The sequence below is a fragment of the Salvelinus namaycush genome, unplaced genomic scaffold (genome assembly GCF_016432855.1).
Source record: "Salvelinus namaycush isolate Seneca unplaced genomic scaffold, SaNama_1.0 Scaffold51, whole genome shotgun sequence".
Lineage (NCBI taxonomy): Eukaryota > Metazoa > Chordata > Actinopteri > Salmoniformes > Salmonidae > Salvelinus > Salvelinus namaycush.
This window is the reverse complement of record NW_024061209.1, coordinates 129,662-180,192: the sequence shown is the minus strand read 5'-3', so window position 1 is coordinate 180,192 and position 50,531 is coordinate 129,662. Positions and strand designations below refer to the sequence as shown.

The window sequence follows — 50,531 nt, the reverse complement described above, 5'->3', positions numbered from 1 at the left end:
CCCCACTATGGAAAGAGGAGACTCAGCTACAAACTAATATGACCCCACTATGGAAAGAGGAGACTCTCAGATACAAACTATATGACACCACTATGGAAAGGGGAGACTCTCAGCTACAAACTAATATGACCCCACTATGGAAAGAGGAGACTCTCAGATACAAAACTAATATGACCCCACTATGGAAAGAGGAGACTCAGCTACAAACTAACATGACCCCACTATGGAAAGAGGAGACTCTCAGATACAAACTAATATGACCCCACTATGGAAAGAGGAGACTCTCAGATACAAAATAATAGGACACCACTATGGAAAGGGGAGACTCTCAGCTACAAACTAATATGACCCCACTATGGAAAGGGGAGACTCTCAGATACAAACTAATATGACCCACTATGGAAAGAGGAGACTCAGCTACAAACTAATATGACCACACTATGGAAAGAGGAGACTCAGCTACAAACTAATATGACCCCACTATGGAAAGGGAGGCTCTCAGCTACAAACTAATATTGACCCCACTATGGAAAGGGGAGACTCTCAGATACAAACTAATATGACCCCACTATGGAAAGAGGAGACTCTCAGCTACAAACTAATATGACCCCACTATGGAAAGGGGAGACTCTCAGATACAAACTAATATGACCCCACTATGGAAAGAGGAGACTCAGCTACAAACTAATATGACCACACTATGGAAAGAGGAGACTCAGCTACAAACTAATATGACCCCACTATGGAAAGGGGAGGCTCTCAGCTACAAACTAATATGACCCCACTATGGAAAGGGGAGACTCTCAGATACAAACTAATATGACCCCACTATGGAAAGAGGAGACTCTCAGCTACAAACTAATATGACCCCACTATGGAAAGAGGAGACTCTCAGATACAAACTAATATGACCCCACTATGGAAAGAGGAGACTCAGCTACAAACTAATATGACCCCACTATGGAAAGAGGAGACTCTCAGCTACAAACTAATATGACCCCACTATGGAAAGAGGAGACTCTCAACTACAAACTAATATGACCCCACTATGGAAAGAGGAGACTCAGATACAAACTAATATGACCCCACTATGGAAAGGGGAGACTCTCAGCTACAAACTAATTTGACCCCACTATGGAAAGAGGAGACTCAGCTACAAACTAATATGACCCCACTATGTAAAGAGGAGACTCTCAGATACAAACTAATATGACCCCACTATGGAAAGAGGAGACTCAGCTACAAACTAATATGACCCCACTATGGAAAGGGGAGACTCTCAGATACAAACTAATATGACCCCACTATGGAAAGAGGAGACTCTCAGCTACAAACTAATTTGACCCCACTATGGAAATAGGAGACTCTCAGCTACAAACTAATATGACCCCACTATGGAAAGAGGAGACTCTCAGATACAAACTAATATGACCCCACTATGGAAAGAGGAGACTCAGCTACAAACTAATATGACCCCACTATGGAAAGAGGAGACTCTCAGATACAAACTAATATGACCCCACTATGGAAAGGGGAGACTCTCAGCTACAAACTAATATGACCCCACTATGGAAAGAGGAGACTCTCAGCTACAAACTAATATGACCCCACTATGGAAAGAGGAGACTCAGCTACAAACTAACATGACCCCACTATGGAAAGAGGAGACTCAGATACAAACTAATATGACCCCACTATGGAAAGAGGAGACTCTCAGATACAAACTAATATGACACCACTATGGAAAGGGGAGACTCTCAGCTACAAACTAATATGACCCCACTATGGAAAGGGGAGACTCTCAGATACAAACTAATATGACCCCACTATGGAAAGAGGAGACTCAGCTACAAACTAATATGACCACACTATGGAAAGAGGAGACTCAGCTACAAACTAATATGACCCCACTATGGAAAGGGGAGGCTCTCAGCTACAAACTAATATGACCCCACTATGGAAAGGGGAGACTCTCAGATACAAACTAATATGACCCCACTATGGAAAGAGGAGACTCAGCTACAAACTAATATGACCCCACTATGGAAAGAGGAGTCTCAGATACAAACTAATATGACCCCACTATGGAAAGAGGAGACTCAGCTACAAACTAATTTGACCCCACTATGGAAAGAGGAGACTCAGCTACAATCTAATATGACCCCACTATGGAAAGAGGGGACTCTCAGATACAAACTAATATGACCCCACGATGGAAAGAGGAGACTCTCAGCTACAAACTAATATGACCCCACTATGGAAAGAGGAGACTCAGATACAAACTAATATGACCCCACTATGGAAAGGGGAGACTCTCAGCTACAAACTAATATGACCCCACTATGGAAAGAGGAGACTCAGCTACAAACTAATATGACCCCACTATGGAAAGGGGAGACTCTCAGCTACAAACTAATATGACCCCACTATGGAAATAGGAGACTCTCAGCTACAAACTAATATGACCCCACTATGGAAAGAGGAGACTCAGCTACAAACTAATATGACCCCACTATGGAAATAGGAGACTCAGCTACAAACTAATATGACACCACTATGGAAAGAGGAGACTCTCAGATACAAACTAATATGACCCCACTATGGAAAGAGTAGACTATCAGCTACAAACTAATATGACCCCACTATGGAAAGAGGAGACTCTCAGCTACAAACTAATATGACCCCACTATGGAAAGAGGAGACTCAGCTACAAACTAATATGACCCCACTATGGAAAGAGGAGACTCAGCTACAAACTAATATGACCCCACTATGGAAAGAGGAGACTCTCAGATACAAACTAATATGACCCCACTATGGAAAGAGGAGACTCAGCTACAAACTAATATGACCCCACTATGGAAAGAGGAGACTCTCAGCTACAAACTAATATGACCCCACTATGGAAAGAGGAGACTCAGCTACAAACTAATATGACCCCACTATGGAAAGAGGAGTCTCAGATACAAACTAATATGACCCCACTATGGAAAGAGGAGACTCAGCTACAAACTAATTTGACCCCACTATGGAAAGAGGAGACTCAGCTACAATCTAATATGACCCCACTATGGAAAGAGGGGACTCTCAGATACAAACTAATATGACCCCACGATGGAAAGAGGAGACTCTCAGCTACAAACTAATATGACCCCACTATGGAAAGAGGAGACTCAGATACAAACTAATATGACCCCACTATGGAAAGGGGAGACTCTCAGCTACAAACTAATATGACCCCACTATGGAAAGAGGAGACTCAGCTACAAACTAATATGACCCCACTATGGAAAGGGGAGACTCTCAGCTACAAACTAATATGACCCCACTATGGAAATAGGAGACTCTCAGCTACAAACTAATATGACCCCACTATGGAAAGAGGAGACTCAGCTACAAACTAATATGACCCCACTATGGAAAGGGGAGACTCAGCTACAAACTAATATGACCCCACTATGGAAAGGGGAGACTCTCAGCTACAAACTAATATGACCCCACTATGGAAAGAGGAGACTCTCAGCTACAAACTAATATGACCCCACTATGGAAAGGGGAGACTCTCAGCTACATACTAATATGACCCCACTATGGAAATGGGGAGACTCTCAGCTACAAACTAATATGACCCCACTATGGAAAGAGGAGACTCTAAGCTACAAACTAATATGACCCCACTATGGAAAGAGGAGACTCAGCTACAAACTAATATGACCCCACTATGGAAAGAGGAGACTCAGCTACAAACTAATATGACCCCACTATGGAAATAGGAGACTCAGCTACAAACTAATATGACCCCACTATGGAAAGAGGAGACTCTCAGCTACAAACTAATATGACCCCACTATGGAAAGGGGAGACTCTCAAATACAAACTAATATGACCCCACTATGGAAATAGGAGACTCTCAGCTACAAACTAATATGACCCCACTATGGAAAGAGGAGACTCAGATACAAACTAATATGACCCCACTATGGAAAGAGGAGACTCTCTGATACAAACTAATATGACCCCACTATGGAAAGAGGAGACTCAGCTACAAACTAATATGACCCCACTATGGAAAGGGGAGACTCTCAGCTATAAACTAATATTACCCCACTATGGAAAGAGGAGACTCTCAGATACAAACTAATATGACCCCACTATGGAAAGGGGAGGCTCTCAGCTACAAACTAATATGACCCCACTATGGAAAGAGGAGACTCTCAGCTACAAACTAATATGACCCCACTATGGAAAGAGGAGACTCAGCTACAAACTAATATGACCCCACTATGGAAAGAGGAGACTCTCAGCTACAAACTAATATGACCCCACTATGGAAAGAGGAGACTCTCAGATACAAACTAATATGACCCCACTATGGAAAGAGGAGACTCAGCTACAAACTAATATGACCCCACTATGGAAAGGGGAGACTCTCAGCTACAAACTAATATGACCCCACTATGGAAAGAGGAGACTCTCAGCTACAAACTAATATGACCCCACTATGGAAAGGGGAGACTCTCAGATACAAACTAATATGACCCCACTATGGAAAGGGGAGACTCTCAGATACAAACTAATATGACCCCACTATGGAAAGAGGAGACTCAGCTACAAACTAATATGACCCCACTATGGAAAGGGGAGACTCTCAGATACAAACTAATATGACCCCACTATGGAAAGAGGAGACTCTCAGTTACAAACTAATATGACCCCACTATGGAAAGAGGAAACTCAGCTACAAACTAATATGACCCCACTATGGAAAGAGGAGACTCTCAGATACAAACAAATATGACCCCACTATGGAAAGGGGAGACTCTCAGCTACAAACTAATATGACCCCACTATGGAAAGGGGAGACTCTCAGATACAAACTAATATGACCCCACTATGGAAAGAGGAGACTCAGATACAAACTAATTTGACCCCACTATGGAAAGAGGAGACTCAGCTACAAACTAATATGACCCCACTATGGAAAGAGGAGACTCTCAGCTACAAACTAATATGACCCCACTATGGAAAGAGGAGACTCAGCTACAAACTAATATGACCCCACTATGGAAAGGGGAGACTCAGATACAAACTAATATGACCCCACTATGGAAAGAGGAGACTCTCAGATACAAACTAATATGACCCCACTATGGAAAGAGGAGACTCAGCTACAAACTAATATGACCCCACTATGGAAAGGGGAGACTCTCAGCTACAAACTAATATGACCCCACTATGGAAAGAGGAGACTCAGCTACAAACTAATATGACCCCACTATGGAAAGGGGAGACTCAGATACAAACTAATATGACCCCACTATGGAAAGAGGAGACTCTCAGATACAAACTAATATGACCCCAATATGGAAAGGGGAGACTCTCAGATACAAACTAATATGACCCCACTATGGAAAGGGGAGACTCTCAACTACAAACTAATATGACCCCACTATGGAAAGAGGAGACTCAGCTACAAACTAATATGACCCCACTATGGAAAGAGGAGACTCTCAGCTACAAACTAATTTGACCCCACTATGGAAAGAGGAGACTCTCAGCTACAAACTAATATGACCCCACTATGGAAAGAGGAGACTCAGCTACAAACTAATATGACCCCACTATGGAAAGAGGAGACTCTCAGCTACAAACTAATATGACCCCACTATGGAAAGAGGAGACTCAGCTACAAACTAATATGACCCCACTATGGAAAGGGGAGACTCTCAGATACAAACTAATATGACCCCACTATGGAAAGAGGAGACTCTCAGTTACAAACTAATATGACCCCACTATGGAAAGAGGAGACTCAACTACAAACTAATATGACCCCACTATGGAAAGAGGAGACTCTCAGATACAAACAAATATGACCCCACTATGGAAAGGGGAGACTCTCAGCTACAAACTAATATGACCCCACTATGGAAAGGGGAGACTCTCAGATACAAACTAATATGACCCCACTATGGAAAGAGGAGACTCAGATACAAACTAATTTGACCCCACTATGGAAAGAGGAGACTCAGCTACAAACTAATATGACCCCACTATGGAAAGAGGAGACTCTCAGCTACAAACTAATATGACCCCACTATGGAAAGAGGAGACTCAGCTACAAACTAATATGACCCCACTATGGAAAGGGGAGACTCAGATACAAACTAATATGACCCCACTATGGAAAGAGGAGACTCTCAGATACAAACTAATATGACCCCACTATGGAAAGAGGAGACTCAGCTACAAACTAATATGACCCCACTATGGAAAGGGGAGACTCTCAGCTACAAACTAATATGACCCCACTATGGAAAGAGGAGACTCAGCTACAAACTAATATGACCCCACTATGGAAAGGGGAGACTCAGATACAAACTAATATGACCCCACTATGGAAAGAGGAGACTCTCAGATACAAACTAATATGACCCCAATATGGAAAGGGGAGACTCTCAGATACAAACTAATATGACCCCACTATGGAAAGGGGAGACTCTCAACTACAAACTAATATGACCCCACTATGGAAAGAGGAGACTCAGCTACAAACTAATATGACCCCACTATGGAAAGAGGAGACTCTCAGCTACAAACTAATTTGACCCCACTATGGAAAGAGGAGACTCAGCTACAAACTAATATGACCCCACTATGGAAAGAGGAGACTCAGCTACAAACTAATATGACCCCACTATGGAAAGAGGAGACTCTCAGCTACAAACTAATATGACCCCACTATGGAAAGAGGAGACTCAGCTACAAACTAATATGACCCCACTATGGAAAGAGGAGACTCTCAGATACAAACTAATATGACACCACTATGGAAAGGGGAGACTCTCAGCTACAAACTAATATGACCCCACTATGGAAAGAGGAGACTCTCAGCTACAAACTAATATGACCCCACTATGGAAAGAGGAGACTCAGCTACAAACTAACATGACCCCACTATGGAAAGAGGAGACTCTCAGATACAAACTAATATGACCCCACTATGGAAAGAGGAGACTCTCAGATACAAACTAATATGACACCACTATGGAAAGGGGAGACTCTCAGCTACAAACTAATATGACCCCACTATGGAAAGGGGAGACTCTCAGATACAAACTAATATGACCCCACTATGGAAAGAGGAGACTCAGCTACAAACTAATATGACCACACTATGGAAAGAGGAGACTCAGCTACAAACTAATATGACCCCACTATGGAAAGGGGAGGCTCTCAGCTACAAACTAATATGACCCCACTATGGAAAGGGGAGACTCTCAGATACAAACTAATATGACCCCACTATGGAAAGAGGAGACTCAGCTACAAACTAATATGACCCCACTATGGAAAGAGGAGACTCTCAGATACAAACTAATATGACCCCACTATGGAAAGAGGAGACTCAGCTACAAACTAATATGACCCCACTATGGAAAGAGGAGACTCTCAGCTACAAACTAATATGACCCCACTATGGAAAGAGGAGACTCTCAACTACAAACTAATATGACCCCACTATGGAAAGAGGAGACTCAGATACAAACTAATATGACCCCACTATGGAAAGGGGAGACTCTCAGCTACAAACTAATTTGACCCCACTATGGAAAGAGGAGACTCAGCTACAAACTAATATGACCCCACTATGTAAAGAGGAGACTCTCAGATACAAACTAATATGACCCCACTATGGAAAGAGGAGACTCTCAGCTACAAACTAATTTGACCCCACTATGGAAATAGGAGACTCTCAGCTACAAACTAATATGACCCCACTATGGAAAGAGGAGACTCTCAGATACAAACTAATATGACCCCACTATGGAAAGAGGAGACTCAGCTACAAACTAATATGACCCCACTATGGAAAGAGGAGACTCTCAGATACAAACTAATATGACCCCACTATGGAAAGGGGAGACTCTCAGCTACAAACTAATATGACCCCACTATGGAAAGAGGAGACTCTCAGCTACAAACTAATATGACCCCACTATGGAAAGAGGAGACTCAGCTACAAACTAACATGACCCCACTATGGAAAGAGGAGACTCAGATACAAACTAATATGACCCCACTATGGAAAGAGGAGACTCTCAGATACAAACTAATATGACACCACTATGGAAAGGGGAGACTCTCAGCTACAAACTAATATGACCCCACTATGGAAAGGGGAGACTCTCAGATACAAACTAATATGACCCCACTATGGAAAGAGGAGACTCAGCTACAAACTAATATGACCACACTATGGAAAGAGGAGACTCAGCTACAAACTAATATGACCCCACTATGGAAAGGGGAGGCTCTCAGCTACAAACTAATATGACCCCACTATGGAAAGGGGAGACTCTCAGATACAAACTAATATGACCCCACTATGGAAAGAGGAGACTCAGCTACAAACTAATATGACCCCACTATGGAAAGGGGAGGCTCTCAGCTACAAACTAATATGACCCCACTATGGAAAGGGGAGACTCTCAGATACAAACTAATATGACCCCACTATGGAAAGAGGAGACTCTCAGCTACAAACTAATATGACCCCACTATGGAAAGAGGAGACTCTCAGATACAAACTAATATGACCCCACTATGGAAAGAGGAGACTCAGCTACAAACTAATATGACCCCACTATGGAAAGAGGAGACTCTCAGCTACAAACTAATATGACCCCACTATGGAAAGAGGAGACTCTCAACTACAAACTAATATGACCCCACTATGGAAAGAGGAGACTCAGATACAAACTAATATGACCCCACTATGGAAAGGGGAGACTCTCAGCTACAAACTAATTTGACCCCACTATGGAAAGAGGAGACTCAGCTACAAACTAATATGACCCCACTATGTAAAGAGGAGACTCTCAGATACAAACTAATATGACCCCACTATGGAAAGAGGAGACTCTCAGCTACAAACTAATATGACCCCACTATGGAAAGGGGAGACTCTCAGATACAAACTAATATGACCCCACTATGGAAAGAGGAGACTCTCAGCTACAAACGAATTTGACCCCACTATGGAAAGGGGAGACTCAGCTACAAACTAATATGACCCCACTATGGAAAGAGGAGACTCAGCTACAAACTAATTTGACCCCACTATGGAAAGAGGAGACTCTCAGCTACAAACTAATATGACCCCACTATGGAAAGAGGAGACTCTCAGATACAAACTAATATGACCCCACTATGGAAAGAGGAGACTCTCAGCTACAAACTAATATGACCCCACTATGGAAAGGGGAGACTCTCAGCTACAAACTAATTTGACCCTACTACAAATTATTTTTTTTTATTTATTATTAAAAAACATATATTTAACCTTTATTTAACCAGGTAGGCCAGTTGAGAACATGTTCTCATTTACAATTGCGACCTGGTCGAGATAAAGCAAAGCAGTTCGACACATACAACAACACAGAGTTACACATGGAGTAAACAAACATACAGTCAATAACACAATAGAAAAATGTATATACAGTGTGTGCAAATGTAGTAAGATTAGGGAGGTAAGGCAATAAAAAGGCCATAGTGGCAAAATAATTACAGTTTAGTATTAACTATGGAGTGATAGATGTGCAGATGATGATGTACAAGTAGAGATGCTGGGGTGCACAAGAGCAAACAATAAACAAAAATATGGGGATGAGGTAGTTGGGCAGGCTATTTACAGATGGGCTGTGTACAGGTGCAATGATCGGTAAGCTGCTCTGACAGCCGATGCTTAAGTTTGTGAGGGAGATATAAGTCTCCAGCTTCAGAGATTTTTGAAATTCGTTCCAGTCATTGGCAGCAGAGAACTGGAAGGAGAGGCGGCCAAAGGGGAAGTTGGCTTTGGGGATGACCAGTGAAATATACCTGCTGGAGCGTGTGCTATGGGTGGGTGTTGCCATGGTGACCAGTGAGATGAGATAAGGTGGGGCTTTACCTAGCAAAGACTTATAGATGACCTGGAACCAGTGGGTTTGGCGACGAATATGTAGCGAGGGCCAGCCAACGAGAGCATACACTTTGCAGTGGTGGGTAGTATATGGGGCTTTGGTGACAAAACGGATGGCACTGTGATAGACTGCATCTCATTTGCTGAGTAGAGTGTTGGAGGCTATTTTATAGATGACATCGCCGAAGTCAAGGATCGGTAGGATAGTCAGTTTTACGAGGGTATGTTTAGCAGCAAGAGTGAAGGTGGCTTTGTTGCAAAATAGGAAGCCGATTGTAGATTTAATTTTGGATTGGAGATGCTTAATGTGAGTCTGGAGGGAGCATTTACAGTCTAACCAGACACCTAGGTATTTGTAGTTGTCCACATATTCTAAGTCAGAACCGTCCAGAGTAGTGATGCTTGACGGGCTGGTGGGTGCAGGCAGCGATTGACAAGGGTCCTAAAATTGAAAATCAAAATAGCTTAATTCTCCATCTAAAACTCTAAAAATTATATTTATTAGTAGAACCCCCCCCCTTTTAGAGGAGATATTGAACTATACAGTTATTAAACCATATAGATATTAAACTACATATATATTAAACCATACAGATATTAAACCATATAGATATTAAACAATATAGATATTAAACTATATAGATATTAAACTATATAGATATTAAACTATACAGATATTAAACCATACATATATTAAACCATATAGATATTACACTATATAGATATTAAACTACATATATATTAAACCATACAGATATTAAACCATATAGATATTAAACAATATAGATATTAAACTATATAGATATTAAACAATATAGATATTAAACTATACAGATATTAAACCATACATATATTAAACCATATAGATATTAAACCATATAGATTTTAAACTATATTGAAATTAAACCATATATATATTAAATTATGTAGATGTTAAAACATACAGATATTTAATTCTATTGAAATTAAATCATATATATATTAAACCATACAGACATTCAATTATATAGATATTAAACAATATAGATATTAAGCTATACAGATAATAAACCATTAGGAATATTAAACCATATAGATACTAAACTATATAGATATTAAACTATATTGAAATTAAACCATATAGATATTAAACCATACAGATAATAAACTATATAGATTTTAAATCATTCAGATATTAAACTTTATAGATATTTAACTATATAGATATTAAACTATATAGATATTAAACTATACAGATATTTAACCTATAGATATTAAACTGCACAGATATTTAACCTATAGATATTAAACCATATTGATATTAATCTTTATAGATATTAAACCATATAGATATTATAGAGATATTTTTTATGTAAAAAATATATTTATATTGAATATTCGAAACTTGCAGTGAAGCCACTCAACAACTACACCATACCAGTCATCCAGACTCCCATTCAGAGCGACACACAGAAGCATCCAGGGTCAATGCCCGGGCCAAAAAACGTGAACCCGAACCCTCCAAGATCCCCCCTACAGTTCCCCAATAGCTGTCCCTCAACCATCCGAGACCCTTCCCACAGTCCCCCCAGGAAGAAAAATAAAAAATACAATCATGTATTAATAACAATTAAACCCCCCCCCCCCCCCAAATCACCAACAACCAAGAGATCCCACTTGTCTCCAGAAAATGAGACATGGCTATCTGCACAAAGGCAAAAAGGCAATTTTTAAACAATGGATGAGCTTTTTTTAGTAATCTACTTGAGAACCATTTAGGGATCAAATAAATCTTTTGAATAAGTGTAGCTTTCAGAGAGAGGTTTAGTCCTTTGATATTTAATCATCTCAACCCACCCAATTCATATTCATTATATAGATAGGCACGCTTTATTTTGTCTGGTTTAGTGTCCCAGATAAAGTGAAATATTTTTTGCTCATATGATTTGAAAAAAGAATCATCAGGAGTAGGCAGCTCCATCAGTAAGTGAGTAAACTGAGATATGACTAAGGAGTTAATCAGGGCAAATTTTCCATAAATAGACAGGTATTTACCTCTCCATGGTTGCAGGATCGTGTCTATTTTTACAAGTTTTCTATTGAAATTCATTGTGGAGAGCTTATTTATATATTTTGTGATATGAATACCAAGTATGTCTACTTCACCATCAGCCCATTTTATAGGTAAACGGCAGGGTAATGTAAAAGTTGTATTTTTTAAGGATCCAATACGTAATATTGTACACTTATCATAATTAGGTTTTAGTCCAGAGAGTACAGAAAAGTTATCTAGATCTCCAATGAGACATTGCAGGGATCTAGCTTGCGGACTTAATATAAAACTTGAGTCATCGGCATACATGGACACCTTTGTTTTTAAGCCTTGGATTTCTATTCCTCTAATGTTGTTATTGGATCTGATTTTAATAGCTAGCATTTCGATGGCCATAACGAATAGATATGGTGACAGCGGACACCCCTGTTTAACTCCTCTTAAGTAGCCGTTATTTACTATTTTACGCCTGGGGTTGCTATACATTATTTTTACCCATTTTATAACAGAATTACCTAACTTGAAATAATCCTGGCATTTATAAATAAAATCCAGTCTTACTTTATCAAATGCCTTTTCAAAATCCGCTATAAATACCATTCCTGGCTTCTTAGATGTTTCACGATGTTCTATTATTTCTAATAGTTGTCATATATTTTCTTCAATGTATCGTCCATGAAAAAACCTGTCTGCTCAGGATGAACAATACGTGGTAAAACCCTTTTAAATCTGACTCCTATGCATTTTGCTAGTACTTTTGCATCACAACATTGAAGTGTAAGGGGCCTCCAGTTTTTTAGATAGACTGGGTCTTTATATTTGCCATCTGGGTCTTGTTTAATAATAGAGAAATCAGACCTTCCTGCTGAGTACCTGACAGACTACCATTTATATAGGAGTAGTTAAAACAATCTAACAATGGAGTTTTTAGTCTATCAAAAAATACTTGATATACCTCTACTGGTATGCCATCAAGCCTGGGGGTATTTCCAGACTGAAAGGATGTAATAGCCTCAAAAGGTTCTTCCTCTGTAATTTGACACCAGAGCATCAGCCTTTGCACTGATCTTTCTGTACATTTGTTATTTTTCCATTTTCTATATTATTTGGAAATAATTCCTTACCATAATCTTCATTCAGTGGGAAAGGATGAGACGGAAAAGAGAACATCTGCCTAAAATAAAATAATTAGCTTCCTCTTTTAAAATATCAATCGGAGAATCATAGATGATTACGTCTTCAGAAACGAGTTTCTGTCAATTCTTTTTGTTAGCTCCTCTATTGGAGATTCAGGAAGAATTTAGTGCATTTTTCTCCATATTCCATCCAGTTTGCTTTATTTTTGTAATAGATTACATTAGATCGTTCTTGAATAAGTTTCTCAAGTTCTTTTAGTTTTTCCTCCAACTTATTTTGTATCTCTGTAGTATCGTTTTTATTGCTATCTACCTGTACTATCAGTTCATGGATTTCCTTAGTCTTGTCTCTTTGGCCAGAAACTGCTTTTTATTATTGATAAATATTGAATTGAATGAATTGAATGAAGGTACATTTAAAGGTATCCCAGACAATAAGGGGATTTGCTGAGCCTATATTATACTGGAAAAATTCAGTTATAAATTATTTTGTCTTAGTTAAAAATAAACTTTAACAGTAAACTTTGATAAAATTTCCAATATCCCCGTCCACGTGGAAAACCTATAAGAGTTATGTGAATGCCAATTAGATGATGATCCGATCACATTCTGTCTCCTATTAAAACATTTTTAGCCTTTGATGCAAGAGAGAAAGAGACAAGAAAGTAGTCAAGATGACTAGCTTCATGTATATCTCACTAGGTCTGGGGTTTTTTGTCTCCAAATATCCACTATTTCTAATATTTGTGATTTCCTAAAGAGGTGATGATAGTTTGTAGTGATTACTTTTACGGTCCCAGAGCTGACAAGGTAAAAAAAAAAAAAAATCTGTCGTTCTGCCCCTGTACAAGGCAGTTAACCCACCGTTCCTAGGCCGTCATTGAAAATAAAAATGTTTTCTTAACTGACTTGCCTAGTTAAATAAAGGTTAAATAAAACACTGTGTTACAGTCTCCTACCATAATAATTAGATCATGTGTTGCCTGTAAGTTCAATAAATTGGTATAAATGTTTTCGAAGAAGTGTGGATCATCCTGATTTGGACCATATAGATTAATGAGCCAAATCTCTTTTTCGTCCTCTTTCATATTTAAAAGGATCCATCTTCCTTTGCGAGTCATTCCTGACTAATTGCACATTCAGATCGAAATTTTTGTTAATTAATATCATCACACCCTTTGACCGAAAAAATATTTCACCACCCTATTCCTTTTTCCACGCAACTTCATATATGTAGAGTGAGTTTCCTGTAAACAGTATATGTTATATTCCTTTCCTTTTAGCCATGTAAAGACTGATTTTCGATTTTAAATAATCTGCTGAACTGTTACAATTATAAATGGCAATACTTATTTCACCCCTTACCATAACTAGATAACAAAATACTATTCTCAGTCTAAATTGACCATAATTATAATAAGTTACTGCCATCTATAGAGATATTAAAAATATATAGATATTAAACTATATAGATATTAAACCATATAGATATTAAACCATATAGATATGAAACTATACAGATATTAAACTATATAGACATTAAACTATATAGATATTAAACCATATAGATATTGAACTATATAGATATTAAATTCTATAGATATTAAACCATATAGATATTGAACTGTATAGATATTAAACCATAGAGATATTAAACTATACAAATATTAAACTATATAGACATTAAACTATATAGATATTAAACCATATAGATATTGAACTATATAGATATTAAACCATATAGATATTAAACTATACAGATATTAAACCATATAGATATTAAAATATACAGATATTAAAATATATAGATATTAAACTATACAGATATTAAACCATATAGATATTAAACTATATAGATATTAAAATGTACAGATATTAAACCATATAGATATTAAACTATATAGATATTAAAATGTACAGATATTAAACTATATAGATATTAAACTATATAGATATTAAACGATATAGATATTAAACTATACAGATGTTAAACTATTCAGATATTAAACCATATAGATAATATTAAACTCACAGAGTAGAAGACGGGTGCGTTCCATCTCAGCGTGTCGATTACTAACTCTCTAAACTCTAGTGACTTGTAGCCTGTCAAACCCCCCACACCACCTCTCCTCTCCACCCATCTGTACTTCCTCTCTGCTGAGAGGATGTGAAAGATGTGCATTACAGAAGGAAGGGGCCTAGCGAGAAGAGAGACACAGAGAGAGAAGAGTGATAGAGAAAAGAAAAAAGAAAAGAAAAAAAGAAGAAAGAGAAAGAGTGCTAGAGAGGAAGAGGAAGAAAGAGAGAGAATCATGTTTAAAGTGTTGATAACTGTATCTCTGATTGAACCATGTTGTAAAGTGTTGATAACTGTATCTCTGATTGAACCATGTTGTAAAGTGCTGATAACTGTATCTCTGATTGAACCATGTTGTAAAGTGCTGATAACTGTATCTCTGATTGAACCATGTTGTAAAGTGTTGATAACTGTATCTCTGATTGAACCATGTTGTAAAGTGTTGATTACTGTATCTCTGATTGAACCATGTTCTAAAGTGTTGATAACTGTCTGTTTAGGTGAAACCAGGGTACCCAGGAAGACACACCAAGACCAATTAGGTGAGTTTCTACCTTACATCACAACAGCTGCAGGGTCACAATATGGTATTCTGAACACAGTGTGTACTATATTATATTACCTCTTAGTAGAAGTAGATAGTAGGATGGATTAGAGTCAACTACCACAATATGGTATTCTGAACACAGTGTGTACTATATTATATTACCTCTTAGTAGAAGTAGATAGTAGGATGGATTAGAGTCAACTACCAAAATACTGATATGAATACATGCATTTAAGAGTAAATAGCCCTGGTATTGATGAGGAGTAAATAGCCCTGGTATTGATGAGGAGTAAATAGCCCTGGTATTGAGGAGGAGTAAATAGCCGTGGTATTGATGAGGAGTAAATAGCCGTGGTATTGATGAGGAGTAAATAGCCCTGGTATTGATGAGGAGTAAATAGCCCTGGTATTGAGGAGGAGTAAATAGCCGTGGTATTGATGAGGAGTAAATACACTTTTGACTAGTAAATCATGTGATATGATTTCCATTTCTAAGTGGTTCTGTATTGGATAAGTAAATACATGGCCACACTGATGAACTACTTCTGTGTTGAACAGGTGATCATGATGAAGAAGAGTGAGGCTGAGATCACCTGATCACCATAACAACCATCAGAATGGAACTCATGGAATTCTAATATAGAACTGTGAGTCACAATGCTGTATGTTGTTACATTGTAGCTCCCCCTGCTGGAACAATAGTGGCATTTGATCAAATGTGATCTATTAACTGATACATGTATTATTCTGATTGGAATGTGTTTTAATATAATGTGTGTTGTATTATTCATTCAGCAGCTTTAACATCAGTCATATACTGGTCATATACTGTATAGCATTATGGTTGATACATTGTAAATGCCTTCACTTTTCATGTCTATACAGATCAACTGATAGGTGTTGAGGTTCAGGCATTATTGTTACAGGTTCAGTATAATGTTATACCGTTACATGTTACAGAGATAGAAAACATACAGGAGAGGAGAATTCAATTATTACAATTATTATCTTTATTTTCCCATTTTGGTCTCTATATTAGTTCATTAGTTTGTTTAAACATGAACTAATGTAGGCCTTTTATTTTATTGTGGTTGTTTTGTGCAAACCATTATTTGTCAATTAATCATCTACAGTGACAAGAAGAAGTATGTGACAGTGCAGAATGCTCAATGAGGTTAAGAAGAATCCTAGTCTGTCAGCTAAAGACTTACAGAAATCTCTGGAACATGCTAACATCTCTGTTGACGAGTCTACGATACGTAAAACACTAAACAATAATGGTGTTCATAGGAGGACACCACGGAAGAAGCCACTGCTGTCCAAAAAAACCATTGCTGCACATCTCTGAAGATGTGATCTGATGATGCAAAAGAGCCTCTGGATGTTCCACAGCCCTACTGGCAAAATGTTATGAGGACAGATGGAACTACAGTTGATTTGTTTGGAAGGAACACAACACTGTGTGGAGAGAACAAAAGGCACAGCACACCAACATCAAAACCTCATCCCAACTGTAAAGTCTGGTGGAGGGAGCATCATGGTTTGGGGCTGCTTTGCTGCCTCAGGGCCTGGACAGCTTGATATCATCTATGGAGAAATGAATTCCCCAGTTTTTCAAGACATTTTGTAGGAGAATGTAAGGCTATCTGTCCGCCAATTGAAGCTCAGCAGAAGTTGGGTGATGCAACAGGACAACGACCCAAAACACAGAAGTAAATCAACAACAGAATGGCTTCAACAGAAGAAAATACACCTTCTGGAGCGGCCCAGTCAGAGTCCTGACCTCAACCCGATTGAGATGCTGTCGCATGACCTCGAGAGAACGGTTCACACCAGACATCCCAAGAATATTGCTGAACTGAAACAGTTTTGTAAAGAGGAATGGTCCAAAATTCCTCCTAACCGTTGTGCAGGTCTGATCCTCAACAACAGAAAATGTTTGGTTGAGGCTATTGCTGTGAAAGGAGGGTCAACCAGTTATTAAATCCAAGGGTTCACATAGTTTTTTTCCCACCCTGTTGATGTTTACACTGTGTGTTCATTAAAGACATGACAATGTATAATTGTTTGTGTGTTATTAGTTTAATCAGACTGTGTTTGTCTATTGTTGTGACTTAGATGAAGATCAGATCATATTTTATTACAAATTTATGCAGAAATCCAGGTAATTCCAAAGGGTTCAAATACTTTTTCTTGCCATTGTAGGTAAGATATTGCTTTTGTCTTTGTAGCTTATAGAATGAAATAAATTATTTTGTAGCCTGTTTTTTAATCTGTTCTGAATGACATCAAAACCACTCTGTTTTTAATCCCCCTACAGCCCCCAGGGCCTTGAGTATCTTCTAAATACTCCATTCCAGGTTCCCCCTACAGCCCCCAGGGCCTTGAGTATCTTCTAAATACTCCATTCCAGGTTCCCCCTACAGCCCCCAGGGCCTTGAGTATCTTCTAAATACTCCATTCCAGGTTTCCCCTACAGCCCCCAGGGCCTTGAGTATCTTCTAAATGCTCCATTCCAGGTTTCCCCTACAGCCCCCAGGGCCTTGATTATCTTCTAAATGCTCCATTCCAGGTTTCCCCTACAGCCCCCAGGGCCTTGAGTATCTTCTAAATGCTCCATTCCAGGTTTCCCCTACAGCCCCCAGGGCCTTGAGTATCTTCTAAATGATCCATTCCAGGTTCCCCTACAGCCCCCAGGGCCTTGAGTATCTTCTAAATGCTCCATTCCAGGTTTCCCCTACAGCCCCCAGGGCCTTGAGTATCTTCTAAATACTCCATTCCAGGTTTCCCCTACAGCCCCCAGGGCCTTGAGTATCTTCTAAATGCTCCATTCCAGGTTTCCCCTACAGCCCCCAGGGCCTTGAGTATCTTCTCAATACTCCATTCCAGGTTTCCCCTACAGCCCCCAGGGCCTTGAGTATCTTCTACATGCTCCATTCCAGGTTTCCCCTACAGCCCCCAGGGCCTTGAGTATCTTCTAAATACTCCATTCCAGGTCCCCCCTACAGCCCCCAGGGCCTTGAGTATCTTCTAAATGCTCCATTCCAGGTTTCCCCTACAGCCCCCAGGGCCTTGAGTATCTTCTAAATGCTCCATTCCAGGTTTCCCCTACAGCCCCCAGGGCCTTGAGTATCTTCTAAATACTCCATTCCAGGTTTCCCCTACAGCCCCCAGGGCCTTGCGTATCTTCTAAATGCTCCATTCCAGGTTTCCCCTACAGCCCCCAGGGCCTTGAGTATCTTCTAAATGCTCCATTCCAGGTTTCCCCTACAGCCCCCAGGGCCTTGAGTATCTTCTAAATACTCCATTCCAGGTTTCCCCTACAGCCCCCAGGGCCTTGCGTATCTTCTAAATGCTCCATTCCAGGTTTCCCCTACAGCCCCCAGGGCCTTGAGTATGTCTCTAATATTGAATTAATATTGAAGTATCTTGCAGCAACATGCTGATAACTCCACCTTTCTCTCTGATACAATTAGTGGTATTTCTGCCATACTGCTCACATCTAGCTAGTCCACAAATGACATTGAAAGTCACATTTATTTTTATGATCAATGTTCTTGCGACAATTTCACCTCGCAAGTTGTTTCTAGTTGAAATATTTACTACAGCCTAGTAGTTGTCACATTTATTTCAAGATTCACATTTGTGCTCGTATGTGTTTAAGGACATTTGATATGAAGTTTTAATGTCCATATCAGAACTATATAGAGCTAGATATCGCGAGATTACATGAAGTTAATTTCCATATCAGAACACTAGATGGAGCTAGATATCGCGAGATGACATGAACTTAATTTCCATATCAGAATACTAGATGGAACTAGATATCGCGAGATGACATGAAGTTAATGTCCATATCAGAACACTAGATGGAGCTAGATATCGCGAGATGATATGCAACTAGAAGTACTGTAAGTGAAAGTGAAAGTAAAGTGTGAAACTCCACCACCCTTTTCCTCCGTTATTTCTGGAACAGACGTCGTGTTACATTCTGTTCGTTGACAAATTAGTCTTTCAACTGTTTTGGTTTATTTTAATAAACTCCTAATAGTTTTATTCACCAGTTACAAACAGCTTTACCTTGGAGTCAGACTTGTTTTGTTAGTGAAATGAAGACCTTTCCGACCTCGGCGGTCTGGTGTTTTGGGATTCTGTTCATCAGTGTTTTATTGAAAACGACAGGTAGGCCACAACATTATTCCTTCATTATTTAGCCTGTAGGCTATTTTATTATCTGAACATAATATTAACAAGAAAGAAACGGGGAGAATTCAAGTTCAGGCTCAAAACCGAGTGCAGGAAATGTAGATGTCTTGTCGTCTGATCAGACAGGACAGTTTGGGTGTGGTGGTGCTATAGGGTGTCCGTGGCAGAGAAACACTATTTATTTTAACGTCACTTCGATACGGCAGTGACTTGTTCGTAGCAGGTTAGGAGAAGTTACGATGTAGGTTAGGACAAATAGTTAGGTTAAGAAAAGGGTTAGCGAAAATGTAGGTTAGGATTGTGAGTTAAGTTTAGGTAAAGTGTTAGCGAAAATGCTCTCCTAACTTGTTACGAAAATCGTAGCTGTATCGAAGTGGCGCATAAAGTAGAGGGTGTTAAATTGTTAGGCTAAAGGAAGTGTAGCCATGTTTATGACTAAAAAGAGGAGACGTTTTACCATCTGAGTTGAAGAGACACACAGAATTCAGAAAGTAAAACGTCTTCTCTTTTCAGTCATAAATATGGCTACAACCAAGGAAGTGTAGACTCACCAGGTCGAAATAATGAAGGTTAGATTTGGGAACAAGGGTTATGTTTAAAATGAGCTAAAATATGTGGAATTTTTGCCATACTGCTCACACCTGTCTAGCTAGTCCACAACTGACAGTGAAAGTCACATTAATGTTATATGATCAAATGTTCTTTAGACAATTTCATATTGCAAGTTGAAATATTAACTACAGCCTATTTATTTAGTTTACATTGTTTGCAAACTCATGTGACACGTATTAATGCCAAATTAACACGCAAAACAGGCACACACACAAAAAAAACGTCTATACAATTGAAGTCGGGAGTTTACATACATTTAGGTTGGAGTCATTAAAACTCATTTTTCAACCACTCCCAAATTTCTTGTTAACAAACTATAGTTTTGGCAAGTTGGTTAGGACATCTGCTTTGTGCAGGACACAAGTAATTTTTCCAACAATTGTTTACAGACAGATTATTCCACTTATAATTCACTGTATCACAATTCCAGTGGGTCAGAAGTTTACACTAAGTTGTCTGTGCCTTTAAACAGCTTGGAAAATTCCAGAAAATGATGTCATGGCTTTAGAAGCTTCTGATAGGCTAATTGACATCATTTGAGACAATTGGAGGTGTACCTGTGGAGGTATTTCAAGGCCTACCTTCAAACTCAGTGCCTCTTTGCTTGACATCATGGGAAAATCTAAAGAAATCAGCCAAGAACAATTGTAGACCTCCACAAATCTGGTTCATCCTTGGGAGCAATTTCCAAATGCCTGAAGGTACCACGTTCATCAGTACAAACAATTGTACGCAAGTATAAACACCATGGGACCACGCAGCCGTCATACCGCTCAGGAAGGAGACGCGTTCTGTCTCCTAGAGATTACGTACTTTGGTGTGAAAAGTGCAAATCAATCCCAGAACAACAGCAAAGGACCTTGTGAAGATGCTGGAGGAAACGGGTACACATGTATCTATAGCCACAGTAAAACGAGTCCTATATCGACATAACCTGAAAGGTCGCTCAGCAAGGAAGAAGCCACTGCTCCAAAACCGCCAAACCTGACTCAGTTACACCAGCTCTGTCAGTAGGAATGGGCCAAAATTCACCCAACTTATTGTGGGAAGCTTGTGGAAGACTACCCAAAACGTTTGACCCAAGTTAAGCAATTTAAATGCTACCGAATACTAATTGAGTGTATGTAAACTTCTGACCCACTGGGAATGTGATGAAAGAAATAAAAGCTGAAATAATTCTATCCACTATTATTCTGACATTTCACATTCTTAAAATAAATTTACTAGGATTAAATGTCAGGAATTGTGAAAAACTGTATGTAAACTTCCAACTTCAACTGTATATATTTTTTTAGCTAATGGGGGCGTGCTTGGTCCTCCCTTTCCTGTAGTCCACAATCATCTCCTTTGTCTTGATCACTTTGAGGGAGAGGTTGTTGTCACCACCGGCCAGTTCTCTGACCTCCTCCCTATAGGCTGTCTCGTTGTCGGTGATCAGGCCTACCACTGTTGTGTCATTGGCAAACTTAATGATGGTGTTGGAGTCGTGCCTGGCCATGCAGTCATGAGTGAACAGGGAGTACAGGAGGGGACAACCAGACCGAGCACGCCCCCATTCTCATCGACGGGACTGTAGTGGAGCAGGTTGAGAGCCTCAAGTTCCTTGGTGTCCACATCAACAACAAACTAGAATGGTCCAAACACACCAAGACAGTCGTGAAGAGGGCCTATTCCCCCAAGGCACTACAGAGGGTAGTGCGCACGGGCCAGTACATCACTGGGGCTAAGCTGCCTGCCATCCAGGACCTCTACGGCCCTAAAAATTGTCAAAGACCCCAGCCACCCCAGCCATAGACTGTTCTCTCTACTACCGCATGGCAAGTGGTACCAGAGTGCCAAGTCTAGGACAAAAAGGCTTCTCAACAGTTTTTACCCCCAAGCCATAAGACTCCTGAACAGGTAATCAAATGGTTACCCGGACTATTTGCATTGTGTGCCCCCCCCCCCCAACCCCTCTTTTTACGCTGCTGCTACTCTCTGTTTTTCTTATATGCATAGTCACTTTAACTATACATTCATGTACATACTACCTCAATCAGCCTGACTAACCGGTGCCTGTATACAGCCTCTCTACTGTATATAGCCTCTCTACTGTTATAGCCTCTCTACTGTATATAGCCTCTCTACTGTATATAACCTCTCTACTGTATATAGCCTCTCTACTGTATATAGCCTCACTACTGTATATAGCCTCTCTACTGTATGTAGCCTCTCTACTGTATATAGCCTCTCTACTGTATATAGCCTCACTACTGTATGTAGCCTCTCTACTGTATGTAGCCTCTCTACTGTATATAGCCTCACTACTGTATATAGCCTCACTACTGTATATAGCCTCTCTACTGTATATAGCCTCTACTGTATATAGCCTCACTACTGTATATAGCCTCTCTACTGTATATAGCCTCTCTACTGTATATAGCCTCTCTACTGTATATAGCCTCTCTACTGTATATAGCCTCTACTGTATATAGCCTCTCTACTGTATATAGCCTCTCTACTGTATATAGCCTCTCTACTGTATATAGCCTCTCTACTGTATATAGTCTCTCTACTGTATATAGCCTCTCTACTGTATATAGCCTCTCTACTGTATATAGCCTCTCTACTGTATATAGTCTCTCTACTGTATATAGCCTCTCTACTGTATATAGTCTCTCTACTGTATATAGCCTCTCTACTGTATATAGCCTCTCTACTGTATATAGTCTCTCTACTGTATATAGCCTCTCTACTGTATATAGCCTCTCTACTGTATATAGTCTCTCTACTGTTTATAGCCTCTCTACTGTATGTAGCCTCTCTACTGTATATAGCCTCTCTACTGTATATAGCCTCTCTACTGTATATAGCCTCTCTACTGTATATAGCCCCTCTACTGTATATAGCCTCTCTACTGTATATAGCCTACTGTATATAGCCTCTCTACTGTTATTTTTCACAGTCTTTTTTATTTCTTTACTTACCTATTGTTCACCTAATACCTTTTTTGCACTGTTGGTTAGAGCCTGTCACCTTTTAAAAATAAAATAAACTTTCGTTTGGTTTGGCGCTGAAAAGAAATCTCTGCTGTTGGGACAGCTTTAGGTGGGCCCTAACCGTTTGTGGGAAACGTTTGTCACCGTTATAGTGCAATGAATGAGTTGTTTAGTGTTGTGTAGTGGCTTTGTTGGCATGAATCAAAAAAAATTGGAGAGTTTTCCCCACCAAGATTTAAATGCTGAAATCGCCACTGGAAGAGATACAAAGAATTCAGATCGTAAAACGTCTTCTCTTTTAGTCATAAATATAGCGAAAGCCAAGTATATGTCACCAGGTCGAACAAGGGTTATGTTACAGTGCCCATTAGAGGACTCATCTTTATATCTGTGCCATAATATTGTCTGGTCAACATACAGAGTGCTGGTGGAAGCCCTAAATGGCGCTGCACATGCTTAAACAGCCTATTGGCCACTAGAGGCCTCTGTCATTCTCTATGGTAATGCCTTGTGACCCCTGTGACTGCTGTGAAGCAGGCAAGAAGAACTAAGTACTTCCGGGTCACATATTTCTGGATATCTTCAGAATAAGACTCCCGTCCTCTATACTTTGTAAAGTAATATTTAGGGTGAAAATGTGCACAATTATCGATATATTTTGTACTAGTTATCATACAAAGAATGATTACAAGTTTTTTTACGAGATATTATGTGATTTTTTTTTTGTATTTGATTATTTCAAGCCTAATGGTCAACAGTGTGTTTTGTGTGTGTAGGTACTCCTATCATCTATTACACAGTTTAATAGTAACCTATAGCAACATGATCTTTAACATTCCATCTACTGATCACAGTGTTTCTTTCCATTGTTCAACCAGTCTCACCTAAACACCTGCTAGTATCCTGCTAGTCCGCCTGGGTTAATTTAACCAAGTTGGATGCTCACGTTAGCTAACTAGCTAGCTACCACAGCTAGGTTTGACTTTTTCTAGCTAGTATCCTGCTAGTCCGCCTGGGTTAATTTAACCAAGTTGGATGCTCACGTTAGCTAACTAGGAGATAGCTACTGTAGTACCTGTTGGTCTGCCCATTGTTTTTTTCGCTCTCTCTCTGTGTGTGTGTGACTGCTTTTCAAAGCCCCTTCCCTTTCATAGATAAGACAGAGCACTTTCATGATGTGATCTGGTTCTGGAAGTGTGTGTGTGCAAAGACAAAGGACACAAGTCATACAGTGTGTGAGAAAGTAATCAGTTGGTGATAGAGGTCGACCGACTAATCAGAATGGCCGATTAATTAGGGCCGAATACAAGTTTTCATAACAATCGGAAATTTGTATTTTTGGGCTCCGATTTGCCGATTTTTAAAAATGTATATATACAGTATATCACAAAAGTGAGTACACCCCTCACAGCCATTTTCCCTCCCCGGTGTCATGTGACTCGTTAGTGTTACAAGGTCTCAGGTGTGAATGGGGAGCAGGTGTGTTAAATTTGGTGTCATCGCTCTCACACTCCCTCATACTGACTGGTCACTGGAAGTTCAACATGGCACCTCATGGCAAAGAACTCTCTGAGGATCTGAAGAAAAGAATTGTTGCTCTACATAAAGATTGGCCTGGGCTATAAGAAGATTGCCAAGACCTTGAAACTGAGCTGCAGCACAGTGGCCAAGACCATACAGAGGTTTAACTGGACAGGTTCCACTCAGAACAGGCCTCGCCATGGTCAACCAAAGAAGTTGAGTGCAGCGTCATATCCAGAGGTTGTCTTTGGGAAATAGACGTATGAGTGCTGCCAGCATTGCTGCAGAGGTTGAAGGGGTGGGGGGTCAGCCTGTCAGTGCTCAGACCATACGCCGTACACTGCATCAAATTGGTCTGCATGGTTGTCGTCCCAGAAGGAAGCCTCTTCTGAAGATGATGTACAAGAAAGCCCGCAAACAGTTTGCTGAAGACAAGCAGACTAAGGACATGGATTACTGGAACCATGTCCTGTGGTCTGATGAGACCAAGATAAACTTATTTGGTTCAGATGGTGTCAAGCGTGTGTGGCGGCAACCAGGTGAGGAGTACAAAGACAAGTGTGTCTTGCCTACAGTCAAGCATGGTGGTGGGAGTGTCATGGTCTGGGGCTGCATGAGTGCTGCCGGCACTGGGGAGCTACAGTTCATTGAGGGAACCATGAATCCCAACATGTACTGTGACATACTGAAGCAGAGCATGATCCCCTCCCTTCGGAGACTGGGCCGCAGGGCAGTATTCCAACATGATAACGACCCCAAACACACCTCCAAGACCACCACTGCCTTGCTAAAGAAGCTGAGGGTAAAGGTGATGGACTGGCCAAGCATGTCTCCAGACCTCAACCCTATTGAGCATCTGTGGGGCATCCTCAAACGGAAGGTGGAGGAGTGCAAGGTCTCTAACATCCATGATGCTCCGTGATGTCGTCGTGGAGGAGTGGAAGAGGACTCCAGTGGCAACCTGTGAAGCTCTGGTGAACTCCATGCCCAAGAGGGTTAAGGCTGGAAAATGATGGTGGCCACACAAAATATTGACACTTTGGGCCCAATTTGGACATTTTCACTTAGGGGTGTACTCACTTTTGTTGCCAGCGGTTTAGACATTAATGGCTGTGTGTTGATTTACAGTGGGGAGAACAAGTATTTGATACACTGCCGATTTTGCAGGTTTTCCTACTTACAACGCATGTAGAGGTCTGTAATTTTTATTTTTATTTTTATATTTATTAATTACTTAAAAATTATACAATGTGATTTTCTGGATTTTTGTTTTAGATTCCGTCTCTCACAGTTGAAGTGTACCTATGATAAAAATTACAGACCTCTACATGCTCTGTATTTTGAGGGGACAGCAAATTTACACTGTTATACAAGCTGTATTTTATACGTATGGGAGTAAAACGGTCACACTGTAGAGCCCTGCATCACAAATATATTTTAGCTGTAAATGCATGGTAGATAAGGATGGTGTTTATTTTGGATAACTGTAAAGATCACACTTCTAAATGCATTTGACTATCTCAACATGGCTTCCAGTTACTTCCTTATGCTGTCAATATGGCTGTTGTATCATGTAGTTTGACTATACTTTTTTATATTAATATCTGTATAGTCTAATTAATATCTATATAGTTTAATATCTATATTGTTTAACCTCACTAGGACGATAGCGTCCCACCTCGTCAACAGCCAGTGAAACTGCAGGGCGCCAAATTCAAAACAACAGAAATCCCATAATTTAAATTCCTCAAACATACAAGTATGTTACAACATTTTAAAGATACACTTGTTGTAAATCCAGCCAAAGTGTCCGATTTCAAAAAGGTTTTACGACGAAAGCACACCAAACGATTATGTAAGGTATGAGCCAAGTCACAGAAAAAGACAGCCATTTTTCCAGCTAAAGAGAGCAGAAAACAAAAAGCAGAAATAGAGATAAAATGAATCACTAACCTTTGATGGTCTTCATCAGATGACACTCATAGGACTTCCTGTTACACAATACATGTATGTTTTGTTCGGTAAAGTTCATATTTATATCAAAAAATCTGAGTTTAGGCAAGACGCTACTGTCTCATTTGGCAAAAAGCCTGAGAAAATGCAGAGCGCCAAATTAAAATTAATTACCATGAAAATTACTATAAAGTCAAACTTTCATTAAATCACACATGACAGATACCAAATTAAAGCTACACTGGTTGTGAATCCAGCCAACATGTCAGAATTCAAATAGGCTTTTCAGCGAAAGCATACAATGCTATTATCTGAGTATAGCACCATAGTAAACAAAAGAGAGAAGCATAGTTCAACCCTGCAGGTGCGACACAAAACGCAGAAATAAAAATATAATTCATGCCTTACCTTTGACGAGCTTCTGTTGTTGGCACTCCAATATGTCCCATAAACATCACAAATGGTCCTTTTGTTCGATTAATTCCGTCGTTATATATCCAAAATGTCCATTTATTTGGCGCGTTTGATCCAGAAAAACACAGGTTCCAACTTGCTCAAACGTGACAACAAAATATCTCAAAGGTTACCTGTAAACTTTGCCAAAAAATGTCAAACTACTTTTGTAATACAACTTTAGGTATTTTTTTAAAGTTAATAATCGATAAAATTGAAGACGGGATGATCTGTGTTCAATACAGGATTAAAACCAACTATAGCTAGCTTTCTGCTCACAAACAGGACACTTCGAGTGACTCTCGTTCAAAATGGCCGTACTTCTTCATTACACAAAGGAATAACCTCAACCAATTTCTAAAGACTGTTGACATCCAGTGGAAGCGGTAGGAACTGCAAGCATATCTCTTAGAAATCTGGTTTCCATATGAAAACTCATTGAAAAGAGACTGACCTAAAAAAAGAAAAAATCTGAATGGTTAGTCCTCTGGGTTTTGCCTGCCAAATAAGTTCTGTTATAGTCACAGACATGATTCAAACAGCTTTAGAAAATTCAGAGTGTTTTCTATCCAAATCTAATAATAATATGCATATCTTATCTTCTGGGGATGAGTAGCTGGCAGTTTAATTTGGGCATGCTTTTCATCCAAAATTCCGAATGCTGCCCCCTACCCTTGAGAAGTTAAGGCACTGCATCATATACCATCAGAACCTGTTAATAAAGACGTGACCTATACACTTTACTGATACAAAGTAAATGTTCAACAGTGATTGCGAATGGGACCCTAGGATTACTTACAATATGCAATTTCATCTTTCTAGATATTCTGCATAACAGAATCAAATATAATAACTATTATAAGTATAACATTACTGTTACATCAAAAACACCAACTCTTTTCTTATGAGATTATCATGCGGTCAAAACTCAACAGTGAGAATGCACTTTTTAAAATACAGGAAGGTTGTATAGTTTACCTCCATCTGATCTAGTCAGAATACAGGAAGGTTATATAGTTTAACATCTGATCTAGTCAGAATACAGGAAGGTTATATAGTTTAACACCATCTAGTCAGAATACAGGAAGGTTATATAGTTTAACACCATCTAGTCAGAATACAGGAAGGTTATATAGTTTAACACCATCTGATCTAGTCAGAATACAGGAAGGTTATATAGTTTAACACCATCTGATCTAGTCAGAATACAGGAAGGTTATATAGTTTAACACCATCTAGTCAGAATACAGGAAGGTTATATAGTTTAACATCTGATCTAGTCAGAATACAGGAAGGTTATATAGTTTACCATCTGATCTAGTCAGAATACAGGAAGGTTATATAGTTTAACACCATCTAGTCAGAATACAGGAAGGTTATATAGTTTAACACCATCTAGTCAGAATACAGGAAGGTTATATAGTTTAACACCATCTGATCTAGTCAGAATACAGGAAGGTTATATAGTTTAACACCATCTGATCTAGTCAGAATACAGGAAGGTTATATAGTTTAACACCATCTAGTCAGAATACAGGAAGGTTATATAGTTTAACATCTGATCTAGTCAGAATACAGGAAGGTTATATAGTTTAACATCTGATCTAGTCAGAATACAGGAAGGTTATATAGTTTAACATCTGATCTAGTCAGAATACAGGAAGGTTATATAGTTTAACACCATCTAGTCAGAATACAGGAAGGTTATATAGTTTAACACCATCTGATCTAGTCAGAATACAGGAAGGTTATATAGTTTAACACCATCTGATCTAGTCAGAATACAGGAAGGTTATATAGTTTAACACCATCTAGTCAGAATACAGGAAGGTTATATAGTTTAACATCTGATCTAGTCAGAATACAGGAAGGTTATATAGTTTAACATCTGATCTAGTCAGAATACAGGAAGGTTATATAGTTTAACATCTGATCTAGTCAGAATACAGGAAGGTTATATAGTTTAACACCATCTGATCTAGTCAGAATACAGGAAGGTTATATAGTTTAACATCTGATCTAGTCAGAATACAGGAAGGTTATATAGTTTAACACCATCTAGTCAGAATACAGGAAGGTTATATAGTTTACCACCATCTGATCTAGTCAGAATACAGGAAGGTTATATAGTTTAACACCATCTAGTCAGAATACAGGAAGGTTATATAGTTTAACACCATCTGATCTAGTCAGAATACAGGAAGGTTATATAGTTTAACATCTGATCTAGTCAGAATACAGGAAGGTTATATAGTTTAACACCATCTAGTCAGAATACAGGAAGGTTATATAGTTTAACACCATCTGATCTAGTCAGAATACAGGAAGGTTATATAGTTTAACACCATCTAGTCAGAATACAGGAAGGTTATATAGTTTAACATCTGATCTAGTCAGAATACAGGAAGGTTATATAGTTTAACACCATCTAGTCAGAATACAGGAAGGTTATATAGTTTAACACCATCTAGTCAGAATACAGGAAGGTTATATAGTTTAACACCATCTGATCTAGTCAGAATACAGGAAGGTTATATAGTTTAACACCATCTGATCTAGTCAGAATACAGGAAGGTTATATAGTTTAACACCATCTAGTCAGAATACAGGAAGGTTATATAGTTTAACATCTGATCTAGTCAGAATACAGGAAGGTTATATAGTTTAACATCTGATCTAGTCAGAATACAGGAAGGTTATATAGTTTAACATCTGATCTAGTCAGAATACAGGAAGGTTATATAGTTTAACACCATCTGATCTAGTCAGAATACAGGAAGGTTATATAGTTTAACATCTGATCTAGTCAGAATACAGGAAGGTTATATAGTTTAACACCATCTAGTCAGAATACAGGAAGGTTATATAGTTTAACACCATCTGATCTAGTCAGAATACAGGAAGGTTATATAGTTTAACACCATCTAGTCAGAATACAGGAAGGTTATATAGTTTAACACCATCTGATCTAGTCAGAATACAGGAAGGTTATATAGTTTAACATCTGATCTAGTCAGAATACAGGAAGGTTATATAGTTTAACACCATCTGATCTAGTCAGAATACAGGAAGGTTATATAGTTTAACACCATCTAGTCAGAATACAGGAAGGTTATATAGTTTAACATCTGATCTAGTCAGAATACAGGAAGGTTATATAGTTTAACACCATCTAGTCAGAATACAGGAAGGTTATATAGTTTAACACCATCTGATCTAGTCAGAATACAGGAAGGTTATATAGTTTAACACCATCTGATCTAGTCAGAATACAGGAAGGTTATATAGTTTAACATCTGATCTAGTCAGAATACAGGAAGGTTATATAGTTTAACACCATCTAGTCAGAATACAGGAAGGTTATATAGTTTAACACCATCTAGTCAGAATACAGGAAGGTTATATAGTTTAACATCTGATCTAGTCAGAATACAGGAAGGTTATATAGTTTAACATCTGATCTAGTCAGAATACAGGAAGGTTGTATAGTTTAACATCTGATCTAGTCAGAATACAGGAAGGTTGTATAGTTTAACATCTGATCTAGTCAGAATACAGGAAGGTTATATAGTTTACCATCTGATCTAGTCAGAATACAGGAAGGTTATATAGTTTAACACCTGATCTAGTCAGAATACAGGAAGGTTATATACACTGCTCAAACTACTTTTATGTTGCTGCATGATACTGATCTAATGATTCAGGAATAATTCAATATCAGAGATATTATATACACTGCTCAAAAAAATTAAGGGAACACTTAAACAACACAATGTAACTCCAAGTCAATCACACTTCTGTGAAATCAAACTGTCCACTTAGGAAGCAACACTGATTGACAATAAATTTCACATGCTGTTGTGCAAATGGAATAGACAAAAGGTGGAAATTATAGGCAATTAGCAAGACACCCCCAATAAAGGAGTGGTTCTGCAGGTGGTGACCACAGACCACTTCTCAGTTCCTATGCTTCCTGGCTGATGTTTTGGTCACTTTTGAATGCTGGCGGTGCTTTCACTCTAGTGGTGAGCATGAGACGGAGTCTACAACCCACACAAGTGGCTCAGGTAGTGCAGCTCATCCAGGATGGCACATCAATGCGAGCTGTGGCAAGAAGGTTTGCTGTGTCTGTCAGCGTAGTGTCCAGAGCATGGAGGCGCTACCAGGATACAGACCAGTACATCAGGAGACGTGGAGGAGGCCGTAGGAGGGCAACAACCCAGCAGCAGGACCGCTACCTCCGCCTTTGTGCAAGGAGGTGCACTGCCAGAGCCCTGCAAAATGACCTCCAGCAGGCCACAAATGTGTATGTGTCTGCTCAAACGGTCAGAAACAGACTCCATGAGGGTGGTATGAGGGCCCGACGTCCACAGGTGGGGGTTGTGCTTACAGCCCAACACCGTGCAGGACGTTTGGCGTTTGCCAGAGAACACCAAGATTGGCAAATTCGCCACTGGCGCCCTGTGCTCTTCACAGATGAAAGCAGGTTCACACTGAGCACATGAGCACTGAGCTAGCCTGCATGTTATGTCTAATGGCAGCCTGCAGTACCCCAGTTGGCCTTCAACTTGAGTTACTTAATGAGAGGGGGCAGCACTGAGCTAGCCTGCATGTTATGTCTAATGGCAGCCTGCAGTACCCTGGTTGGCCTTCAACTTGAGTTACTTAATGAGAGGGGGCAGCACTGAGCTAACCTGCATGTTATGCCTAATGGCAGCCTGCACTACCCCGGTTGGCCTTCAACTTGAGTTACTTAATGAGAGGGGGCAGCACTGAGCTAGCCTGCATGTTATGTCTAATGGCAGCCTGCAGTACCCCGGTTGGCCTTCAACTTGAGTTTCTTAATGAGAGGGGGCAGCACTGAGCTAGCCTGCATGTTATGTCTAATGGCAGCCTGCAGTACCCCGGTTGGCCTTCAACTTGAGTTACTTATTGAGAGGGGGCAGCACTGAGCTAGCGTGCAACGTCACTTCCTGGAGTAGCTCAAACTGTCTACATAAATCTCCCACATGAGACGCCATCTTAACCGCCTTCATTTGGCTTCAATGCACGATTGAGTCTTCACATAAGAATGAATGGTGTCATGTGGGCCAGAATCCATGGAACAACAGGAAGTTACCAGGTATCTTTAACTGTGTGTCGTTTGTTTTTCTCCAGGGTCGTCTGAGGTTCAGGTTGTTGGACCGGCTGACACAGTCGTTGCCTTAGCTGGTGATGACGTCATTCTACCATGTTCCCTGAAACCCAGTGTCAGTGCTGAGGACATGGTAGTGAAGTGGACAGGATTGGACCTGAAAACGAAAAACGTCCATCTTTACCGTGACGGTCGAGACTCCAACAAGGATCAGTCTCCATCCTACAGGGGAAGAACATCATTGTTTCAAGAAGAACTGAAGAACGGCATTGTCTCCTTAAAGCTGACCAGAGTTACTCTCTCTGATGCTGGAAGCTACAAGTGCTTCATTCCAACACTGACCAGCCAGGTGAAGGAAACCACCGTTCAACTCTTTGTTGGTGAGTCATGAACACTGGAGATGTGATCAGAGGTTGTATTGGTGAATCTGGCTAAATGATTGGCTGCTAAAATATCAACATGTCTTCCTCCTCATATCATCATTCCTTCCTCTGTTATAGATCATGTATTCAGCTGGTCTTCCTCCCTCATCATTACTTCCTCTGTTATAGATCATGTATTCAGCTGGTCTTCCTCCCTCATCATTCCTTCCTCTGTTATAGATTATGTATTCAGCTGGTCTTCCTCCCTCATCATTCCTTCCTCTGTTGTAGATCATGTATTCAGCTGGTCTTCCTCCCTCATCATTCCTTCCTCTGTTATAGATCATGTATTCAGCTGGTCTTCCTCCCTCATTGTTCCTTCCTCTGTTATAGATCATGTATTCAGCTGGTCTTCCTCCCTCATCATTCCTTCCTCTGTTATAGATCATGTATTCAGCTGGTCTTCCTCCCTCATCATTCCTTCCTCTGTTATAGATCATGTATTCAGCTGGTCTTCCTCTCTCATCATGTATTCAGCTGGTCTTCCTCCCTCATCATGTATTCAGCTGGTCTTCCTCCTCATCATTCCTTCCTCTGTTATAGGTCATGTATTCAGCTGGTCTTCCTCCCTCATCATTCCTTCCTCTGTTATAGATCATGTATTCAGCTGGTCTTCCTCCCTCATCATGTATTCAGCTGGTCTTCCTGCCTCATCATTCCTTCCTCTGTTATAGATCATGTATTCAGCTGGTCTTCCTTCCTCTGTTATAGATCATGTATTCAGCTGGTCTTCCTCCCTCATCATGTATTCAGCTGGTCTTCCTCCCTCATCATTCCTTCCTCTGTTATAGATCATGTATTCAGCTGGTCTTCCTCCCTCATCATTCCTTCCTCTGTTATAGATCATGTATTCAGCTGGTCTTCCTCCCTCATCATTCCTTCCTCTGTTATAGATCATGTATTCAGCTGGTCTTCCTCCCTCTGTTATAGATCATGTATTCAGCTGGTCTTCCTCCCTCTGTTATAGATCATGTATTCAGCTGGTCTTCCTCCCTCATCATTCCTTCCTCTGTTATAGATCATGTATTCAGCTGGTCTTCCTTCCTCTGTTATAGATCATGTATTCAGCTGGTCTTCCTCCCTCATCATTCCTTCCTCTGTTATAGATCATGTATTCAGCTGGTCATCCTCCTTCCTCTGTTATAATCATGTATTCAGCTGGTCTTCCTCCCTCATCATTCCTTCCTCTGTTATAGATCATGTATTCAGCTGGTCTTCCTCCCTCATCATTCCTTCCTCTGTTATAGATCATGTATTCAGCTGGTCTTCCTCCCTCATCATTCCTTCCTCTGTTATAGATCATGTATTCAGCTGGTCTTCCTCCCTCATCATGTATTCAGCTGGTCTTCCTCCCTCATCATTCCTTCCTCTGTTATAGATCATGTATTCAGCTGGTCTTCCTCCCTCATCATTCCTTCCTCTGTTATAGATCATGTATTCAGCTGGTCTTCCTCCCTCATCATTCCTCTGTTATAGATCATGTATTCAGCTGGTCTTCCTCCCTCATCATTCCTTCCTCTGTTATAGATCATGTATTCAGCTGGTCTTCCTCCCTCATCATGTATTCAGCTGGTCTTCCTCCCTCATCATGTATTCAGCTGGTCTTCCTCCCTCATCATTCCTTCCTCTGTTAGAGATCATGTATTCAGCTGGTCTTCCTCCCTCATCATTCCTTCCTCTGTTATAGATCATGTATTCAGCTGGTCTTCCTCCTTCCTCTGTTATAGGTCATGTATTCAGCTGGTCTTCCTCCCTCATCATTCCTTCCTCTGTTATAGATCATGTATTCAGCTGGTCTCCCTCCCTCATCATTCCTTCCTCTGTTATAGATCATGTATTCAGCTGGTCTTCCTCCCTCATCATTCCTCTGTTATAGATCATGTATTCAGCTGGTCTTCCTCCCTCATCATTCCTTCCTCTGTTATAGATCATGTATTCAGCTGGTCATCCTTCCTCTGTTATAGATCATGTATTCAGCTGGTCTTCCTCCCTCATCATTCCTCTGTTATAGATCATGTATTCAGCTGGTCTTCCTCCCTCATCATTCCTTCCTCTGTTATAGATCATGTATTCAGCTGGGCTTCCTTCCTCTGTTAGAGATTATGTATTCAGCTGGTCTTCCTCCCTCATCATTCCTTCCTCTGTTATAGATCATGTATTCAGCTGGTCTTCCTCCCTCATCATTCCTTCCTCTGTTATAGATCATGTATTCAGCTGGTCTTCCTGCATCATCATTCCTTCCTCTGTTATAGGTCATGTATTCAGCTGGTCTTCCTGCATCATCATTCCTTCCTCTGTTATAGATCATGTATTCAGCTGGTCTTCCTCCCTCATCGTTCCTTCCTCTGTTATAGATCATGTATTCAGCTGGTCTTCCTCCCTCATCGTTCCTTCCTCTGTTATAGATCATGTATTCAGCTGGTCTTCCTCCCTCATCGTTCCTTCCTCTGTTATAGATCATGTATTCAGCTGGTCTTCCTCCCTCATCATTCCTTCCTCTGTTATAGATCATGTATTCAGCTGGTCTTCCTCCCTCATCATTCCTTCCTCTGTTATAGATCATGTATTCAGCTGGTCTTCCTCCCTCATCATTCCTTCCTCTGTTATAGGTCATGTATTCAGCTGGTCTTCCTGCATCATCATTCCTTCCTCTGTTATAGATCATGTATTCAGCTGGTCTTCCTCCCTCATCGTTCCTTCCTCTGTTATAGATCATGTATTCAGCTGGTCTTCCTCCCTCATCATTCCTTCCTCTGTTATAGATCATGTATTCAGCTGGTCTTCCTCCCTCATTGTTCCTTCCTCTGTTATAGATCATGTATTCAGCTGGTCTTCCTCCCTCATCATTCCTTCCTCTGTTATAGATCATGTATTCAGCTGGTCTTCCTCCCTCATCATTCCTTCCTCTGTTATAGATCATGTATTCAGCTGGTCTTCCTCCCTCATCATGTATTCAGCTGGTCTTCCTCCCTCATCATTCCTTCCTCTGTTATAGATCATGTATTCAGCTGGTCTTCCTCCCTCATCAGTCCTTCCTCTGTTATAGATCATGTATTCAGCTGGTCTTCCTCCCTCATCATTCCTTCCTCTGTTATAGATCATGTATTCAGCTGGTCTTCCTCCCTCATCAGTCCTTCCTCTGTTATAGATCATGTATTCAGCTGGTCTTCCTCCCTCATCAGTCCTTCCTCTGTTATAGATCATGTATTCAGCTGGTCTTCCTCCCTCATCATTCTTTCCTCTGTTATAGATAATGTATTCAGCTGGTCTTCCTCATCATTCCTCCCTCTGTTATAGATCATGTATTCAGCTGGTCTTCCTCCCTCATCATTCCTTCTTCTGTTATAGATCATGTATTTAGCTGGTCTTCCTCCCTCATCATGTATTCAGCTGGTCTTCCTCCCTCATCATTCCTTCCTCTGTTATTGATCATGTATTCAGCTGGTCTTCCTCCCTCATCATTCCTTCCTCTGTTATTGATCATGTATTCAGCTGGTCTTCCTCCCTCATCATTCCTTCCTCTGTTATAGATCATGTATTCAGCTGGTCTTCCTCCCTCATCATTCCTTCCTCTGTTATAGATCATGTATTCAGCTGGTCTTCCTTCCTCTGTTATAGATCATGTATTCAGCTGGTCATCCTCCCTCATCAGTCCTTCCTCTGTTATAGATCATGTATTCAGCTGGTCTTCCTCCCTCATCATTCCTTCCTCTGTTATAGATCATGTATTCAGCTGGTCATCCTCCCTCATCAGTCCTTCCTCTGTTATAGATCATGTATTCAGCTGGTCTTCCTCCCTCATCATTCCTTCCTCTGTTATAGATCATGTATTCAGCTGGTCATCCTCCCTCATCAGTCCTTCCTCTGTTATAGATCATGTATTCAGCTGGTCTTCCTCCCTCATCATTCCTTCCTCTGTAATAGATCATGTATTCAGTTGGTCTTCCTCCCTCATCATGTATTCAGCTGGTCTTCCTTCCTCATCATTCCTTCCTCTGTTATAGATCATATATTCAGCTGGTCATCCTCCCTCATCAGTCCTTCCTCTGTTATAGATCATGTATTCAGCTGGTCTTCCTCCCTCATCATTCCTTCCTCTGTTATAGATCATGTATTCAGCTGGTCATCCTCCCTCATCATTCCTTCCTCTGTTATAGATCATGTATTCAGCTGGTCTTCCTCCCTCATCATTCCTTCCTCTGTTATAGATCATGTATTCAGCTGGTCATCCTCCTTCCTCTGTTATAATCATGTATTCAGCTGGTCTTCCTCCCTCATCATTCCTTCCTCTGTTATAGATCATGTATTCAGCTGGTCTTCCTCCCTCATCATTCCTTCCTCTGTTATAGATCATGTATTCAGCTGGTCTTCCTCCCTCATCATTCCTTCCTCTGTTATAGATCATGTATTCAGCTGGTCTTCCTTCCTCTGTTATAGATCATGTATTCAGCTGGTCTTCCTCCCTCATCATTCCTTCCTCTGTTATAGATCATGTATTCAGCTGGTCTTCCTCCCTCATCATTCCTTCCTCTGTTATAGATCATGTATTCAGCTGGTCTCCCTCCCTCATCATTCCTTCCTCTGTTATAGATCATGTATTCAGCTGGTCTTCCTCCCTCATCATTCCTTCCTCTGTTATAGATCATGTATTCAGCTGGTCTTCCTCCCTCATCATTCCTTCCTCTGTTATAGATCATGTATTCAGCTGGTCTTCCTCCCTCATCATGTATTCAGCTGGTCTTCCTCCCTCATCATTCCTTCCTCTGTTATAGATCATGTATTCAGCTGGTCTTCCTCCCTCATCATTCCTTCCTCTGTTATAGATCATGTATTCAGCTGGTCTTCCTCCCTCATCATTCCTTCCTCTGTTATAGATCATGTATTCAGCTGGTCTTCCTCCCTCATCATGTATTCAGCTGGTCTTCCTCCCTCATCATGTATTCAGCTGGTCTTCCTCCCTCATCATTCCTTCCTCTGTTATAGATCATGTATTCAGCTGCTCAGCACACAGCCTTTACAACACACTCCTCACACATCCAAACCTCCCACACTATCACACTGGCTGTGTCCCAATATTCATACTACCTACTGTTGATTCATAGTATTTTATAAAAAAAAATATGTAACCTTTATTTAAATAGGGAGTCACGTTGAGATGAAAATCTATGTTACAAGAGAGCCCTGTACACATTGCAATAAAAACAATATATTAAAACATACACGTGTATAAAACAATACAATTCATCACAATAAAAATAAAAATAAATATTTGTTTTATAAAAGCAATCCCATTCAACTACATAGAGGTCCTCAATCAGTAATGGAAACTGCCTGAGTGGCACCAGCACATCTAACTCTGCAGATTGTTCCACAAATTAGGGGCATATAAAAAAACTGGGGACTGGAGGGATCTAGTGTTATACATTCCAGTGAACGGGTTTGGTATCTTATTCATTTTTATCTTAATTAATGATTAATGATGTTACATATGGAGGGAGATTCTGTCAGACTTTGTAAATAAATACAAGAGAATGCAACACTCTTCTTACAAATAGAGAGGTCCATCCCACATTTATATACAGACTACAATGATGAGTCTTAAAATTGTCCCTTATTACGGAATGGTAGACGGTGTCCAAGGGTTTTAAAACATAAACATGTAAACAATATCAACAATATCCAATACAGGGAGAAGCGTTGTTTGAACAACTCCTATTTTTAATACTAAGGTATGATTTTATTTTGATATAAAAAAACTATCTTGGTTCTTAGCTTCTTAGTCAGATTTTCTATATGTGTTACGAAGGATAACGAAGGATAACTTGTCATCAATCCAGACACCCAGGTACTCCAGAAACAAGCTCAATTTGGGCTCCATTTATAGCACATATATGCAGGTCCTCAGGGTCAACACTCCGTGACCTACAGAACAGCTTGATTTTACTTAGTATTTACACTAATTTAAGATCTGTAAGTGATTTCTGAACTGAATCAAAGTCATGCTGAAGTCCACGAATGGCCTGATGCACTGAGGGTCAGCCCTAACCCTGACCATTACCCTAACCCTAACACTGACCCTAACCCTGAGGTGGCACAGGAATACAAAACTGTGTCTCTGCATAGAACTCTGCATAGAGATGAATGTTACACGTATTAACAGTGTTTCCTATGTCATTAATATACAAGGTGAATAATAATGGACCCGAAATCGAACCCTGATGAACACCTTTGTGAATCTCAAGAAATTCTGATTTAACCCCATCTATCAAGATGGCCTGAGTTCTGTCACTGAGATAATTCTGAAACCATAAACAGGCTGTATATCCCAGGACGACTCTTGATCATTTCTTCAGCAAAACAGAACAGTGTTGAATGCCTTTTGAACAAGGCAGCACAGTTCTTTTTAGCATCCATGGCAAGATCATTAACAACCGGTTGTTGTGGTAGTACTATGCCCAGGCCTAAACCCTGATTGGTTTATGGAGTGGCAGCATATATGCGGATTTCCATACTTCCTCATAACAATGTTAAATTAAAAATGTGGGCTACTGATTAAGCAATAAGGGGTGCTGCACAGTTAAGCAGACCAGGCTCCAAATGATCAGCCCCTGGGGAATTATCATGTCTAATGTTAACAAAGCAGCTTTTTTTCTGAAAAGGAACTCCTGACCAGCATTTTCAGTATAATTCAATAGATTTTCACCATCTACATCTTTTCAAGAGCTGGTTTTGAAATAGTACATTCAAATATAAAGCCTGAAATATAAAAAAAAAATATATATATATATAAAGCCTACAATGGTGATTAAATGCATTAATGATATCCATGTTGTCAGTAATGGGGCCAGAATCTAAATGTATTTATTTGGGGAGAGAAGAGGAGATACAACCCTTCAATGATTTAACAGCTTTACAGAATTTAGCTGGGTTCCCAGTACATTCAGATAGTGTATTAACAACATAATAATCTGATTTAGCTTTTTAACAAATTTTACACACAGATTTCTCAGTCACCTGAAAGTCTGGGCCTGAGTCTGTGAATCTAGCTTTGGCCCGGGCAGCATTTCTGTTGTGTTGAATACACTTCAGATAGCTTCAGATAGCTTCAGATAGCTCTGGACTGAAGCAATGGCAAGACCGATTTTTAATTCTCAGTTTTTTTAAAGGGAGCATGAATATCTACAATACAATTGAAAACATTTGTGAAGTGGTTCAGAGATACAATCAAAGTCACAAAAATAAAGGTCACAAAAAAGGCCTGTAAATTGAAATTGAAATAATTCCTCTTGTTGATAAAACGAGGTTTGGATCGAGGCATCCGTATATCCACATACAATGGGACAGTGGTCACTAATATCCAAAGCAAAGTTTGCTGCTTCAGTGTCCTTAGATATTTTTGTCAGATGTTACTATGGAATACTGAAGTATAATTACCAGCATTTCATAAGTGTCAAAGGCTTTTATTGACAATTACATGAAGTTGATTCAAAGTCAATATTTGCAGTGTTGACCCTTCTTTTTCAAGACCTCTGCAGTCCGTCCTGGCATGCTGTCAATTAACTTCTGGGCCACATCCTGACTGATGGCAGCCCATTCTTGCATAATCAATGCTTGGAGGTTGTCAGAATTTGTGGGGTTTTGTTATTCCCCCCGCCTCTTGAGGATTGACCACAAGTTCTCAATGGGATTAAGGTCTGGGGAGTTTCCTGGCCATGGACCCAAAATACCGATGTTTTGTTCCCCGAGCCACTTAGTTATCACTTTTGCCTTATGGCAAGGAGCTCCATCATGCTGGAAAAGGCACCAAACTGTTCCTGGATGTCACCAAACTGTCCCTGGATGGTTGGGAGGAGTTGCTCTCGGAGGATGTGTTGATACCATTCTTTATTCAAGGCTGTAATCCTTGGGAAAAATTGTGAGTGAGCCCACTCCCTTGGCTGAGAAGCAACCCCACACATGAATGGTCTCAGGATGCTTTACTGTTGGCATGACAAAGGACTGATGGTAGCTCTTACCTTGTCTTGTCCAGACAAGCTTTTTTCCGGATGCTCCAAACAATTGGAAAGGGGATTCATCAGAAAAAATGACTTTATCCCAGTCCTCAGCAGTCCAATCCCTGTACCTTTTGCACAATATCAGTCTGTCCCTGATGTTTTTCCTGGAGAGAAGTGGCTTCTTTGCTGACCTTCTTGACACCAGGCCATCCTCCAAAAGGCTTTGCCTCACTGTGCATGCAGATGCACTCACACCTGCCTGCTGCTATTCCTGAGCAAGCTCTGTACTGGTGGTGCCCCGATCCCGCAGCTGAATCAACTTTAGGAGACGGTCCTGGCGCTTGCTGAACTCTCTTGGGCGCCCTGAAGCCTTCTTCACAACAATTGAACCGCTCTCCTTGAAGTTCTTGATTATCCGATAAATGGTTGATTTAGGTGCAATCTTACTGGCAGCAATATCCTTGCCTGTGAAGCCCTTTTTGTGCAAAGCAATGATGACGGCACTTGTTTCCTTGCAGGTAACCATGGTTGACAGAGGAAAGAACAATGATTCCAAGCACCACCCTCCTTTTGAAGCTTCCAGTCTGTTATTCAAACTCAGTCAGCGTGACAGAGTGATCTCCAGCCTTGTCCTCGTCAACACTCACACCTGTGTTAACTTCTCTAGGATATGCCAAAAGCCAGAAAAAAATGTAGCGCGCCAAATTCAAATATATTACTATAAAAATAATCTTTCATGAAATCACACATGAAAGACACCAAATTAAAGCTACACATGTTGTGAATCTAGACAACATGTCTGATTTCAAAAAGAATTTACGGGGAAAGCACACCAAACGATTATGTACTCTCAGTACATAGCCACAGAAAAACAGCCATTTTTCCAGTCAAAGATAGTAGTCACAAAAAGCAGAAATAGAGATCAAATTAATCACTAACCTTTGATGATCTTCATCAGATGACACTCATATGACATCATGTTACACAATACATTTATGTTTTGTTCGATAATGTGCATATTTATATCCACAAATCTTGGTTTACATTGGCGCCATGTTCAGAAATACCTCCAAAATATCCAGAGAAATTGCAGAGAGCCATGTCAAATAACAGAAATACTCATCATAAACTTTGATGAAAGATACATGTTTTACATATAATTAAAGATACACTTGTTCTTAATGCTACCTCTGTGTCAGATTTAAAAAAAGAAAATTATGGAAAAAGCACACAATGCAATAATCTGAGACGGCGCTCAGATATAACAACATTTCTCTGCCAAGTTGGAGTCAACAGAAATACGAAATTACATCATACATATTCCCTTACCTTAGATGATCTTCATCAGAATGCACTCCCAGGAATCCTAGTTTCACAATAAATCGTTGTTTTGTTCGATTTTGTTCGATAACCTTTTATGGCTGCAGGGCGGTGCCGGTTCACTTATGACAACAGCCCGTCTAAGTGCAGGCCGCGAAATTCAAAAGATATTTTTTAGAAATATTTAACTTTCACACATTAACAAGTCCAATACAGCAAATGAAAGATACACATCTTGTGATTCCAGCCAACATGTCCGATTTTTAAAATGTTTTACAGCGAAAACACCACGTATATTTATGTTAGCTCACCACCAAATACAAAAAAGGACAGACATTTTTCACAGCACAGGTAGCATGCACAAAACCAACCTAACTAACCAAGAAACAACTTCATCAGATGACAGTCTTATAACATGTTATACAATAAATCTATGTTTTGTTCGAAAAATTTGCATATTTGAGGTATAAATCAGTTTTACATTGCAGCTACCATCGCAGCTACCGTCACAAATAGCACCGAAGCAGCCAGAGTAATTAGACACCAACGTGAAATACATAAATACTCGTCATAAAACATTTCTGAAAAATACATGGTGTACAGCAAATTAAAGACAAACATCTTGTGAATCCAGCCAATATTTCCGATTTCTTAAGTGTTTTACAGTGAAAACACAATATAGCATTATATTAGCTTACCACAATAGCCAGAAACACAAGCCATTTACCAGCAGCAAAAGTTAGCGATCGTAACAAACCAGCAAAAGATATATAATTTTTGACTAACCTTGATAAGCTTCATCAGATGACAGTCCTATAACATCAGGTTATACTTACACTTATGTTTTGTTCGAAAATGTGCATATTTAGAGCTGAAATCAGTGGCTATACATTGTGCTAACGTAGCATCTTTTTCCCACAACGTCCGGATATTTTTCTGCCACTCACATATTCTGACCAAATTACTATTCATAAACATGACTAAAAAATACATGTTGTATAGGAAATGATAGGTACACTAGTTCTTAATGCAATCGCCGTGTTAGAATTCTAAAAATAACTTCATTACGACATCCAGCTTCCGTTATAGCGACAGAGTGCCCAAAATCTGGGCGCAAACTAATAGTAAGCATGTTCCGACAGATATATGAAATAACATCATAAAATGGGTCCTACTTTTGATGATCTTCCATCAGAATGTTGTACAAGGGGTCCTTTGTCGGGAACAATCGTTGTTTGGTTTTAGAATGTCCTCTTCTCCAGTCAATTAGCACGGAAAGCTAGCAAAGTGGCGCAAAGCTCTCCTTCGTGAACAAACGCAGACAACGCAACACGCCTAACGTCCCGAAAAAATGTCAATAATCTAATAAAACTATATTGAAAAAACATACTTTACGATGATAGTCACGTTTATGAAATAAAATCAAAGCCGGAGATAGTAGCCGTCTATAACGACAGCTTTTCAGAAGGCAATCCCAGGGTCCTTTCTCGCGCCTTCCTGAAAACAATAAATTGGTGTCACGTCATGTCAAGAGCTTTTATTTGACCTCAGATCAAGTTATACACTCCATTTCTTCTCTCACTCCCTATTGACATCTAGTGGAAGGCGTATGAAGTGCATGTATACTAATACATATTAAGCACATTTATAGGCAGGCCCTGGAACAGAGCCCTCGATTTAAGATTTTTCACTTTCTGACAGGAAGTTTGCTGCAAAATGAGTTCTGTTTTACTCACAGATATAATTCAAACGGTTTTAGAAACTAGAGGGTGTTTTCTATCCAATAGTAATAATAATATGCATATTGTACGAGCAAGAATTGAGTACGAGGCAGTTTAATTTGGGAACGATTTTTGGGAAAGAATGTTGCTTCCAATGTAATTGTCTGCATCATTTCCAATCCCCCATATTTTTGGGGGTAAATATATATATCCATACACGTATGCATACATATACACATATATACATACACATACCTATAGACATACATACTTTTTTAAAGAATATACCTTTATTATTATTATTCCCCCAAAACCGACCACCCTCCCCTCAATTGAACTAATAAACACTTCTGCTTTTACCTTCAATTTATACATCTTATACACATTTTACAGACACGGTCTACTTTACAATAGTTCTCTCTTGTTTGTTTTTAGTCCTTCCTCTATTGTCCATCCAGTTTGATTTGTAACTGTGCTATTTCACAAAAGTTCCCTGTATGTTTTAATCATGTTATTAGTCCCTTCAGCTCCATTCAACCCCGCCCATCTATCTCGCAACATCATCCATTTCGGATTTTTATTTTTCAACTGTGCTGTGATGCTTCACAAAAGAATTGAACCTTCCTATTCTCATAGCTTCTACAGATTGTAAATTAAAAATACAATTTTTTGCTAAAATAATGATTATATTATTGATTGATTGACTATGGCTTTTCAAATCCCCCAGTAGTGCTATGTGCAGCATTAGTTCTAGGCAAATGTTGCAATTCTTCAGCCATTCCTGGACCTGTGACCAAAAACGAGCTACATATGGACAATACCAAAGTAAATGATCTAATGACTCTGCCTCCTCACAGCAGAATCTGCAGAGCTGGGAAGATTGTATCCCCCATATATATAACATTCTATTGGTTACAAGAATTTTGTATAATAATTTAAATTGAAAAAATGTGAAGTTTTGAACCCGGCGTTGTTTTGCGTATCAATTCATAAACCATGTGCCATGGAATGGGTACATCGAAAATCTCTTCCCAACTATTTAGCAATTTATATGGCACAGCTGTCAGTTTTTTGGTACTTAAATGAAATTGGTATATGTTTTTATTTATCACACTTTTCTTTAACCATTCATGTTCTTTAATACAGGGCCGACATACAAGTTCCTTACTTTTTCCCCTTCTACTTGCCGCTTCCATTTTGTGGTTATGCTGCAATTAATTGGTTGTAATTTTGGGTAGAGCAGACATATACCCCAAAAAACTACTTAAGGACTTTCAAGTATTTTTACTGAACTAGTGTCAGGATGGTTATTATTATTAGGGATGGTAGGGTGAGGGTGGGTGCCCCTGGTGTCTCCCTGATTACAGGGGAGAGGGGGTGTCCCTGGTGTCAGGGGAGGGTAGGGTGTCCCTGGTGTCTCCCTGGTTACAGGGAGGGTAGGGTGTCCCTGGTGTCTCCCTGATTACAGGGGAGGGTAGGGTGTCCCTGGTGTCTCCCTGATTACAGGGGAGGGTAGGGTGTCCCTGGTGTCTCCCTGATTACAGGGAGGGTAGGGTGTCCCTGGTGTCTCCCTGATTACAGGGGAGGGTAGGGTGTCCCTGGTGTCTCCCTGATTACAGAGGAGGGTAGGGTGTCCCTGGTGTCTCCCTGGAATACCTCTTTGGACCGGAAAGGAAATCACACTACAAACTATCACCCTCAGGCACTTAAGGAAATCATGAATGTCATGGATATATTGGAATTAGTGGATATATGGAGACTTAAATATCCTGACCTAGTGAGATGGCGGAGGCTTAATCAAGCTAGTCGTCTTGACTACTTTCTTATACCTTTCTCTCTGGCACCAAAAGTTAAAAAAGTGTTGATAGGGGATAGAATGCGGTCGGATCATCACATAATTGGCATATACAGTGGGGAGAACAAGTATTTGATACACTGCCGATTTTGCAGGTTTTCCTACTTACAAAGCATGTAGAGGTCTGTCATTTTTATCATAGGTACACTTCAACTGTGAGAGACGGAATCTAAAACAAAAATCCAGAAAATCACATTGTATGATTTTTAAATAATTAATTTGCATTTTATTGCAAGTTCGGTGATCTGTTTGTTCAAAGACCTTAGAAAGGCAGGGTAGGATATATATAGGTCTATAACAGTTTGGGTCTAGAGTGTCTCCCCAGCTTTCCAATCTTTAGGGATCTCGGACGATACGGTAAGAACAGACTAGTAATAGGGGTTGCAACAATGTCGGCGGTAGTGGTGGTAGTGTGATGGTTTGCTGCCTCTGGACGACTTGCCTTAATAGAAGGAACCATGAATTCTGCTCTGTATCAGAGAATTCTACAGGAGAATGTCAGGACGTCTGTGAGCTGAAGCTGAAGAGTAGATGGGTCATGCAGGGATCCAAAACACAATCAAGTTTACATGAAAATGGTTAAAAAGCTAAACATTGGATGTTTTGGAATGGCCTAGTCAAAGTGCAGACCTAATCCCAATTGAGATTTTGTGTCAGGTCTTGAAACGACCAGTTCATGGTTGAAAGCCCACAAATGTCACTGAGTTAAAGCAGTTCTGCATGGAAGAGTGGGTCAGACTTCCTCCACAGAGATGTGAGACTGATCAACAACTACAGGAAGCGTTTGGTTGGAGTCATTGCAGATGAAGGTGGCACAACCAGTTATTGAGTGTTAGGGGGCAATTACTTTTTCACACAGGTGCATTGGGTGTTGCATAACTTTTAATTAAATCAAGTATCCATTTTTTTTTGTTATTTGTAAACTGAGGTATCTGTTATCTATTTATTTGTTTGAAGATCTGAACATTCAGTATTAAAAATATGCAAAAATAGAGAATCAGAAAGGGGGCAAATACTTTTTAATGTATCTGTGTAGGTGTTGTGTCTCAGCCAGTGATCTCTATTATTGGAACCAAAGACTGGGGGGTGGTCCTGAAGTGTGAGTCTGGAGGCTGGCTTCCTGAACCTAAGATGGAGTGGCTGGACAGTTCTGGAACCATCCTCCCTGCTGATGGACCTCCAGAGAGACACAGGGACTCAGAGGGCCGCTACGCTGTGAGACGACATGTCACCGTGAACAAGACTGACACCAACAGGTTCACCTGTAGAGTTAATCAGACGGAGATCAACCACCTGAAGGAGACAGAGATTCATGTCCCAGGTGAAGTCTTCATTGGTTAACCCAAATAACCCAAAACCCAAATCTTAAGGGATGACCTTAAGCTGTTTTCAGCTGTTTTTTTTTTTTTACTGTATTTATAAATGTTTACTTCCTGTACAGTGTACATACAGTACCAGTCAAAAGTTTGGACACATCTACTCATTCAAGGGTTTTTCTTTATTTTTACTATTTTCTACATTGTATAATAATAGTGAAGACATCAAAACTATGAAATAACACATATGGACTCATGTAGTAACCAAAAAAGTGTTAAACAAATCAACATATATTTGAGATTCTTCAAAGTAGCCACCCTTTGCCTTGATGACAGCTGATTGATGAAGCCTGAGTAGATGTGTCCAAAACTTTTGACAGTATGGCAGGTGTTGTTGTATGGACAGACCAGCTAGATTCACTGATCTCAATTATATTATGCTAGACCAGCTACATCTACTGTCTCTATTAATATTATGACAGACCCGCTAATCTTACTGATAATTTAATTATATCATGACATACCAGCTAGATCTACTGTCTCAATATATTATGCTAACCAGCTAGAATACTGTCTCTATTATATTATGACAGACCAGCTAGATCTACTGTCTCAATTATATTATGACAGACCAGCTAGATCTACTGTCTCTATTATATTATGACAGACCAGCTAGATCTACTGTCTCAATTATATTATGCTAGACCAGCTAGATCTACTGTCTCTATTATATTATGACAGACCAGCTACATCTACTGCCTCTCTTATATTATGACAGACCAGCTAAATCTACTGTCTCAATTATATTATAAAAGACCAGCTCGATTTACCGTCTCTATTATATTATGACAGACAAGCTAGATATACTGATACTTTTATATTATGACAGACCAGCTAGATCTACAGTATCTATTATATTATGACAGACCAGCTATATCTACTGTCTCTATTATATTACGACAGACCAGCTATATCTACTGTCTCTATTATATTACGACAGACCAGCTATATCTACAGTCTCAATTATTTTATGACAGACCAGCTATATCTACTGTCTCTATTATATTTTAAAAGACCAGCTAGATCTACAGTATCTATTATATTATGACAGACCAGCTACATCTACTGTCTCTATTATATTATGGCAAACTAGCTAGATCTACTGTCTCTATTATATTATGGCAAACTAGCTAGATCTACTGTCTCTATTATATTATGAAAGACCAGCTAAATCTACTGTCTCTATTATATTATGACAAACCAGCTACATGTACTGTCTCAAATATATTATGATAGACCAGCTAGAGCTACTGTCTCAATTATTTTATGACAGTTCAGCTAGATATACCGTCTCTATTATATTATGACAGACCAGCTAGAGCTACTGTGTCAATTATTTTATGACAGTTCAGCTAGATATACTGTCTCTATTATATTATGACAGACCAGCTAGATCTACTGTCTCAATTATATTATGCTAGACCAGCTAGATCTACTGTCTCTATTATATTATGACAGACCAGCTAGATCTACTGTATTTATTATATCATGACATACCAGCTAGATCTACTGTCTCAATTATATTATGCTAGACCAGCTAGATCTACTGTCTCTATTATATTATGACAGACCAGCTAGATCTACTGTCTCAATTATATTATGCTAGACCAGCTAGATCTACTGTCTCTATTATATTATGACAGACCAGCTACATCTACTGCCTCTCTTATATTATGACAGACCAGCTAAATCTACTGTCTCATTATATTATAAAAGACCAGCTAGATTATCTGTCCTCTGTATATTTGACAGACCAGCTGATCGACTGTCTCTACTATATTATGACAGACCATCTACATCTACAGACTCTAATAAATTATGATAGACCTGCTAGATCTACTGTCTCATTTATATTTTGACAGACCAGCTATATCTACTGTCTCTATTATTTTATGACAGACCAGCTAGATCTACTGTCTCATTTATATTTTGACAGACCAGCTATATCTACTGTCTCTATTATATTATGACACACCAGCTAGATCTACTGTCTATTATATTTTGACAGACTAGCTATATCTATTATATTTACTATATTATGGCAGACCAGCTAGATCTACTGTCTCTATTATATTATGACAGACCAGCTAGATCTACTGTCTCAAATATATTATGACAGACCAGCTACATCTACTGTCTCAATTATTTTATGACAGACCAGCTAGATCTAATGTCTCTATTACATTATGGCAAACTAGCTAGATCTACTGTCTCTATTATATTATGAAAGACCAGCTAGATCTACTGTCTCTATTATATTATGACAAACCAGCTACATGTACTGTCTCAAATATATTATGACAGACCAGCTACATCTACTGTCTCAATTATATTATGAAAGACCAGCTAGATCTAATGTCTCTATTATATTATGACAAACCAGCTACATGTACTGTCTCAAATATATTATGACAGACCAGCTACATCTACTGTCTCAATTATATTATAAAAGACCAGCTCGATTTACCGTCTCTATTATATTATGACAGACAAGCTAGATATACTGATACTTTTATATTATGACAGACCAGCTAGATCTACAGTATCTATTATATTATGACAGACCAGCTATATCTACTGTCTCTATTATATTACGACAGACCAGCTATATCTACTGTCTCTATTATATTACGACAGACCAGCTAGATCACTGTCTCTATTATATTTTAAAGACACTAGATCTACAGTATCTATTTATTTGACAGACAGCTACATCTACTGTCTCTATTATAATACAAAAGACCAGCTAGATCTACTGTCTCTATTACATTATGACAGACCAGCTAATCTACTGTCTCAATTATATAATGACAGACCAGCTAGATCGACTGTCTCTATTATATTTTGACAGACCATCTACATCTACAGACTCTAATAAATTATGACAGACCAGCTAGATCTACTGTCTCAATTATATAATGACAGACCAGCTAGATCGACTGTCTCTATTATATTTTGACAGACCAGCTAGATCTACTGTCTCATTTATATTTTGACAGACCAGCTATATCTATTGTCTCAATGACATTATGACACACCAGCTAGATCTACTGTCTCTACTATATTATGACAGACTAGCTAGATCTACTGTCTCTACTATATTATGACAGACTAGCTAGATCTATTATATTTACTATATTATGGCAGACCAGCTAGATCTACTGTCTCTATTATATTACGACAGACCAGCTAAATCTGTCTCAATTATTTTATGACAGACCAGCTTGATC

At 39.5% G+C, this 50,531-nt stretch overlaps 1 protein-coding gene across 1 annotated transcript; it reads left to right on the top strand.

Annotated features, from left to right (window-relative positions):
* The first annotated feature begins 19,671 nt into the window (after positions 1-19,671).
* Positions 19,672-47,266, top strand: LOC120041696 (butyrophilin subfamily 1 member A1-like). The gene is made up of 3 exons (XM_038986564.1): positions 19,672-19,938; positions 32,637-32,993; positions 46,962-47,266. Exons 1-3 carry the CDS (start codon positions 19,866-19,868, stop codon positions 47,264-47,266), a joined length of 735 nt encoding a protein of 244 aa, XP_038842492.1. The 5' UTR covers positions 19,672-19,865.
* The last annotated feature ends 3,265 nt before the right edge of the window (positions 47,267-50,531 follow it).

What these genes read in the sequence shown, in the direction of transcription:
- LOC120041696 (XM_038986564.1), top strand. Translation starts at nt 19,866, where the DNA reads ATGAAGACCTTTCCGACCTCGGCGGTCTGGTGTTTTGGGATTCTGTTC. An exon ending in TGTTTTATTGAAAACGACAG is followed by an intron (nt 19,939 to 32,636) that starts GTAGGCCACAAC and finishes GTTTTTCTCCAG; the next exon opens with GGTCGTCTGAGGTTCAGGTT. An exon ending in CACCGTTCAACTCTTTGTTG is followed by an intron (nt 32,994 to 46,961) that starts GTGAGTCATGAA and finishes GTATCTGTGTAG; the next exon opens with GTGTTGTGTCTCAGCCAGTG.